Genomic DNA, 72,089 nt, shown 5'->3' on the forward strand with positions numbered 1-72,089 from the left:
AATTTATGTAGATGGCGTGGACTATAGCACGCAAAAAACTGGAAATCATCTTGAATTTATATTTTATAGCCCTAAAACGACAAAAACTGAGGAACTATCATAGCGAAATAATAACTATTGTTCATTAAGTCATTATTGATGGGCCCGTAAAATTTTACGCAATTTAGAGCCGGTCTCCCGAATTCATGCAGATTGTGTGGACTATAGCACACGAAAACATGAAAATCGTTCTGAATTCCAGTTTTATGGCCCTAAAATGTTAAAAAATGAGGAACGATCATAGCGAAGCGGTAACTATTGTTCATTATCGTTTTTTATGGGCTCGCAAAATTTTAGGTGATTCGGAGCCAGTCGCTCGAATTCATGCAAATAGCGTGGACTATAGCACACGAAAATCTAGAAAACATCTCAACTTCATGTTTAATGGGCCTAAAATGCCAAAAACGATACTGTCATGGCGAACTGATAACTATTATTAATTAGGTCGTTTTTTATGGGCTCGTAAAATTTTAGGCGATTCAGGGCTGGTCGCCCGTATTCATGCAAATGGCATGGATTACAGCACAGGAAAATCTAAAAATCAATATAAATTCCTGTTTAATGGGCCTAAAACGCAAAAAAATGAGGAACGGTCATGGCGAAGCAATCACTATTATTCATTAGGTCATTTCTGATGGGTTCGTAAATTTTTGGGTGATTCGAAGCCGGTCGCTCGAATTCATAGAGACGGCGTAGACTGTAGCACACGAAATCTAGAAATCGTCTTGAATTTCTATTTTATGGCCCTAAAACGCCAAAAATGAGGAATGGTCATGGCGAAGTGATGATTATTATTTATTATGTCATTTCTGAAGGACCCGCAAAATTTTAGGTCATTCGGAGCCAGTCGCCCGAATTTATACAAATGGCGTGGACTAGCGCAAGAAAATCTTGAAATCGTCCTAAATTTCTATTTTACCATAAAAGTCCAAAAATGAGGAACAGTCTTGGAGAAGCGATAACTATTGTTCATTATGTCATTTCTGATGGACTTGCAAAATATTAAGCAATTCGAATCCGGTCAACCGAATTCATGGAAATGGCGTGGACTATAGCACACAAAATCTAGAAATAGTCCTAAAGTCTTGTTTTATGGCCCTAAAATATCAAACAACGAGGAACGATCATGGCAAAGCAATTATTATTGCTCATTAGGTAATTTCTTATGTGCCCACAAAATTTTAGGCGATTCGGAGCGTTGCCCGAATTCATGCAAATGGCAGGGACTATAGCACACAAAAAATATAGAGATTGTCCTAAATTCTTGTTTTATGGCCCTAAAGTTCTATGCACGAGTAATGGTTATAGCAAAGTGATGACTATTGTTTATTAGGTCATTTTTAATGGGGCTACAAAATTTTAGGCGATTCATAACCGGTTGCCTGAATTCATACAGATGGTAAGGACTATAACACATGAAAATCTGAAAATCGTTCTAATTTCTTATTTTACGGCCCTAAAACGCAAAAAAAAAAATGATCATGACGACTTGATGACGATTGTTCATTAGGTCGTTTCTGATGGGCCCACAAATTTTTAGGGGATTCAAAGACGTTTTCCCAAATTCATGCTCATGACATGGACTATAGCACATGAAAATTTTGAAATTGGCCCGAATTCCAGTATCTTAACCCTAAAATACCAAAATCGAGGAATGGTCATGCCGAAGCCGTGAATATTTTTTATTAGGACATTTTATATGGCCCCGCAAAATTTTAGACGATTTGGATCCGGTAGCTCGGATTCATGCATATGGTGTGGAGCACACGAAAAATTAAAAATCGGCTCAAATTCTAGTTTTTTATCCCTAAAATGTAAAAAAAAAAATGAAAAACAGCCATAGCAAGGTGATGACCATTGTTCATTAGATCGTTTCTGATAGGCCCGTAAAATTTTATGCGATTCGGAGCCGATGATCCGAATTCATGCAAATGACGTGGATTATAACACACGAAAAATTTAGAAATCGGCCTGAATTTCAATTTTTTGGTCTTAAAATACCAAAAAATGAGGAACGGTCATGCTAAAACCATGACTATTGTTCATTAGGTCATTTATGGCCCCAAAAAATTTTAAACGATTAAAAATTTTAGGTCATACGGTTCGGTTAAGTTTCGATATTTTTTAAAATATCATGTAAAATTCACCAGTAGAAGTAGAATGCAATAACATATGTTCTTTTATAGGACTTAGCAAAACTCTATAGACATTTTTTAAATTGATGAATTAAAAAAATGCAAGATGGCTAGAGTATAGATCCATCAACTATTCAACAACAACGTAAAAGACAAAGAAAATATAAATCACACGAGTGGAAAGATATTAACCAAGCTGGGACTCAAGAAATAAAGTCTATATTCAATACATTATAGCTTGCTTTAAATCCAAATTATATGAAAGGAAACATATTCAATACATTATAGTTTGCTACTCATAATCGCTAGAATACTTTGTGTCTCGCTAATGAAGTTTAAGTAGAAGTAGCATAATCGGTTTTAGGAATTAGTATTTTGCGTTTAATTACTTGTTATCTTGTAACAGTTTTCATAATTCCAAGCCCCAAAAAAATTTATGTTATTTTTAACCTTACTATATAAATATATTTTGCACATGTAAAATTTATTTAGTATGGTTCGGGATTTTTCGGTTTATTTTCAAAAAATAAAAAACCTACCCTAATTATCGGTGCGGTTATAGATTTATATAAAAACCTACGGTTCCTTTAAAAGAAACCTAAAATTCGGTTCCGTACGGTATGGTTCGATCAGTTTAGCCGGTTTTCGAATATCCATTGACACCCTTACAGTCATACCCTTCTTCTATGGCATATATGGCTCACTCGAAATGCTACGGCCTTTCGCTCCGCTAAAAAATCACTCTCTTTCTCATATATCATCAATTTGGCAACAAATTTTTTATACATAGCAGGAATGCCAGCTTACTCGCCTAGCCGCACGCTACTACACCTTAAATGGGAACCACATACCACTACACCCTTCAAGCTAAATATTGATGGTTCAGTACACCTAGATACTGGACAGGGCGGGATGAGAGGTGTTATACGAGACTCCACGGTCAATTAGGTTACGACTTTTGCGGGGCCCCACATCTCTCATGGAAGTGTGGAAACTGAATTACGAGCACTTTATCATGGATTACAATTAGCTGTTAATTGTGGCTATAAACCTATAGAAATAAACCTTGATGCCCAGACAGTTACTACAACTATACAAACCCCCTACCCTTTATATGCTAACATCGTAAATGATTGCAGGTTTCTCTTCACGAGACTGGATGATCATACTGTACGTTCGACTTACATGGAGCAAAACCAAGTAGCAGATCTGTTAACAAAGTTTGGATGCAACATGGACACCATAGCCGACATCACTGTTTTTGTACTGCCTCCACCCTTTATCCAAACAACTTTGGAAGACGACCGCTCAGGCACACATTTTGTAAAAAGGCTTCCCTCACAAACCCTACAACAGTCACTTAGTTTGCAACATTCTCTTGGACCATTTTTTTGTATCTCCCGTGACACAGCTACCACTAGTAGTAGTTTTAGTTATCCCGAACGCCCCATGTAATAACCCAGTAAGTGATCAACCCCTTAGGTCAGTCTCTTCGTGTTTACATGTTCCTTGTACTCATCCCCTTAATATAATATAAAAAGTTATCTTTTGGACCAAAAGAATTTTTTTATACATCAACAGACTACTTTAATTTAAGCGGTTGGATGTGTGACTGTTTAGGTTAATTCTTAAAAAAGAAAATACCTCAAAAACTTGTGTCTTTGAAAGTGAAATTGAGTAATGACACAAGCAATGATACATGTAAGTGACATTAAGAATAACATCACTATATTTAAGAGTTTTCGGAAGATAATTTTATTTTTACCAAATACGTAAAACATCGAATCATCTTATTAAGTAATTTGTGTTTACTTCCTATTCATATTTCGAAAAATATTCATTATCCTTTTCTTTAATCAAAAGCATGAATAACGATTTTCAATAAACATATTTATCCTTTTTTGAATTTCAATAAGTAAATACTTATGAATATACCTGAGAGGAGGTGTAAGTATAAAAATTTCATTTTAAAATATAGAGAATATATTCAAACAAAATCATATTATAGGATTATTTTTAGTGTAATTCATCCTAAATTAAATTAGTATAATTTGCTAATTTTTTTCCCTAACTATATTTCTTTTCAGAATTAATTAATGGCGGACATCTCCACCTAACATAAACTGAGCGCAGTGAAGTGAATTGAAGTATTGAACTGAAACTGGACTTCTCAATTCAGTATCTACCAATGGATCTCAATTATCTATTCAACTCCCTTTCTCCCTCATGGACTTCGGTCAGCATTTTCTTCTCTCTCTTGACTCTATTTCATATATGTGTCAATATCTTTTACTGATTTTATTCCTTTTATTGAATGTAGGCTGCTATGTTACTCTCGTTTTTTCTTTATTTAGCAACTGTTGGATCTGTTCTACCCGGAAAACTTGTTCCTGGGGTGACTTTATCGGATGGAACTCGCCTCCATTACCGTTGCAATGGTAACCTATGTCTTTGTTTTTTAATATATAATGTTCATTTCTGTATATATTCATGTTGGTTTTAAGTTATATGGCGGAGCCAAGATTTGAAGATTATGGGTTCGATTAGTCTTTTTAAGTTAGTGGATGCTAAATTAATAATTTATACATTATTCAATAGATTTCTTAAGTCAAATGTAGGATTTGGACCAACCAATGTTACTGGGTTAGACCGAACCCGTAACTCCTATCTAGCTCCGCTCAGCACAGACATGGTTATGATTTTTTACGCCATCAATGTAATTTAAATTGTTATGGATGCTCAAGCACACATTACTTTTGGAGCCACACACATTTATATAGAAAAACTAATAATTCATACAAATATGCTACTTGAGCACCCAGTCTCAGCAGTAATTTTCAGATAAAAAATAGTTGATCACCTGTGATATAAAAATTATGGATCCGCCACTGACTAATCAATGCTATTAAATAGAGTTACCTGTTAATGTGACCTGATTGTGTAAAATATTTTTTTAATGTTAGTGCATAGAGCTTAAACTTCTTTCATATTTCTCTATTTGCGCCAAGCTCATATTGTAAATTTACTCCTTTTTTTTTTCCAGGTTTGTTATCACTTCTGTTATTTGTTTTGCTTCTTGGAGTTGGGGCGCAGATGAATCTTGTTTCACCTACTGTGAGTGTGAATTGTTTCTATGTAGCAAAGGATTATACATTTTGGTCGATTATGTAATTGTATCACTAGTTGCTATTTGGTTCATTTGCATTTCCTGTTCATAATTTTGTTTTCCCAAATGTTGTTTGCAAAAAAGATTCTTATAGGAAAGCAAGGAACAATTTCTTGCCACAGTCTGTGTTCTATTGATGAGATAGAGAATTTATATTCCGTGTTTCTCAATCATCTCAACTCAGGTGGAACAAACTTCTATGTAGTTCCGTCTTCGTTGTATGCATGAGGTTGCAGAGATTGAGCAACTGTTTATGTCCCCGTGAACTTATTGTCCTTGTAGTATCATTGAATTTGGGAACTGGGGTTATAATATCAGTGGAAGAAGAAATAATTGTACCATTATATGGCTTTCTCATTTCAATTTAAAGGCTTCAACAGTAATGCTGTTTCTACTTCCAACTTCTGCAAAATCTATCTTTGGTTTTGCTCCTTCTTTTTCAGAAATCATACTTTTAAATTTTTCTTGTTTTTGTTTTCCGTTGTTATCAATCTGATTTATCTTCGTTATCCCTGGAGAATAACTTGGTTATTTACAAAAAGTGAAATAGATAGGACAAATTTTGCTTTTGATGTGATTGCACGAATTGATTAATTATATAGCACCTTATCTGGCTCCAAAAATTGCTTCGCTCATGCTGCATCTTCAGATGTTGCTGAATACATGAGAAGGTCCATACTGTTGTATGTTTGGGCTACTGGAATGCATTTCTAAGGTTTCTGTTTTCGATATACTCATAAAGAGATGATGAAGTCACTTATTCATTACGCATTGCAGGCAATAGCAGACAGAGGGCTTGAGCTTTTGTCCACAACATTTATCTTTAGTGTTCTTGTAAGTGTGAACACTCTCATACCTTGTAATTATTAAGCTATTATCATGCCATTTTTTCTGATTAAGTTCTGAAAATCTGGGATCTCCTATGAGTAATTGAAATCCCATCCTCCAAACCCGAGGGAAAGACTGCAGGTTAGAGAGGTTTAGTGGATAATGGTAGTCACTCTTATTTGCGAACTTGAGAGTCGAAATCCATTTAACTCTTTCTGGAGTGAGGAGGCAACCTTGAAGACACTAAGACAATGCCTGACATTGACCTTATTGAATTACAATTTGTTAGCTGCAAGTGCCAATTCTTGTTTTATATACGGACTTGTGCCTGCTTGCGACGTCTTTTATCCTACCTTGGGAATTTGTCTCTAATAATAGCTGTCATATAGGGCAATGTATTTGGAGATTGATATGCAAGTGAATTGAAAATAACAAAAAGCTCATGCTAAACTCTTAGCTATTAGCTCAAATATAATTTCCTCAAATTTTGGTATTTGTTTAACCGTGGACATTTTCTTGGAAGTTACTCTTCTTACGTCAAGTTTCAACAACTTGGGGAAAAATATAGGTATGTTTTGAAGTTTGTAAAATAATGGATCTATGACCCATACATACCAATACCACAAGAAAGAAATATGATAAAATAAAAAAATAAAATAAATTCTTGGTTATGCTTTTATTGATGCAAAATTTCTTGATTTGCAAAAATTTCCAGCTAGTTACAAGTTTGTTTCTGACATCTTATTTTTATCCTACGACTGAATGATATTTAGGTGACATTGTTGCTTTATTTGGCTGGCTGCAACTCACGTGAGAAGAGTTCGTCACTTAAACCTCATGTCTCAGGAAATCTAATTGATGACTGGTAACTCGATTGACTTTATGCTGAAGTTTATACTCTGAAAAGTTCTTTAACATTAATAAAACTGTAATATCATTCTTTATTGAACTGTCTTTCCATTCATCCTTTCATCTATCCTGTGTAAGTTTTAAGCATATTTAGTGTCCAATGGCACACTTTCTTTAGTTTCTCTCATAGTCAAATCAAAAATGGAAAATCAATATCCCTCTCCCTACTTCTCATCCTCTTTCTTTTATTGTATGTGGTCTTCCTTGCCAATTAAAGTTATAGGAGTCATCAGAAGTTGTAAAGTTTTGTAACTTGTTCATGAAGTCGATCCCCTCTAGTGTGCTTATGAATGGCATCTTACCTAGAAAGTGGCATAATCAGTTAGTGAGTTGTGCTGTTGCTGCTTCTGAGTAATCTTGTGTACACTTTTAAATAAGTCTTCCTCCTCTTCTGAAGGCCAACAATGATTTCTCTGGATAAGTTCTTTAATTTCTGGCTATGACCTGATATAGAATCTCTCTTTCTTTGTATAATGCTCTTTTATCCTCCTCCTTTTGTCAGCAATTACTTTAGTTAATATTGAGAGATGAAACACCAGCGTAATGATAACAATCAGTAACACTAACCAAGCTTGCAAGTACTAATGAAGGAAAATGTCTACAATTGCTTCTGAGTTAAATATGATCTTTCAAAGTGACATGGATTCTGTAGCAATTAATGATCTTGTAGTTTGTCACCACATTGGAGCAGTATACATATGTTGTGCTCTACTTATAAAAAAGGAAGTGCACTATGTTCAGATTCTGTTGATCTCGTTGTAATGAATAAGATCCTGATATTTCTTCTATCCTCTTTCTTTGACTAGGTGGTTCGGGATACAACTAAATCCAAATTTCATTGGCATTGATCTCAAGTATGTTCTCATACCTCGGACCTTGTCTTTCACAATTGTGACAAGTGACCAGATCGTGAATTAAAAGCTTGTCATGCTATAATTGGATTATTTGGTTTATACTTTTGTTGGATAGGCTCTCTAGTAACTTTGCCTAAAACAATTCATGTTAATGTCATCTCAGCAATAGCGAGTTCTGAAATTTGCATATCTTATTTAATTTAGTACTAAGAACAATCTTTTTCTTGCTATCTGAGTGGAAGAAAATGTAGAAAACCTAATGGTAGAGAATTCTTAATTTGTTTGGAGAGAATTGTTGATGATTGGGTGAAACGGGTCCAAATATATTGAGATGGATTTTGATGTTTCATATAGCCGATTCCCAACTAGTCTGGGGTTGATGTATAGTAATTTGCTTCTGACCCAAGTAAAATAATACTTGACATGAAAAACTTATTTCTGATCAGTTGGAACTTGTCAATTTCCAGGAACCTTAAATCATAGTTAAAGTCCTCGTCAAAGAGATTCTGAGAGGCCCAAATATTTATTTTGTTTGTTATAATGACTGTAAGCTTCAATATCAAGTCTATTTGGTTCTTTCTTTTGGCTTCTCTGCTTAATAATGAACTTTCTGCTGCAGATTTTTCTTTGTTAGAGCTGGTATGATGGGATGGTTACTTATCAATCTTTCAGTTCTTGCAAAATGTATTCTAGAGGCCAAACTGAGCCAATCAATGATTCTCTACCAGCTATTTTGTGGGGTAAGTTGGTGGATGTACACTTCCAAGTCTGGCTTCTTGAGTATATGCTTGTGATATTTAAAACTTTTTTCCTATGCATTTGATTGCAGCTGTACATCCTTGATTACTTCTTCTATGAAGAGTTCATGACCTCCACGTAAGTTGGCAGCCTTCTTCTCCCTTAATATTTTTAAGATAGAAAAGTTGCGTTAAACAAAGAACTAATGTTTCTCTCTTCTTTCCCTTACCTTAATTTAGGCAGCTGTCCAAATTTTCGCCTCCCTTTCACCTCCAGTCTCTTTATCTTTATTTGTTGTGCGGTTATTATGCTTTGATCTAGAATTTGAAGTGAGTCATCCATATGACACGAAAACCACATTATGTAACAACAGTAGAAAGAAAGTAAGAGAAGGAAATTAAGGGCTTCAAGTGGCAGAAGGGTTGCAGCCTAAGAAAATGGGTAACACGATAGGGGGTTTAGTTGTTTAGTCATGAGAAACATTAGTTTGGGCAGGTATAATGTGGTTCTTGGTCCATTTTCGTGGTTTAGGAAGGGAACACCGGAAGTTGTATTATTAAAGGATTATGAGGTTTATCAGCACTTTGGCCTTCTGATTGGTTTAGTTAGTTTATTTGGAGGAGAATGGCTAAAAAATGGAATTAGGGCTATAGAGGGTAGCTGGGTTTGGTCCACAGAGTCATGGTCTTAGCATCAGAAGCTAGGTGGAAGCGGAGGGGGTTAGTGTAGCATTGGTTGTTGTACATGTCTTGGCCCTTGGGTATAGTTGATTAGTAGCCCTAAACCATTTTAATTGTTTTTTTTTTTTTTTTTTTGAATTTGGAAACGTTGAGCATTGGCCCATCTGCCACAAGGTTAAATAAAAAAAGAAAGTTTTCTTTGAGTTCCGTATACATCCAATAACATGACAATCTAGGTGAAGTGATTCCGGAGAACCTGTGGTGGCAGTGCTAACATTTGAACCATAGCGGAACACGAGTAACTGCCAGAAACCTGGAAGGTCTGGCTGGCTTACTACTATTCTCACTTTAGGATTGATTGCAGGGAATATTGAACTGTGATATGATCCTGTTTTAGCTTTAGTTAGTGGTTTTGATTTGTACATTAAGATTTTAATGCTTCTTGAGCGTGTACCAATGCAATATTTAAAATTAACTCTGTTGGTGTGAGATTATTGGGAGCATGATTTTGATAAAAAGTTTGTAATTTCAAGGCTTGACCTTTCTAAGCCCCAAATGTCTAATAATTAGCAGAATGATATGCTTGTTTTGTCGGCCAGTGATTATATATTGATGTCATTAACCTCATCTATTCCTCTTACTTTTTCCTTTCTTTATAGTCTTGATTATGTTCCTTCATCGAAATTTTGAGCATTTACAATTGTGTAAGATCTTGTGTCTCCCTTTTCAGATGGGATATAATAGCAGAGAGGTTGGGCTTCATGCTGGTTTTTGGTGATCTAGTCTTTATACCGTTCACCTTCAGTATTCAGGCATGTACTACTAACCATTTCTTATTGCCACAAACAATTCTATCCTTGCTTAGATGAAATATGACACCTTTGATGTCAGTATAACACAATTTTGTATAGGATGTAACTGAATTCTCTTAAAAAACATAGTTTTGAGTTATCATGTACATTCTTCATTTCCTACTAAATGTAATGATGTCTAGTCTCGGCCATGCCAATACATTCACTTTCCTTGAATTTAATACCTCACCTCATGCTACAATATTTCAATGGGTCCCACGTTTACACTACTTGTTTGAATACCAGAAAAGTTTTTGGTTCTCTGTGTTTAGTTTAAAAGAATTTGAATCAGGGGCTTACTTATGAAAAAGAAAAAAGGAATTTATCTAGGGCCCTTTTAAAGAGAAACGAAATGGAAAAGGAGAAAAACATGTGTTTTTTTTTAAAATTTTTTTTGGTGGGAAAACCTTGTTTTAAAACTGTTTTTTTCCTTTCCTGGAAAATGTTCTGAACAAATCTCGTGTTTCATAAACAAAAAGAATATTTCCATGTATTTCCAGAACTCAAGACATGAAGAGCCTCTGTTGTTAAAAGAGCCAATTGACTCCTGCCCATAGCTGTGAAATCATATGAAATAAGAGAGAATCTTGTTAACTTGATTGTAGATAATATACAAGAGGGGCTCCTTATATAGGAGTCTTAGTTTACTTATAATACTGTAAGCAATTATTCTCTCTGATTAATAAGACCAGCAATTATCTCCTCCATTAAGTACAAAATAGTCTAAAATATCCTATAAATTTTTCTGCATAACATTCATTACTCGAGTTCAATGGCCCTAAACATTTTGCAACCTATACAATCTAACATGTAACTACATTGATTTTCTTGATTTTCAAGGGTAGCCAGAATGTTTTCCAATTTTCTGTTGGCCTGGCAGTTGATAATTCTGTTTGTTGTCCTCTTTCCCCGCTTCTATTGGTTCCTTCAACTGAGAGAGAGAGAGAGAGGCTACGATCTATGCAAATGAAGGCATACTTTTGTACTCGGTTGTTTGAAGGTTGAAGTAAGAGTCTAATCTTGGAGAGAGAGGGCGGGGGGGGGGGGTGGAGAGGGGGAGAGAGAGCTCTAAGATTATGGAAATAAATGCTTGTTTTTGTTTGCATGTTGAAATAAGAGTCTAATCTTATGTTGTCATCTCTGCGGTGAATTGATGAGAACAAGGCGAGGAGATTTAGTGACAATTCCATGATTGTGATAGTCATGGTCAATTTCATGGTTTGTAGGTTGGATTGGTTAGGGAAAGGAGTCTGATGAGTTTGTGTTCGGATACAAGCACGATAATGTGCTCTGCTGTGTGTCAAATTGTATTTTGGACAAGTTTGGCTGTGTGAGCAAGGAAGTGTAAAGAGGATTAATTGAATTCATCTTATTGAGAAAAAGGGCTAATCGTATATAGGAGTGGGAGGTCTCCATTTTAGTCAGCCAAAACCTAAGTAGTATATATTTGGAGACAAATGGCATGCAAGAGTAACAAATGGATATGATGAAGCTTATTCTGGTTTTCAACGTGGGGTTTCATTATGTGTCTATTCATTTTCAGGGTTGGTGGCTTTTGAGTAACAAAGTGGAGCTAACAACAGCAGCAGTAATTGCCAATTGCCTCGTCTTTCTTATTGGGTAAATGTATCCAGCATGCAAGGACCTCTAAATACTACTATTTTCCCCCCTGCAATCTGTATGATTGCCCTTTCTTTATGTCATTCAGACATTATTCTTTTTTGCTTTCACTTTACTGTTTCTTGATATGGGCCCTGTTTCGTATGGGAAGGTACTTAGTGTTCAGAGGTGCCAACAAGCAGAAGCATATGTTTAAAAAGAATCCCAAGGCACCCATATGGGGTAAGCCTCCAAAAGTTATTGGGGGGAAGTTGCTCGCTTCTGGCTATTGGTAAGCTTCTTGATGTTTCTTTTTCTACTCTCCTCGTTATCTTAATTCTCCAGAACACAAAATGACTTAATACTGAGAAAATTTATATTTGTTAATTTAGTATTTAGCATGTGGGCAAGATTTTGGAAAAGCACATAAACTATGTCAATAAAGTGGACAAGCGTAATCTGATAAAACTGTCAGAAGTCTGTCTTTTACAATCCTCATCTCATGATCCAAATTCTTGTCCGTTTTTGGGGGTGAGTTAGGCTCAAAGTCCGTTTTCTTGTCATAGTATCTGTGCTAGGCTCATCCAAATTCTTGGTTTACCCGATTGTGGGCCCCATATTATGTTGTCCATGATCCAATTGGCTGGCAGGCTTGGGTTTTTTTGGGGGTGGGGGGTGGGGTGTTAAGATGTCCCACATCAGTTTTGGGATGCATGTGAAATTGGTGTCTTTATATGGTCTTGGACATTCCTCACCTCTTGAGCTAGCTTTTGGGATTGAATTAGGCTCAAGGTCAATATCTTCATCATGTGCAATTCAACGAAAATATTAAGAGAAAAATAAATAGTGGATAGAAAAGAACTTACTACAGTAGATGAAAAGAGTTAATTACTACTCCATAAGAAATGCTAAATATCGACATCCCTAGAGTGTTCCATTTTTTCAGAAATATTTTACTTTTTGAGGTCTCAATTTAAAATCAATTTCAAATAGTCCAGATCTGACAACGGCGCTAGAAAAATTAACACTCTTATGAATTCTTTCCCTTTTAATGATTATGTTTTCATGATATTAATTTTTTTAATTATAAAGCCCTAATCAAAATATTAAATGTTTGAACATCAAGCCAAATTGATCTCATAAATTCAGAAAGAGGAAGTAATTTCTTTTGGATTTTGTCTGAAACAGTGATCTACAATGTAAAGCAAAAGGTTTGAGTGCTATTTAGTGAAACAGTAGCGGTTAATATTGCCACATCAGGTCTAAATACAGTCTGCATAGTGCGTACCCTGGTTATAGCATGGCTTCTGAAGTTCATCACATGAGGCATGGGGTAGCAAAAATGGCAAGTTAAATTTTCAGCTCTTCATTTTCGAAATTCTAAATCATTCTATATTTACTGAAGGGGCATTGCTCGACACTGTAATTACCTTGGAGATTTGTTGCTGGCATTGTCATTTAGTTTGCCTTGTGGGATAAGGTAATGTGTTTGAACTTATGCAAATTCTTTCTATGCTTGTTTGCTCAGTAATAAAAATAGTCACCTTCACTTGTGTATGGCTGCAGTTCCGCGGTTCCATACTTTTACCCCATATACCTTCTTATTCTGCTAATATGGAGGGAGAGAAGGGATGAAGCTCGATGTGCAGAGAAGTACAAAGACGTGTGGACAGAATACCGTAAACTTGTTCCTTGGAGGATCTTACCTTATTTTTACTAGCTAAATTGTTTGTCCATGTGGCTGTGCATTACCACCAAGCAGGAAAAGAGACAAGCGCAGGAAAGGATATTAAATCAAAATGGGGCTATCGCCCTATCTAAGCAGCTTTCTCCTCCGGAAGTAATCTTTTTATCTATTTCAGTGGATGAGCATTGAATATTTGTTGTAGCTGCACGCAAGATTATTCAATGATCTCCTGAACCAGCTTGTACACTTGATGTACTTTATAATGGCAGACTTTAGATAAAAACCTATGTGCTTGTAATAAAGGCCAACCATGAAAGTATTTCACATTGTTTGTGATTTTGGCTCCTGATGAGAGTCCTTTTGGAAGACTGTGCCGCGCCTCCACCATCCCACCGGATAAACCAGAGGCCCAAGCTCGAAAAAATTGGTCTGAAACTAGTAAACACTTGCTAGCTTAGGCTTTTATCAGAGTTACTGGCAATTGATCATTTGTTTGTGCTGCAGAAATAGGGCCTTTGCAGTATTGTTCACATATAAATATTGAAGTGTATTATTATATGTATCTGAAGTTTTAGAATAGCTAAATTTTAGAAGCATGGTTCCAACTTCTAAGTTCTCTACAAATGTGTTCAAGATGCAAGGTTTTATCATTCTCTTATGCTACTACAATTGAAGCAAATTTGGCTAACACTGTAACTGTTGCACTTGGGTCCTTGTCTAACAGCAGACTCCTAATGTAGTTTTTAGTTAACAATTACAGACCTAAATTAGCAGGATGCAAAGTCTGATACTCTAGTTTGGCAAGGGAGGGGGGGGGGAGGTCTAGATTCATAACTTGATAAAATTTTGGTTTACTCTGGTTAGCAAGGTTTGGTTACCTTATAGCCCGTTTGGACATGAGAAATTTTTCACTTTTTTCCGAAATCAGCGTTTGGTCATAAAATTTCCAATTTTCAATTGAAGATGTATTTTGGAATTTTTCGAAAATTTGAAAAACTCCAAAAAGTTATTTTTCAAAATTCACTTACAAAACTTCAAAAAAAATCCAAAATTATATTCATGTTCAATCATAACACTAATTTTCAAATATCATTTTCACTTGAATTTTTTTTCACTTTTTTTTTGTTGAAATTTTACAATTTTTATGTCCAAACGCCCACTTAGATTAGCAGGGACCAAAATCTGATAAACTATTTTGAAATTCTACTTTGTCAAAAGATTTGTGGAGTTACTTGGATCAGAACTTGATCCAACTCTGAGTTGACCCTAATTAGTTTGAATTGATTTTTTTTATTTTATAGAATTGGCTTTGAATATAGAGTTATTTTGTAGTTTGTACTAGTCAAAAGAATATATATAAGTTTTAAGAAGAAAAAATAAAGGAAAAAACTTGATAGAGCAAAACAGAGTTGGACTCCAGATTTTGCTCAAGAAAGGTAGGATAAAGTTCATTTCCAAATCTTAAATTTGGACTATTTCGTGGTTGCAGTTCTATTTCCAGACCTCATTTTAAAGCAAAATAAGGAAAAACTCTAGATATGATTATTTCATTAAATTATTGAAACCAATATAATATACTTGTCGATCTTCTTATACTAATCATTAGGGTAACTAGGTTGATTTCCAGAGGCGGATGCATGATTTTAACACGGCATGAGTATTAATATTCTGCTCAATCAGTGCTCCCTAAAGACTTTTAGTGTTTATGATATCAGGTGAATTAAATTATTGTGATACAAGATTTTCACATAAGTTTATGGGGTTTGATGATTTTCAAGGTCACACATAGGTCCGCCTTTGTTGATTTTTGCTTCAACTTTTATTTTTTAATTTTCCATGACTAAAATATAACCAAATATGATCTTATTTATTTAAAAATTCTAGGACTTGAGTATCATAGAAACAACATACAGTTGATAGAAGAGTAGAATCAACCACGATTGTTGTTAATGTCAATTTGTACCTTAGTATGGTCTTTTATTTCTTCTTCCTATATCGATATCTCAATTATTTTATGGAATATATGTTACTTATTATTTAACCTATTCTCCTGGCTAATTAGATTAAAGTCCTTTAAAATAATATACTCGATCAGTTCTCATCTTTATATGCTGTTCGCAAAATTATTATGATTATCATGGTTATAAAGATTTTCTTTTACTAACCTTTTTTTGCCAAACATTCTTGGTCTAACTATCACAATGCCTTCCCATTTTAGTAGCCATGAATATTCAGCACACACTATCGCGGAGAAAAAAAGAAGTCCCATTGAAGCATTGGCTCTATGGTCCAAAGTGCGCGTCTTTTTTTTTTTTTTGGAAATTACCAGCTATGTCCATTTATAAGTAGCTCGTTACAAAAATTAGCCAATTTAATATTACTAATATTAGCCAATTAGCTATTTGTTGCAAAATTAGGTCAATTTTTTGCTTTTTTTTGAGTGAGTGTTATTAGGATAGATTGGATGCATCTTAAAGAGTTCGAATCTCAGTTTTGGGATGATTTGGTGAAGTTTTGAGGTGGTTTGAATTGAAAATTTGAAGTAAAACTCGAATATAAAAAAAATGATATGTGTATCACATATGTATCATATTTGTATCAATTATGTATCACATATATATTCATGTATACCTGTGTGTGAGATACATGCGTGATACATGTTTGATACATGTGTCGCAGAAGAACTTTTTTGAACTCGATTTAATTACGAATTTTGATACAAAATCAGTCCAAATCACCTCCAATCTTCCTCAAATTTTGTATATTGACTTATCTATATGTTTTCAATGAATTTCAACTATACCCATTGAAAAAAGTTCCTTTTTTGCTTAGACTTTTGAATATTATATTATTTGTATTTGATTATCTTATTTGCTACCTCATCCATGAAATTTCCTTTCCATCTTGCATCTAATGTGTATAATCAAGCTTAAAAATATGGAGGGAGATTTTTGCATGTGATTCTTTGAGATAAAGAACCTTATTTATTTAGTTTTTCAATTTTTATATGTGCTTGGCTAGTTTATGACTAATGGCTAGAGGTTGGTAAGTTGAAAGTTATATGGTACATTTGTGTAAGTTTTCCTTTTTTTTTTTGGGTCTCCTCGGAACTTTGGGAGAAATTCAAAAATAACCATATTTACAAGTGGTGATTCAAAAATAGTCACGCTTTCAAAAGTAATCGAAATTTAGCCACTTTTCATGTAAAGATAAATCTGAGCGAAAACACTGTTCAAAACCTAAAAAATACGCCAATATATTATGCTGGAATTCCGGCATAAGTCTACTTGAACTCCAGCATATTATATTGGAGTTCCAGGATAAGTATATTCGAACTCCAGCATAATATACTGAAGTTCCAGCAAAGTATACCGGTCCAGAATAATATGCTGGAAGTTCATACACAAGTGTTCGAATCTCCAGTATATTATGCTGGAACTTTCTGTGTGTTGGAGTTCCAGCATAATATGCTGGAAGTTCATACACAGGTGCACCGAACTCCACTATATTATGCTGGATCGGTCTCTATTGCAGCAAAATAGTGATTATTTTTCAATGACTTGGCAAACGCTGACCATTTTTGAATGACCAGTCCGAAAACTAGCCCGCCCGTGCTATTTTTACTGGAAATTTTGATCCCTTCTGCTCCGTTCGTTCCGAGCTCGCGAGTGAAGTTTTGTATGCTTAGCTCCTTTTGAATTTCTCTGAATTTATATAACTAATGCATGAAGCTTCAAAAGAGATTCAATAAATAGAGGCCAAGATAATAGAGAGATACATATCCTAAATTTTGTGTGCGCACATTGGAAATGCAACCATTAATTAACAATTGTAGCACTACTTATATATATTTTTTCTGATGCATGTTTCACTGTATTTGGCTGTGGATATATATGAATGACCAAGACAACTCGGTAATTGTGTTGAATACACTAAATTTAACGTCATTTTTGGAGTTTGGCTAGTGGTGGGGTTGGCAATGACTCCAATGCACATACCACGACGAGTAAATAGACAAATATGGAGGTGGGCCTGGTGGTTGAGTTACAGGGTGGGGGAGGAGGGGGGGGGGGGAGTGGCCCTGAAGAGTAAATAAGCCGTCCTTATATGTCCTACTAGTTTTTAGAGTACGCGCGTTGTGCGTGTATTCTATCTCAACGAGGAATAAAAAAAATCATATAGATATTATATTTTATTATATTAAAAAATATGTTTAGGTTATAAAAAAGTGTAAGTTTTTGAATTGATAAAAGTCTATATTATATAGCTAACTCAATAAATGGAAGAAGTTATGTCCGATAAAAGTCCTCAATCATCATGCAATATATTCAATTTCACGGGCTATTATGCTCCCTCTTTAATTTCACCGAAAACAAATAGCTTGAAGATTTTAGAATTTTTTTGAAAATATTTTCAGAAAACTATTCTCATATTTCTTCGAGAAGACACAAAAATGGTTAGCTATACTTTTTTTTTATTATAGATTTGTCAAAAATATAAACTAAAAAAATCTTTTCATCTTTTAAAGATTTGGGAATGACGAGGTTGGTCCTATGACTCATAAAAAAAATGTTAAGTAACAATATAAGATATAAAAATAACTAATGTTAAGTTAAAATTCTGTAATAAATAAAGAGAAATAACTAATAAAAACTCATTTAGAATACTTATTGATTGAAATTTTTTATCCTTATTTAGCACTTTTATCAAATCTGAGTCTTAATACTAAAATTAATAGAATTAGATTCTTTTTTTAATATGGTATTTTAAATACTTAACTATTTATTGTCAATATTAAAGAATAATTTATTTTTTTGTAATTTGAATTTTTTATATATTTAATTGTATTGATTATTTATTAACTAAGAATTCTCTTTGTAAATGACAAAAAAATTGATGATTTTGTCTTGGGGTTCTTGTGTTATAGATGGGGCAACATATAAAAGTGGATATTCTATTTCATTTTTAGCCGTGTTAATAGTCAAAGTTTTATTGTTAATTTGAGTCTTTTGGATTATGTTCATTATTCTTATTATTATTATGACAAAAATGAGTGTGTCTTTATTTTTGAACTACTATATGACATATATTGCTACAATATTTATATTTGCTTCCTTATTTAATTATATAATATTAAGTATCATTTATTCACTATTCCATTATTCAATTTAATTTGTATCTGTAAGATAAATTGTATAACGTTAGTGCTCCTTTTTATGTACTAGCTTTAGTGTACGTGCGTTGCACGTGAATTTTATATCTGTCAGTTGTAACGACCCGACCGGTCGTTTCATGAGTTACCGGTCCATTTTCCCCATTTCTGCTTCTTTATGTGTTGTTCAACTATATTTCATCGTATCGCGTTGGTTGGTTTGGGTTCGGAGTGGTTTTGTAGAGAAATGAGACATTTGTCTCTTTTGGGAAACTTTAGTTGGAAAAGTCAATCGGAAGTTGACTTGTGAGTAAATGAGCTCGGAACTTGGTTTTTATGGTTCAGATAACTTTGTGAGGTTATTTGGGACTTAGGAGCATGATCGGAATGTATTTTGGAGGTCCGTGGTAGATTTAGGCTTGAATTGGCGAAATTGGAGTTTTGGCGTTTTTCGGTTGGTAGTGAAAATTTTAATATCGGGGTCAGATTGAAATTCCGGAAGTTGGAGTAGGTCTATTGTGTTATTTGTGACGTGTGTGCAAAATTTTCAGGTAATTCGGATGAGGTTTGATAGATTTTTGCATTGTTTGCGGAATTTAGAAGTTTGGAAATCCTTAGGCTTGAATCCAATGGTGATTTGATGTTGTTTTGATTGTTCTGAAGGTTGGAAAAAGTTTGAATGATGTTATGGGATGTGTTGGCATGTTTGGTTGAGGTCCCGAGGGCCTCGGGTGAGTTTCGGGTTGTTAATGGATCATTTTGGACTTTGGAAAAATAGCATATTTTTTGGCATTTTTGTTGTAGAGATTTGTTCTTCGCGTTCGCGAAGGGGAGATCGCGTTCACGAAGGTATGACCAGTGGAAGGATCACGAACGCGTTCGCGGAGAGGAAAGATGGAACAGCTGGACCCTAAGGATTTCTCCTACGCGTTCCCGAAGGGTCTGACAGGTGAAGCTATGCGTTCGCGAGAGGGTACTCGCGTTCGCGAAAGAGGAAATTTGAGCAGTGGATTTTGGTGCTTTGTGAATGCGAGGCTTTGACCGCATTCGTGAAGAAGGGCGCACTTGGGCAGAATGTTTAAGTTCAAAATCGAGGGTTTTGGTCCATAATCTCAAAATTCATTAGAGAGCTCGGGAGAAGGCGATTTTGGAGGGGATTTTCAGAGGATTGATTGGTGTAAGTGTTCTTCACTCAAATTTGATTAAATCCCATGATTATCTCTTGATTTTTATCATTTAATTTGGGAATTTGGGGTGAAAATTGGGGAAAATGTATGAAGATTTGGAGAGTTGATTTTGGGGATTTGTATGACCATTTGATGTCGGATTTTGGTGAATTTGATATGGATAGACTCGTAAGCTAATGAGTTTTTCAGTTTTGTGATTTTTTTCGGATTTCGAGACGTGGGCTCGGGGGCCGGGTTTGAGCAAATTTCGAAATGTTTGAGTTAATTTGATTATTTTCAATTGGGCTTCGTTCCTTTAGCGTATATTGATGATAATATACTGATTTTGGTTAGATTTGGAGCATTTGGAGGCCGATTCGAGAGGCAAGGGCATCGAGGGCTAGAGTTTGGACCGGTTTGAGGTAAGTAATGATTGTAAATGTTGTCCTGAGGGTATAAAACCCCGAATTTTACATCGTTTAGCTACTTTGAGGTGGCGCACATGCTAAATGACGAGCGTGAGTTCGTGCACCATTGGGGATTGTGACTTGGTCCGTCCCGTACGACTATTAAGTCGCGTATTTGATTGAAAACTATTTGCTACTATTGTGTTTTGGAAAGTATTATTATGTTTTGGGCTGAATGCTCGTGCCAACTGTTTGGACCCTTTGGGGCTTTTTACTACTGTTTTCCTCACTATTTTGATTTAATATCTACACTCAGTCATGCTATGTTTTACTGATTTCATAGCTCGGTGTTATTTACTCTGTTTGAATTCTATAAACGATATTTTGGGCTGAGCACCATGTTTTACTATTAGCCCGAGTGGCTTGAGAGATTTCTGACTGAGTGAGGCCGAGTGCCTATGTTGTGAGGATATTATGGGATCGGGTTGCGCACCGCAACATGTTATACTCTGTGGCCGCAGTCCTTTTTATGCGGTCTGTGGTGAGGGTCTGAGAGAGGTATAACTAAATGAGATTTTCAGTTATTTTTTACTTTTCAAAACCCCAAAAATATAAGAGGCGATTTTTCAAACAACCTTTCTTCTCCAAATCAATTGTAAATCATTTTTAACTAGTTTTCTTTAATCATTAATATCTTTTAACATGATTTCAACTTAAAATCAAAGATTTTCATAGGGGAAATTGGGTATTTTGGGTAGAACCTAGGTTTTCCAAAAAATTGGGGATTTGGACCTCAATTTGAGATCCGATTTCAAAATAAATTATATATTTGGATTCGTGGGGAAATGGGTAATCGGATTTTGGTCCAAACCTCGGGTTTCGACCACGTGGGCCTGAGGGTGATTTTGACCTTTTGGGTAAAACTTTGGGAAAACTCATTTTCATGCATTGGAGTTGATTCATTTAGCATTTATTGATGTAATCAAGTAACTTGTGACTAGATTCGAGCGGATTGGTGGTGGAATCAAGGGGCAAAGCTATAATTGAGGCTTGAGTGGTGTTCAAAGCTTCGAAGTAAGTGTTTGGTCTAACCTTAGCTTGAGGGATTAGGAGTTGAGTCTTATTTGCTACGTGCTAATTGTCGAGTACGACGTATAGGCATGGTGACGAATATCTATATGTTGGTGTCTAGCATGACCGTGAGTCTTTATATTGCGGATATTCTGATTTTGTTGTATCTTTCATGCCTTAATGATGATTTCTATATGTTGTAAAGAGCATGTAAAAGAAATTGTGATCTTTGAACTTCGAGGAGCATTGGCTCGAGTTATAATACGAATTGTAAAAGTATATGAGATAATTGAACCCTTTGGAGCATTGACTCAAGTGGTAAAGTGAGTTATAAAGAAAAAAGTGAAAGAAAGAGGAAGAGTTATTGAATTGTTCCCTTGCCGGGATGTTTGTTGCTTTGTTGATTATCTCCCTTGCCGGGATGTTAAGATTTATTGATATTGTTCCCTTGCCAAGATTTAGCTGTTTAATTGTATTCCCTTGTCGGGATTACTGCCATTATTTGTCTACTCCCTTGCCCCTTTGTTTGTGATTGTTATTTGGGCGAGGAAGAGTGTTAAAGCACGAAGGGTGATTCCGTGCATTGTTTGATATTGTGAGGAAAAAGTGTAAATCACGAAGGGTGATGCCGTGCCATACGATACCATTCCGTACCGATATTCATTGACTATATGGTGAGGAAAGAGAGTAAAAGTACGAAGGGTGATGTCGTGCACATTATTATGATACAGTTGATTTGGAGAGAACGAGAGTAAAAACACGAAGGGTGATGCCGTGTACATCTTTATTATTGATATTGTTTGTGTGAGGAAAAGAGTAAAAGCACGAACGGTGATGCCGTGCAAATTGTTGATTTCTGATTATTGTTGACATTCTGGCTTTGTTGCTTCCCCCCCTTTATTGAGGTTTTCTATTTGGAACTGTTACCTTCCCCAACATGTTTCCCCTTCCCACACTGACTGGTTATTTACTATATTTCTTTTCCGTTGTACATGTATATATATCTGAACTGCACAGGTTATTTAGTAGTCTGGTTCTAGCCTCGTCATTACTTCGCTGAGGTTAGGCTAGGCACTTACCAGCACATGGGGTCGGTTGTGCTGATACTACACTCTGTGCTCTTTTGCATAGATCCAGGTATTGGACAACAACAGTAGCACGGGAGCCAGCCTTCAGCCCACCGAGATACCGAGGTAGCCTTGTAGGCGTCCGCAGGCTCGGCGTCTCCTCTATCTTATATTCCATTCTGTTATCTCATGTATTCGAGACAACCATTGTTATATTTCTTTCAAACGGTTGTATTTAGTACTCTTAGTAGTTTGTGAGTGATGTGACACCAGTTCTTGGGTAGAGGCATATGTCGATTTCCGTATTACTGTTCAACTTATTTAATTTAAATCTTCCGCTTTAATTCCATATTTGCGATGTTATATTAATATTTAACGCTTGATGTTATGCTCAATAAAAAGGATTAAAAATAAAGGAGTTAGGGATTTAGGATTTGTGGCTTGCCTAGCTTCTACGAGTAGGCACCATCACGACTCCCGATAGTGGAAATTCCGGGTCGTGACAATATATTTACGTAAGAAGAGGTTCACTTATTGTTTTTATAGTTTTGATGAACTTTAAATGAACAAATTAGAATTCTCTGTGCTTAAGTTACATAGAACAAATTTCACATGCTAAAAACAAACATGTAAATATTTAAATAAATAAATTTTTTACCATTAGACTCAACCCAAGAAAAGAAAAAAAGAGGAGCAAAACACCTTTTTAAACTTTTGTTAAAAAAGTAGATTAACCTCATTTTTCTTCATAAATATTTATTTTAGAACCTTGATAAATTATAATGATATTTTATTTTTGCATTGTCCAGAAAAATAGAAAATTAATTTATTCCTTACACGATGATTAACTTTAACACCTCGAAAAAAAATAATTTTTTTTGAAGTACTTAAGCGCTATTAAGAAAATTGACGTGCACTAATTATATTATTTTATTTGCAGACAAGGACAATTAATATGATGTATATCAATTAGATATGGCAATAAGTATACGAGATATATTATAAATGATTTGGGGTGTAAGGAAAGGCCTTAAGTCCAAACCTAGTTGAAAAAAATTTCATTATAGACGAAGGTTTCGAATGAGCATGCATAAGACCAAACTTTGGAGGCATATATCTGCATATATATAAGGAGTTATATGATGAATAATCTATCAAATGAAAGGTCTTTGAGTCTAGTTTCTAAAGCTTCAAACCTTTTGTCATTTGGACACTCCTACAAGAAGTTATGACCAACTTACCAAACGCTACCGAAATTTGTACTACCGCGCCGCCCCGTGCGGCGCCCGGCGCGCCGCGCCTGTGGAAAATTCTAGAATGATCCGAAATTTCATTTCCAGACACATTTTGCACAGCCGCCCCGTGCCCCGCGATGTCCCATGCACTGTAGTTGTACAAAAAATGGGTTTTTAAGACCCGAACCCCATTGTCACGACCCTGGTTCGCCCTCCGTGAACCATCGTGACGGGACATAGTCTCTACGACTAGGTAAGCCTAAACTTTAAGAAGATAACCAAAACTTGCGGAAGTAAAACAATTTAAAAACAAAAATAAGGCAATAACAGTGTTAAATGTGCCGCTCGACATACACCATATTTATATAGATGTCAAAACCAATATCTAAATCCAAGACCTGGAAACCCACGAATCACAAGTTAAGATCAATACTACATAGCTCTAACTTCGGAATGTCTAATAAGAATAGGAAAGTACATAAGGGCTAAATACTAAAAGTGGGAATAGAAAGGGACTTCTCGGTCTGTGGACACGACAGATGTACCTCGAAATCTCTAGAGCAGTTGCCTCTCTCAAGGATAGTAGGCCTGATCAGCGGTACCTGGATCTGCACATGAAAAGCATGCGCAGAAGGGGCATGAGTACACCACAACAATACTTAGTAAGTGCCAAGCCTAACCTCGGTTGGGTAGTGACGAGGAAGGTCTGGGCCCTACTGAGGCTAAATAAATATCAAGATCAACACTATAGAACATAACAATATAAATAAATACGGTAGTAAAATAACACAGGATGTACCAGACAACGATAACTATATAGACACAAGGTAAACATGGAAAGGAAGTACAACTTAACACCAATAATAACCTTTGGGGATCTCCCAGGATACCGTCCTGTAGTCCCATATGTATATATCTAATGGATATCCCAGGATCCTGTCCCGTAGTCCAACTCATAGTGCGCGAGAATCTACCGGAATCCCATTCCGCAGTCCCAAATGTAAATACCCAGTACTGGGAGAATCTACCGGGTGCTTTCCCATAGTTCCATATAACTGTGCAGGGGGATCTACCGGGAATCTAACCCGTAGTCCCAAAGTAAATGTGCAGGGGGATCTACCGGGAATCTAACCCATAGTACCAAAGTAAACAGACAAGGGGGAGCTACCGAATCCCACATCCGTAGTCCCAAAATAAATACACAGCAACAGCAGGAAGATATACAGAAATGACAAAATTTCATATTAAGGAAATAAGTGATTCTAGCCTAGCATGCTGCACGGAATTCAAGTAAGGCAGGTTGAATCAAATAGAGCAATTAAGTCACTTAAACATGCTTTCCTAAGCTAACAACAAGCTTAATAGTGCAAGAATAGAAACAGGAAAGGAAACATACTAGTAATTACTTAAAGAAAACCGGATTTTCAACAATTAGCACAAGTACGCACTCGTGACCTCACATATAAGGCCTTTCAATTATCAAATATACCAATCCTAAGGGGAAGGTCCCCCACACAAGGTTAGACAAGCCACTTACCTCGAACCGGCTCAAAGTCAACCTGAAACCACGCTCTTGCCACGAGTACTCGACTCCAAATGGTCCAAATCTATTCAATTCAATCGCATAATGTAAATAACACTTCAAGTAACTAATTCTATAATTAAATTCTAAGCTAATACGTGAAATTATGTAAAATGACCAAAACGCCCCTCGGTACCACATCTCGGAATCAGGTGAAATTTACATTTTCAGAAATCTCGTACTCTCACGAGTCTATACATAACAAAAACACTGAAATCGGAGTCCAAATGACCCTCAAATTCTCATTTAAAGTCCTCTTAAACTCAAGCCCTAATTACCCATTTTCCCAAATTTCTCACTACCAATTAGGTCTTTAATCACATAAAAATGAGTTATGAAGTCAAGGATGTTACCTCCAGGCAAGTCCCCTTTATTTTCCTCAAAAATCTCTCTCAAAAGCTTCAAACCCGGATGAAAATGGTGAAAGAATCCCTCAAATTCGCGAAGGCAACTATTTATATGTTCTGCATAGCGATTTCCGCATTTGCGGCCCTGGAACCACATCTGCGGTCTCACTTTTGTGGACACAACGTTGCATCTGCGATTTTCATTAAAATGCTAGCTTCCGCATCTGCGGACCTCTAATTGCAGGAGCGGTTCCGCTTCTGCGAGCTCTTCACCGCATCTGCGGTTCTTGAGGAATTGACACAAAATCGCTTCTGTGGCCCTTTAGCCGCTTCTGCGGCGCTGCATCTGCGGTCCCCAAACCGTAGATGCAAAAATACCAGAAGACCAGCTGCTGCACAACTTCAACTCCAAAATTTCCTCCGTTAACCATCCGAATTCATCCCGAGACCCACGGGACCTCAACCAAAGGCATCAATATATCCTAAAACCTTATTCAAACTTGTACAAATCTTCAAAACACTTCAAACAACATCAAAACAACCAAAACACATAGTATTCAAGCTTAAGTTTCTAAAATCTTCCGAATTCCATTTTCGATTAAAAACCCAACCAAAACACGTCCGAATGACCTGAAATTTTGCACACACATCCCAAATGACACAACGAAACTACTGCAACTTTCGGAATTCCATTCCGACCCTCGAATCAAAATCTCGCTATCGAACCAAAAACTTCAAAAATTCAACCTTCGATGTTTCAAGTCTAAATTAACTACGGACCTCCAAAACACAATCCGAAGTCGTCTTCACACTGTTCCGACTACGGTAAACTTTCCAACACTTAAGCTCTTATTTAGGGACTAAGTGTCCCAAAACTCCATGAAAATCAAAACTGAACATCCCGACAAATCACATTAGTAGGAATAAACTTGGGGAAAACATTTAATAGGGGATCGGGGCGTTAATTCTTAAGACGACCGGCCGGGTCGTCACACCCATTTCGTTTAACTCTTTTGGGGTTTGTTTTTCTTATTGGGATTTTTTGGTGCTTTTAGAGAGAGGGAAGAGAAATTCTAGAGAGAGGAAGAAGCTCAAGTGCCTTGTTCATCAAAAATTTTGTCCAATCCTTGAAATCCAACAAGGAATTATCACAAGATCTTCATCAAAGAGGTAAGGTTCTATACCCTAGTCTTCAATTTCATTTTTGGATGATTTTTGAGCAAGAATTTGCGGGAAACTTGAGATAAGTCACTTGTGGTCATTGTAAGTCAAAAGTTATCATCGAATATTCCGACTAGATTACTTATTTTTGGGTTGAAAATGGTAGAAAACTTCCAAGATTTTAATAGAAGATTTGAGGGTCGAGTTGATGTCGGAATTTAGCAAAATTGGCATGGTTGGACTCGTGGTTGTATGAGGGTGGATATTCCGTGATTTTTGTCAGGCCTTGAGATGTGGGCCCCACGGGCAATTTTTGAGTTAAATTTCGGATTTTTATTGAAAAATGTAGAATTCATAGGGAATTAATTCCTATAAATTGTATTAACTAAAACGAATTAATTGTGACTAGATTTGGGACGTTTGGAGGCTGATTTGGGATGCAAAGGCATTGCAGAGTAGGATTTTGCTCGAATTGAGGTAAGTAACGGTTATAAATCTGGTTCTAAGGGTATGAAACCCTGGACATTATGTCGTATGAATATTTTGGGAGGTGACACATATGCTAGGTGACGAGCGTGTGGGAGTGCATCGTAGGGATTGTGACTTGGCATGTTCCATGAGACTGTGGAATCAATTGGCCTACTGTTTAATACATGTTCCCTCTATTTTCATTGAAATTGACTGTACTTCATATTAGAAATCATGTTTAGGCCTTATGTGATCACTATTGAGACATGCGAGGTCGTGTACTTGCTAAATTAGCTGCTAAATTGTTGTTTTGTACTCAGTCATAGCTTTTCTTGCTTATTATGCCCCTATCTCTTACTGTTCATTGTTGATACATGATATTATTTTTGTTTAGGCTGTTATATGATTTCTGAGAGCCCGAGAGACTAGAGAGATTTATGACTGAGTGAGGCCGATGGCCTGATTGTGAGATACTGATACTATGGCACGGTTGTCCGTGCAACACGTGAGTTGTCTGTGCTGATCCAGATATTAATACTATGGCATATGAGTTATCCGTGCAGCACGTTAGTTCTCCATGCAGATCCAAATATTGATACTATGGCACGTGAGTAGTCCGTGCAACAGGTGAGTTGTCCGTACGGATCCAAATATTATATTATAGCATGTGAGTTGTCCGTGCAATTTATAGCGCTTGGGATGAAGGAGCTATTCCGGAGTGTGCACACCCCTAATGAGCGCATGTACCTATTAAGTATGATTATTGAGGGCTGAGAGCCGACTGATTGAGCTATTGAGATGAGCTGAGTGACTGTTGCTTTGAGAGGCCGTATTTTTTCCCAGTTAATTGTTGCACTTAGTTGATATTTGTCCTTGTTGTACAAATTTTTGAAAGATTTGATATCTAGTTTGTTTGAGAATGCAGTGATGTGACTTAAACTGTTAAATTTGAAAGCATGACTAATCCTATTTGGAAGTTATTAAGATAATTGTAATTGCATAGCTCGTCACTATGTAACGACCCGATCGGTCATTTCATGAGTTACCGCTTCGTTTCCCCCATTTCTGCTTCTTATTGATTTGTCTATCGGTTCTATATGTGATCGGATTAGTTGGCTCGAGTTCGGAGAGGTTTTGGTAAGGTTTGAGACACTTAGTCTCTTTTGAGGAAGCTTAAGTTGGAAAAGTCAATCGGATGTTGACTTATGTGTTAAAGGGCTCGGATGTGAGTTTCAGTGGTTTGGATAGCTTCGGGAGGTGATTTGGGACTTAGTAGTGTGATCGGAATGTGTTTTGGGGCTCCAAAGTAGATTTAGGCTTGAATTGACAAAATTGGAATTTTGGCATTTTCCGGTTGATAGGTGAGATTTTGATATAGGGGTCGGAATGGAATTCTGGGAGTTGTAGTAGTTCCGTTGTGTCATTTGGGATGTGTGCGCAAAATTTTAGGTCATTCGGACGTGATTTGGTAGACTTATTGATCGAAAGCGGAATTTAGAAGATTTTGGAATCCTTAGGCTTGAATCCGATGCAAATTTGGTGTTTTGATGTTGTTTTGAGCGTTCCGAAGGTTGGAGAAAGTTTGAATGATGTTATGAGATATGTTGGCATGTTTCGTTGAGGTCCCGGGGACCTCGGGTGAGTTTTGGGTGGTCAATCGGACCATTTCATGTTTTGGAAAATTGCAGAAAATCTATTGAAGTGTTGCAAACATTTGGCCTTTGCGTTCGCGAGTGGGGCCTCGCGTTCGTGAAGGGTTAGCAGGTGAGGCTGAGGATTTAGCCTTCGCATTCATGACTAAGGTTCTGCGTTCGCGAAGGGCTGGGTTCGTTGTGCATCGCGTTCACGAGGTTGTTCCACCGTTCGCATAGAGGAAGTTGAGCAGCTGGGGTTCAGGGTGATTTGTTCTTCGCGTTTGTGGAAGGGGAGTCACGTTCGCGATGAGTAATGGAGCTAGGTCTTTGCGTTCGCGAGAGGTAGGACACGTTCGCGAAGGAGGAAATTTGGTTAAAGTCAGTTTGTGCTGCGCAAACGCGAAGCATTGACCGCATTCGCGAAGAAGGATTGGATGCCTGGGCAGAATGTTTAAATGGTCATTTGGTCCGTGATTTTGGGGCAAACTTCCACCATTTTTGGGCAATTTTGGAGATTTTTGAAGAGGATTGAAGAGGGATTCAAGGGAAAACACTTGGAGGTAAGATTTATGGACTTAATACTCGATTCTTATGAGAATTCTACCCAATTAATCATGGAATTTAAGCCTAATATTGAAGAATTAGAGCTTGTAATTGTAGAGTTAGAATTTGAGATTTGAGGGGTCGTTTGTGGTTGGATTTTGATGCTTTTAGTATGAATGAACTCGGGGAGTGATAAGGATTCTATTGATGTAAATTTTATCGGAATTCGAGACATGGCCCGGGGGTCGGGTTTGGCCAATTTCAGGAGTTGTGTACTAGTTTGATTTCTTTCGAGTGGGCTTTGTTCCCTTAGCATATTTTGATGGTTTTGCACTGATTTTGGTTAGATTTGGAGCCTTCGAAGGCCGATTCGAGAGGCAAAGGCATCGCGAGCTATAGATTTGGACCGGCTAGAGGTAAGTAATGATTGTAAATGTTGTCCTGAGGGTATGAAACCCCAGATTGCACATCGTTGTGCTATATTGAGGTGATGCATATGCTAGATGACGAGCGTGGGTGCATGCACCGTTGGGGATTGTGACTTAGTCCATCCCGAATGATTGTTTTATCGTGTATTTGATTGAAAACTATCTGCTATCATCATGTTTTGGGCTGAATGCCATATTTGGGCCTTGTGCCAACTATTTAGACCCTTAGGGAATTTTTACTGATATTTTCTCACTGTTTAGACTTTATACTTGAACTCAGTCATGTTATATTCTACTGCTTTCATAACTCAGCTATGTTTACTTTGTTTTAACACATTAAATAATATTTTAAATGATAATTTGGGCTGAGCATCATGATTTACTATTGCCCGAGTGGCTTATGTGATTCTGACTGAGTAAGGCCGGCCTGTGTTGTGAGGATACACTAATTCATGATTTTGATGCCGAGGGCCTGAGATTGTACGCCACGAGGTGCCTTGTTGATATGAGGCCGAGAGCCTATTGAGTATGCCACGAGATGACTTGATATTGCGCTTGGGCTGTAAGGGGCCCCTCTAGGAGTCTGCACACCCCCAGTGAACGCGGGTACCCATTGTGATATGAGATATAGCCCGAGGGGCTGGTATTGTTCCGTGTGTTGCCCGAGGGGCTGGTTCTGTTGGTATTGTGCCCGAGGGGCGGTTCTTTATGTGTTTATCTTTTCTAGATACTTGTCATTTACTTGCTTAACTGTTAAAAGGGTATTTTAAAGAAGTTTAAACTAAACTAAGGTGACTTTACATGGTTTTACTATTTTTACTGGATTTTACTGCTTCTTTATAGCTTGTTGATGTGCCTTTACATGTTTTCTTATCGCTCAATCTTCATTTATTATTATTACTCACTGAGTTGGAGTACTCACTTTACTTCCTGCACCCCGTGTGCAGATTCAGGCGCATCAAGTCCTGCTTGCGAGGGTTGAGAGCTTCCAGCTTCAGAGATTCACTAGGTAGTTGCTCGGCGTTCGCAGCTTAGTGCTTCTCCCTCTATCTTATTTTCTCCTATTTTAGTTATGTAATAGCTGTGTAGACTCTTTCAGACTTGTAGTAGTTATGATAGATGCTCATGACTGGTGACACCCCGATGTCGGGCTATGTCTATTCCGCAACTGTATTATTTACCTTATTTTGGGATTTTTATTATTATGTTAAAGACTTAGTTTTATTATTCAACTGCTTAAAAATGAATTGGGAGTGTGTCGACTGGCCTTGTCTTTACGAGAGGCGCCATCACGACTAGGTCCGGATTTAGGGTCGTGACACACTACTTCTCAGTTCCTTATTTATTTCTGTTACTTACTAAGTTGGAAGTACTCACGTTACTCCCTGCACCTCGTGTGCAGATCCAGGTACTTTTGGTCACGACGCTTGTTGATTGAGGAGTCAGACCAGGAGACTATCGAGGTAGATGCATGGTGCCCGTTGACCTCGACTCTCCTTTCCTTTCATTTTGTATTGTTCTATATATTTCCAGACAATGTTTTATTAGTCGGATACTATTATCAGTTAGATGCTCATGTACTCAGTGACACCGGGTTTTGGGGATGGATTGCATAGTAATTTTGGAGTTACATTTTGTTTTTAAAACGTTTTCTTTAATATTAACTGCTTCCGCCTTTATTTAAAGGTTCTTCTGTATTGAGATGTTGAGTTGAGGCTTTCCTAGTTCTACGATAGACGTCATCATGACAGGTGAGATTTTGGGTCGTGACATTAGCATAAAGTTTTGATGCTTCATTTATACCAACTGAAAGACTGTGTGTTTAGTTAAGTTAAAAAAAATTTATTTGTCTACAATAGACAACCAAATAAGTAATAACTAATTTATTATTTTCTTGTATTATTATATTATGAATATAACATTAATAAAAGAGATGTTGGATGAGATATAACAACATAACATATTTTATATCTTATATGATAATAAAATCTTTAAACTCTAAATACTATATGTAACGATCCGACCGGTTGTTTCGAGATTTATAGCACCGTTCTCCCATTTTCTGCTTCTTTTATGTTCTTCAGTTGTCTTTTGACTTACCGGATTAGTCGATTTGGGTCCGAAGTGGTTTTGGAGTGACTTGAGAAATTTAGTCTCTTAGGAAAAGGTTTAAGTTGGAAAAGTTGACCGAATGTTGACTTATGTGTAAATGATCTCGGATTTGAATTTTGATAATTCCGTTAGCTCCGTTAGGTGATTTTAGACTTAGGAGCACGCCCAAAATGTGATTTTGGAGGTCCGTTATGCATGAATTAGAGAAAGTTGAAATTTTAGCAATTTTGACCTGCAGTAGATATTTTGATATCGGGATTCAGAATGGAATTCCAGAAGTTGGAGTAGGTTCGTGGTGTCATTTTTGACTTGTGTGTAAAATTTGAGGTCATTCGGATGTGATTTGATAGGTTTCAGCATCGTTTGTGGAATTTGAAAGTTTAGAAGTTCTTAGGCTTGAATCCGGAGGTAATTTGGTGTTTTGATGTTGTTTTGAGCAATACGAAGGTTTGATTAAATTTATATGATGTCATGGGATGTGTCGGTATGTTTGGTTGTGGTCCCGAGGGCCTCAGGGTGATTTCAGGTGGTTATCAGAATGTTTTGAGTTGAAGAAATGCAGTTGAAGTTGTTGGTTCTGGTTTTTTCGCACCAACGGTGGGGAGCCCACAGGTGCGGTCCCACAAAAGTGAAGAGGAGCTCGCAGATGCGGGAAAGGATGAGGTGGACTGGAAGCGCATGTATGGGATTAGGAGCACATCTGCGGAATTGCAGATGCGGAAGTGGAGTGCAAATGCGGAAAAGGGCCTGAGAGGAAAGGATCGCAGAAGCGGGCAGGTGCGAGTATTTGATCGTAGATGCGGATTCTTGGAGAGTAAGTGGGATCCGCACCTGCGATGGAATTTCTGCAGTTGCGGCGCCGCAAAAGCGTAAATGGTACCGCAAATGCGATTTTGCTGGACAAAAGGTATAAATAGAATACTTTGGGATTTTCCCCATTCTCACATCTTTGAGCTCAGATTTTGAAGATTTATGAGAGGGATTTCAGAGCTATCACTGAGATGAGTTCCTTATGCTTATTTAAGTTCAATAATGGTGTTTCCCCACTTATTTTACACCTAGTTGGTGAGTTTTTAAGGTAAAATTTGGGAGGTTAGGGCTTGAGAATTGGAGAGTAAGTTTTGGGGATTTGGAGGGGCAAATGATGTCGGATTTTTATGAATTTAGTATGGTTAGACTCGTGAGTGAATGGACTTTCGGATTTTGTGACTTTTGTTGGATTTTGAGACGTGGGCCTGGGGCCGGGTTTGAGTCGATTTCGGGATTTGAGTCCAATTTAGTAGTTTTTCTTGTGGACTTGGTTCCTTGGCATATATTGGTTGTGTTGTATTACTTTTGCCTAGATTTGGAAAGTTTGGAGGCTGATTCGAGAGACAAAGGCATGGTGGAGTAGGTTTTTGCTCGAATTGAGGTAAGTAACGATTATAAATCTGGTCCTAAGGGTATGAAACTCTGGACATTGTGTCTTGTGACTATTTTGGAGGTGACGTACATGCTAGGTGACGGGCGTGTGGGCATACACTAAGGGGATTGTGACTTGGTCTGTCCTGTAGAACTGTAAAGTTCAACATGCTATTAGCTATATGCTCTCTATGTGTTATGAATGATTGACTGTAAATCATGTTAGAAACCTTGTTTAGGCTATATGTTGGCATTGTTGGGTCCCCTAGGGGCCGCATTACATGTTGAATTGCCTGTTAAATGCTATTTGTACTCAGTCACAATTTTTACTCGCATATCATATCTCAGTCTCTGTTATTCTGTTCGATGCATCATGTTATTGATGTTTGGGCTGATTTTTATTGATATCTGAGAGCCCGAGAGACTGGAGAGATTGATGACTAAGTGAAGCCGAGGGTCTGATTGTGAGGATATTTATAGGATCGGGCTGCATGCCGCAACAAGTTTTGTTGATTCATGCTTGAGTGAGGCCGAAGTCCTGATTGATTTATGCTATGATTGGCTTGTTATAGCGCTTGAGCTGAAGGAGCCCTTCCGGAGTCTGCACACCCCTAGTGAGCGCATGTACCTACTAAGTGTTGGAGTTGGGGATGTTCAGCCCAACATATTGCAAATGCTCAATGAGCAGCCCACTAAGGCATTAATCCAGGACCAGTTCCTCCTTAGTAAAAGGGTCGCAGATCCTTCTTTATTTAAGTGACCCGACATAATTATTTTGTGTATATATAGTTAGATAATTCTTTTATAAAAGAATTAATTTATTTTGACATTTTACAATATTAATAAAATTTCTCTCTCTTCTCGTTCATATAGCATCAGACATTCCTAGGGTTCATTATTTGAAAGCTCATTTGCTTGATTCGGATTCAAGATGTTTTCACGGTATCAGAGCCACTATATTGGTGACTTTCTCTAAGGGCTTTCTTCTGATGGTACCCTCAAGATGAGAATCATATTTTTCTCTTTCCTCCGGTGACGATTCAATCGGTAATCAAGTTTCAATTTTGGTGAATTTTTAGTCAGAATTTGTGAAGAAGTCTAGTATTGTTTCCTCATTTCATACTTTGTTTTGATTCCTTGATTGTTCTATTGATTTTTTTCCAAAATTAAAACCCTAATTGTGTTGAGAGTATGGGTTCTACTGGTCCGACTTCAGAGTCCTCGAGTGCTAATGCTTCTTCAAGTGTTGAACCATCTCATCCACTCTATTTGTACCAGTCTGATTCTCCTGGGACTATCATTGTAGCTACTACTTTTAATGGATTGGGATATGGGAGTCAGAATCGAGGAATTCTTATAGGACTGTCATGTAAGAATAAACTAGGTCTGATTAAGGGAACTATTAAGAAGCCGAGTGAAAATTTTCCTTTATATGAAGCTTCGTGTCGATGCAATGACATGGTCACTGCATGGATTTTAAATAACTTAGATATGGAAATTTGTTAGAGTGTGATGTACACTGAGTCAGCTGAAAAATTATGGAAGGAAATTGAAAGGAGATATGATACGCCAAATGGTACTGTGGAACACACTGATCTTGGGGGTCATACTTTCACTAAGGAACAATATGAGCATCTCCTCTCTTTGATTCAGCAATCAATGGTCTCCTCTGCTTCTATTGAGATGGATTCAGGATCTGCCAACTTTGCAGGTTTGTTAGGTACAACTGATTTTAGGCCTTGTGGTGTCTTTGCTTGCAATGTCTCTAGGTTAGAGAGTAGTATTTGGATCATAGACTCAGGTGCCACAAATCACATGAATCCTTATAAATCTCTTCTTAAAGACATTAAGCCCTTATGCATACCTTATCTTGTAACACTTCCTAATGGTTACAAAGTTAAGGTGACTTGTACTGGAACTCTTTCCCTTTCTTATGATATTTCACTTCCTAATATTTTGTTTGTGCCTTCTTTTCATTATAACTTGATTTCTCATAAGTACATTTTACCTGATTTTAATGTATAACTTTATTCGCAAAAGTATAAAAATTATTATGTTGCTTTAACAAATTTAACTTGATTGTGCAGGAAATGCTACGAGAAGAATTGGTGCAAAAGAAATAAGACTTCAAGAAAAAAAAAGGAAGCAAGTTACGATAAACTGCATAAAATCCATCTACCACAACAAAGTGGCCATAACCAGAACCAAAACTAAAAGAATCTTTCATAACCAAAACACGTAGCTATAACCAAACCAACTTGTTATGGTTTAATTATAAAAGCATACGTTGGCAAATGTTGAAGGAGGAGGGACGGGAGCTCATTAGACAACTAAATCCATTTCAAAGTCTTTCCTTTTCATTTCAGTCCGTTGTTCAGTTCTTTGAATTTTTGCCCAGTCATTATAGTGGCTTTTGTTTCTAGTTCCTAATAAATCTTAGCTTTGAAAATTACTCTATATCATGCTTTTAATTAAATAGCGGGAATTATTCTTTCTAATATTTATTTCTATTTTCTTATCTAATGGACAAGAATATTTTCATTAGCAGTATTAGCTCCAGTATGGAGTAACTTACCATGTGTTGGAAGAATGACAGATCTTAATATTTTTATATAATAGTAAATTATTCCTCAATTTCACATTCCTGTGGTGAAGCTTTTTATTTAAATTTCATCTGCTTTATAGTTAGGTGTCATTTAATTTGTAACATCTATCTATTTCATACTACATATTAACTTCTTACTAATTCTGCAATCGAAAGAGGTGGAAGAAGTAATATAGTGAATTTTGGTATTGATAGATGTTAAATTCTATTTAATGACAACTAGCTCTTATAGGTTAAAATTGATTTTATACTTATTTGTAATCGAAAGAGGCGAATATTGTAATAATCAGTTATAACAAGTAGGGAAACCGAAAGGGACTTACTAAAAAGAGCATGCTTTAGTTCAAGTATATATTTCTCGTTCTTTAATATTTCCATTTTAACGATTAATTTGTGTAACCGAGAGGAATGCATTTAATTGTTCAACTATAGTAATAATATATAAATGTAATCTTGAGAGGCATTTATGCATTTATGAGAAATAGAAGTTGAAGGATAAATGTATCTACTATATAATAAAAATATTAAGTGAAGTCAGGATCCCAACACCTTTTTATTATATTTGTGATTTTTTTTCTATTCCTCTATTCAAGTATTTTTAGTTAGTTAATTCACAACTCAACTCTTTCTGATATTCTCAAATAGTAATTAAAACAAGAAACATCTGTAGAATAGATAAACCAATCTCTGTGGGTTCAACATCTTTCTATATTATAATTTGATAGAGTACGAGTTTAATTTATACACACACCAGACGCTCGTCAAATTTTTGGCGTCATTGCCGGGGATTGGCTAAAGTCTACTACAGATTAATAGTTTTACTACTAATTTGAGATTTTTTTATTATCTAATTATTTTAACTTTTCTGCAGAAATTTCAGAAAGTGTATGACCTGTTCCTTTTCTAGAGAACTAGTCAAATACGATCCTGAAATTGAAAAATCCTTGCAGTTGTTGCGAAAAGAACAAACCTCACGATCTCAAATTTTCACATCAGAGGAAGTGGAGAACGAATAATTCAATAACCAACTTCCACTACATCATGTAGAAGAACAGTTTGATGAGGTGGCACCACGACATGATAGAATACTCCGTGATTATACAAGGCCAAATCATTTTGAAGGAGAATCAAGGGTGTGGAAACCCCCAATTGTAGCAAACAACTTTGAAACCTGCACAGGCTTGATTCAAATCATTCAACAATTATGTCAGTTTACTGGTGATGCAAGTGAAGATCCTCACACCCATTTAATTGATTTTCTTGAAATAGTTGAAACTTGCAGGTATAATGGAGTCACAACAGATGCTATCAGGTTGTGGATTTTTCTTTTTTATTAAAAGGTGAAGCCAAAACATGGCTGCGAAGTCTACCAAGAGGTTCCATTACCACATGGGACCAAATGACCCAAAAATTTCTTAATAAATATTTTTCACCTGCAAAAATATTTAAAATGAAGCAAGAAATCAATAATTTTATGCAGACGGATACCGAATCTGTATACCAGGCATGGGAAAGATTAGCAACAATATTAAGAAAATGCCCACATCATGGTGTCCAAGACCCGGATATTTTATATATTTTCTATCATGGTCTTAAACCATTTGCTAGAAATGTAATTGATGCAGCATGAGGAGGATCAATAGTGGGTAAAATTACTACAGAAGCAATGCAATTGCTTAATGAAATTTCAAAAAATGCTATTTAATGGCCTTCAGACAGAATGATTATAAAATAACAGCTGGAGTAAATCAAGTTGAAGCTTTGAATTCATTGACACAACAAATTGTGACTTTAACACAAAAAGTGGAGGCTTTTCAGGTAGGTGCTCACTTATCATCCTAATTTGAGAATTGTGATGTTTGTCAAGGGAATCATCCGAATCATGAATGTCAAGATTCAACACAAAATGAGGAACAAGTAAATATGATTGGTTATATAAATAATTACTCATTTGGTAGTCCCATGGCACAAAAACATCCAGGATTTTAGTGGAGTAATCCTGATGGTGCTGAAAATCCTCAAAGATATTTTAGTCAAAAGTAGAAGGTACAGGGACCACCTGATTTTCAAAATCAAAATAAAGGGAAACAGAATTTTTTAACAATATCCGTAGCAGCCCCGAAAAGCTCATCAACTGTCACGACCCCAAACCCAGACCCGGTCGTGATGACCCCTCTCGTAAAGACAAGGCCAACCGACACTTTTCATTTCAATTTTAAGCAATCAAACAATAAGGAGTTATGTCTAAAACATGATAATTAATCCAAAAGTGAATAGTTAATAGTACAGTTGCGGAAGATAAATCCAACACAGCTCGATACCAAGGTGTCACTAGTCATGAGCATCTAAAAATTCGGAATAAGACAATAAAGTCTACAGAGTTCAGTACAAATCCAAGACAAAGAGAAGTAAGACAAAGGAAGAAGCTCTGGGCTGCGAACGCCGACAACTACCTAGAGAATCTTCGGATCTACCTGAGTTGGAAAGATCAACACTAGGGAGCGGGACCAGATGCGCCTGAATTTGCATACAAGGTGCACGAAGTAAATTGAGTACTCCAACTCAGTGAGTAATAATCATAAATAAAGACTGAATGCATGAAATCACGTAAAGCACATTATAGGCTATAATGAAGCAGTAAACAGGTAAGAATAGTAATTCAGTAAAGATATGTAATATCATATAAGTTCAGTTTAAACTTCAAGAAATGCCTATTCAACAATTAAACAGGTGAGTGACAAACAAATAAGACAGATAAGCACATAAAGGATTTCCCATCGGGCACAATATCACAATACCAGCCCCTCGAGCTATATCTCACATCAGAATGGGTACCCGCGCTCACTGGGGGTGTGCAGACTCCTGGAGGGACCCCTTATGGCCCAACCACAATATCAAGCCATCTCGTGGCATTATCACTAGGCTCTCGGCCTCATATCTGTCACACCTCCTTTTTACCTACACCCGTAAGGGCGTAAAAGAGTTTTTCCATTTAAAGAACAATCGAAACAAGATTTGTTTATTTAATTCAGAGTCGCAACTTGGGAGATTTATGGTGTCCCAAGTCACCGGTTGAATCCCGAATCGAGGAAAAGAAATGACTCTATATTACAGTCCGTGAACCAGAAATCCGGATAAGGAATTCTGTTAACCCGGGAGAAGGTGTTAGGCATTACGAAGTTCCGTGGTTCTAGCACTGTCGCTTAACTGTCATATTCGGCTCATTTATCTGATTTTATACATGTTGGACCTGTGTGCAAATTTTAACTCTTTCCCGCTTTTATTGTTGTTACTTTAAGGGAGAATTGCAACGTCGTGAAAACACGTCTCGAACCACGTCACATCAATGCACCCGTGGTTATTGACACATTTCGACTTCGTTGAGATTTGGGTTTGGGTCACATAAATGTGCACCCGAGTTTAAGAAAGTAATTTATTAAAAGCGCACCTAAAGTGACTAGCGCGTTATTATTTTGAGGAAAGCCGTGAAATTCATTAGACGGTCTATCCCGAAATCTAAAGTATTTTAACGCAATATTTTACTGAGGGCCCCGCAACTTATGCGTTTTATTTGGCGAGGCTCGTCTCATTTATTATTTAAAGGCTAATCATAAAATGACTATTCTTCTTCTATTTATTTGACTCTAAAGAAATAAAAAGGGGGCCCTAATTAGTTATTATTAGCAAATCCTATAGTCTATCAATTGAAAATTAGTAGACCAAATGCCATTTCAACTTTAGGTCCAAAGAACCCAATCCATATGCTGGATCGAGTTTTGAACTACACGACTTGGTTATTTGATTCTGCTAACATTCATGAATAAGTTAACTGATTCAAATTCAAGTAGACTATTGATATTAACCATTAACATGCAATTACTTGTTCCTACGTCGAAGTAGTGAGCTTAACGAACAAAGGAGAGGACATCAATAACTAGCATGTTGGGCTATTTTAAAAGCGCGTTTAACCTGAAATCGGAATAAGCACCACATGTTGATTTTTGAATTAATTGTAGGTCCAAACAATACTGATATTCGATTTTTAACTCAATGTTAACTGAAATCAGTACTAAACTATACTAAGTCTACAACTAATGAACACGAATTAACAGTTTAAACAGTCCTAATTAGGTACAAACTTCACAGTCTACATTTCATTGAGTTATAGATCAAATTGGACTATACAACTACTTATCATCTATATCTACTGAGCTACAGATACAACATCAAATAATTAAGGGCCCGAGCACTTCCATTTCATGTTTACATCTCAAGGATACATCAAAGTGAGCTTAGTTGTGTACCTGGATTGGAATGAACAGAAGAATAAAGAGGAAGTCAGCAGCAGTACAGCACAACAAACAACAACAGCAACAAATAGCACCAGCAGACAGCAAATTGGAATTCAGAAACAGCTCCAAACCCAGTTTCAAATCAGAAAAACACTTGACCACAACTCATAACCAGTTGTGAAACCAAACAACAACAACAAATAACTCCGGGACACTAATTGGACCTCAAACTCAACAAGAAAACCAACCAGTGAACCTTAAACACTCCAGTAAACAGACTTGAAACTGGAAACTACACCCCAACAATTGAAAATCAGGTACTTCACTTCAAGCTTGCAATGCTATTTTTTACTGATTAAAGAATGATCAAATGCAGAACCTAAGAGGACTAATTGCTTCTTTTTCTATATTTCCTGATATTCTTTTTGTGTCACCTTTGAGTCTAATTTCAAAAGCCCCCCTCTTAACTCTGTCCAGACCCCTATTTATACCAAAACTACAGCTCCTATCTGCCTTGAAACACTTAAACTAATTAGAAAACATTCTGCCCACACTCCCTGAACCCCCACTACCATAATATGTCTTGTTCTTTTGTTTTAATCAAAAGTTATGGGTGACTTAACTTGTTTAATCAACTTTCCATGCCATTAAGCCTTGTTCCCCACTATTACTAAATAATTCATTAGTTTAATGGTACTTTAGTGCTTTACAGACATCCCACTTAGCAAGACCATTCTGCCAAACTTTTAAACCCCAAAACTACCCCTGAAATTATTGTGATTTACTGTCCTAGTCCAATCCCCTGTACCTCATCAGCTATAACCAATCTCCTTAATCAAATAACTAAGCTGATTCCTAATTGATCACTAAACTACAACAACTATAACCAATTTAATTCAAATTCACTTAGCAGTTCAAACTTAGAACTCAGATTAGATCAAATGGTATCCAAATGAAGGCCAACGAATCAGGACAAAACATATTTGAACATAACCAGGTTAGAACTTCCAACCATGATTGACACATTACGTGGGAATGGATAACTATATTCACAACTCTAAACTAAACAAAATGAATGAAATACTATCACATACTGGACGAAAATAAACTAAATTTATATGTAAAATGATGAACAACAAAAAAACAAGGAGTCAAACATCACAGAAAGTGAGATCATTTGAACTAGTAATACTAGTAACCAATTACAAGACTAGACACAGTTTTTGTACAAGAATATTACGAACACTGATTTTTACAACCAAACTAAAAAACAAACATACTCAAACAATTCAACATATGCCAATCGACGAAGACGGGAAAAACTGGACCAGAAAAAGGTCCGAAAGAGGAGGATTGACCTAAATGACGAACTAAAACGGAACTTAATCAGATAATAAAAATATCAACAACAAGAAAAATAATAGAAAAGAGAAGGAATACCTCAGAAACTACAGGCTAAAATCCAATCCGTTCTAATCGAAATTTCGACTTGAGGTTTGAAGCCGAAACAGACCTTAATCAAGTGTTCTCGACTGATAACACATGACTAAGATCGGCCACAACCTCAATTTTCTTTTGGATCGATTCCTAGGTTTTGTTGTTCTAGGGCTCGTTCAGTCGATTTAGGATTCGTCCAGTTCCGGCTTGATTTGAGCAAGACTAACATGTGTTTTGGGACGAGGGGGTTCTAGTGGCCAATGGGTGTAGGTTTGGGACGGCTTAGGTTTGGCGCCACCACCAGGGGATCTTGTGGCGGCGCTAGGATTCTTGGCTCAAAATCGATATTCGAGTGACTGGAACTAGATTCGAAGGAAGGGGAGGGTGGATTTGGAGAGAAGAGGTCAGGCCGGAGCTGTGGTGTGAAGTTGGAGGCGTTTAGGTGAACTAGGGTTAGGGGTCAGTTCTTCGATCTAAGATTCGAAGAACTTGGGGATGATTCAAAGGTGATGGAGTGGGGATTCAGAAAGAGGAGGGTGAGGGAGTTCTATGGTGTGAAGCTGGGGTCGTTTGGCCACTGTCCGCCACCGTGGGCGATTCCCGGCGGGTGGAGGGTGCGGGAGTTAGGCGGTGAGAGACGAGCTCATCTCTAAGCTGTTAGAGATGAGGGAGGGTGGGGTTTGGTTTGGGGGTGGGGTGGGGTATGGTTTGAAGTATATATATGAAAGGGTGGGATGAATCCATGCCGTTCGATCTGATGAGATCAATGGCTTGGATCCATTCATAAACGGAAACGACGTCGCTTCGTTTACCCTTGAGACCAGATCGGTCTTGGATGGGAATGGGTCGGGTGACGGAGGAGTTGATCTGGACCGTTGATCTACTGAGATCAACGACCCAGATTGAGCGTTACTAAATGACGTCGTTTGATTTGTCTCTAAGACGGACTGGAGTGGGGCGGGTATTGTGCTGATTTTTGGTATGGGCCTAGTCCAAATTTCCCATATTTCTTATTTGTTTCTTCTTTTTCTTCTTATTTCCTTTCTAAAATTTAGATTAAATTACCAACCAAAATTAAAAAATACTAATTATCTTCTAATAACAATTATCATGCACAATCAAACACCAACCAAAATAAAATCACACAATTGGAGATTAAATTTAAAATGCAAAGTACATATTTTTTGTGATTTTCACTCTTATAAATTCAAATATTGTTTAATTAATTCTTACTTGCAAAGTTAAATCCTAAATGCACATATACTTATTTATTTATTTTTTTGTATATTTTTTTCCTTAATTAAAGTAAAAATAATCATGCACAGACAAATATAAATAAATCACAAACAACACAAAACTATTTTATTTTGAATTTTCTGGGAGTAGTTCTCGTAGGGCAAAAATCACGTGCTCACATTTGCCCCTCTTTGTCCGGAAACACGAAGGGTTTTCGTGCAAAGATAAAGTGAGTAGATATGAGCAATATTTGCCCGTTCGGCTACTCCGTGTGAAGCATTTTTGAAAGATTTGACCGAACCTCAGCTTCAAAGGTTTCCTATATATCCCGGGCTAAAAGGGAATCAGGTCAATGTAGTTCGGCAATTTTTGGTAGCTGGGACTACCATGGAGCTGTGGATTTACTGGTACTGCTGTTGCTGCTGCTGCCGCTACTTACTGACTTCCTTATTACACCATGCTAAAAGAGAACAAGAAGTTAAACTAAACTATAGTCTATGAATTACAAAGATTTATTCTCAAACTTGGTCAAGTGACTGTTGTTGCCTTGTTGCCTCACTGTCTTGTTGCCTTGTGTTTCCTCCGATGTTTCTTTACTTCTGACTTGACTTGTATTCTCTCTTGATTGACAAACTTGAACTGCTTATTTCCTTTTTGTGAGCTTCACATTATTTTTCCTTCGAAGCTTAAACTGCCTTCTTCTGACTAGTGTTGCCTTCCTTCCGACTTCTGGACTTTAATTTATGCTGGGGATTTTTGTTGTAACCCTCCGTTCTCCGGGCGGGCTCCTGACTTTTACTACGATTTAAAAAGATAATACCTCCATTTTCCAGGCGGGCTCCTGACTTCGTCTACAACTTGAAATGATAACAACCTCCATTTTCCAGGCAGGCTCTTGACTTCCAACACTACTTAAAAATATAGCACCTCCATTCTCCAGGAGGGCTCCTGACTTCAATGACGACTTAAAGATATAACACCTCCATTCTCCAGGCGGGCTCCTGACTTCAACAACTTCTTAAAACATAACACCTCCATTCTCCTGGCGGGCTCCTGACTTCAACTGCTTCTTGGAAATATAATACCTCTATTCTCCAAGCGGGTTCCTGACTTCAATTATGACTTAAAAAGATAATACCTCAATTCTCCAAGCGGGCTCCTGACTTCGTCTACAACTTGAAATGATAACAACCTCTATTCTCCAGGCGGGCTCCTGACTTCAACAACTTCTTAAAATATAATACCTCCATTCTCCAGGCGGGCTCCTGACTTCCAACACAACTTAAAAATATAACACCTCCATTCTCCAGGCGGGCTCCTGACTTCAACGACGACTTAAAAAAATATAACACCTCCATTCTCCAGGCGGGCTCCTGACTTCAACAACTTCTTAAAAATGCGTTCTATTGCCGTTGTTCCTTCCTGCCTCCTGAACCATTTTCCTTCTAACTTGAATTAACTTCTTTCAGATCTGCTTCCCTCAAAACTGGTGTTTCATTCCTCTGAAAACTGCTGGGGATAACATTGGTGTTTCATTCAAAAATGTTATTTTCCTCCTTCGAAGACTACTTCCCTTAAAGCTGGTGTTTTCCTTCCTCTGGAACTACTTCCCTTAATACTTGTGTTATCTTCCTCCCGAAATTGCTTTCTTTAAAACTTGTTTTGCCTTCTTCCGTAAACTGCTGGGGATACCACGTTTCTCTAAACTTGTGTTATCTTCCTTATTCCCCAGGGTACCTGACTTTCAGAAAATTTTCAAAAATGAAAGAAAATTTTCTGCCCCAGTTTGACAATCTTTCTTGCGGCATGTCTTTCTGTCATCAATAACATTTCCTGTCCCTGCTTAAAATCAAAGAGAATTTGTTAGTTTAAAACGTGGGGATACTCTTGCTGGGAACGATTTTCCCTTTCGCTCTTTTCCATGCTCTGCGTTGTTCGACCATCTTGAAACTTGGCCGATAACATCCGACCTTCTTGATGATTCTATATTCCCCAACTTCTCGACCGTTGTTTTCCACCTTTGCTCCATACTGTCCCGAAAACTTAGACCAATTCATCATTTGGTCTTACAGCGACGTCTTTCTTGTCCCATCACATTATCCTTACATGTCTTATCCCCATTTACCTTGCACCATGTTGGCAACTGGTAGTTAGCTTTGAAAATCCTTCTTAAAAACAAAATACTATTGATCAAAAAGAGAATGGAAAATGATGACTTCGAAAGATAGAACAAGAAAAATCTTTCTGAACAACTGTTTGAAGAGAAAATAACTTATCTAAATGGTATAACCGATCCCAATGATCATGTCGCGCATTTTTGAATTAATCAACCCAGTCTTTTTTCATCAATCAATCTTTCTGATGTCCCTACTTTGTATTTCAAAGGTCCCGCAACCCATCTTCTTTTGCCGAAACAACATCTTTATTCTACTTGATGTCTCGACGGACCATTCCTATCAAGCTTATCTCGTTTGCCCCCTTTTAATTCCTTGTCGCCTTATAGTGCCCTTCGAAGGGTTTTCACTAATAAGACTCTCTCGTTTCTCTCAACTCTTGTCGCCTTATGGTGCCTGTGAAGGTTTTCACCAATAAGACTCTCTCACTTTATTTCTCTCAACTTCCGTTGCCTTATGGTGCCTGGGAAGGTTTTCACCAATAAGACTCTCTCATTTTACTTCTTTTCAGCCGGGGATTGGGGTGTTACTGATAAGATTCTCTCATTTCATTTCTTTTCTGCTGGGGATTCTCTCATTTCATTTCTTTTCTGCTGGGGACCAGAGTGTTACTCCAGACTTCCATTTGCCCGACTTGGCACTTCTCGGATACTGATCGGGAGGTGTTTTAGACATCAATATGGGTTTCTGGTGTATGGCTAAAGAAAAAAATTTAAAATAATTCTGATGGGTAAAACATTACAACTCTTGGAATCAACTTTCTTTCCCAAAATTATAAACTCAACTTCTGCCGCAGTTTTCTTGCTTGGGGATTTTTGATTCTTATAACACTATGACCGAGCCGTGAGGCGCCTACGTATCCTTTCTGAGGAATCAGGTCAAACGTACTTGTGACTTTTCTTTTGTCTTTATTATCATTATTTTTCTTTTCTCCCTTTTTTCATTTTCATTACTGATTCCAAAAGAGGGGTATGAAAGAATAAATAAGGCTCAAAAGGGGAAGCAAAGGTTGAAGTGTTTGGATGGAAGAACAAATTGCCTCCGTCATTTCATTCTCTGATATCATGCCAAATGCAAACAAACAACAATTACAATTAAAAGAAATCATATATAATATCTCTTAACTGCATCAGAATTGATAGCCATGTCGATGCATTTTCCTTCGATATTTGTTAAACATAAAGCACCATTGGACAACACTCTGGTTACAATGAATGGCCCTTGCCAATTCGTGGCGAACTTGCCTTTTGCCTCGGCCTGATGTGGAAGGATGCGTTTCAGCACTTGCTGGCCCACTTCAAACTTCCGGGGACGCACCTTTTTGTTGTATGCTCTTGCCATTCTCTTTGGATATAACTGTCCATGACACACAGCTGCCAATATTTTTTCATCAATCAAGTTCAACTGCTCCAGATGAGTTTTGACCCACTCATCATCATCAATCTCAGCTTCAGCGACAATCCGAAGGGACGGGATTTTATCTTTCGCAGGTATTACGGCTTTAGTTCCATATACCAATAAATAACGAATTGCACCTACTGAAGTACGGACAGTGGTGCGATAACCCAAAAATGCAAATGGTAATTTTTCATGCCATTGCCTCGGACCTTCTACCATTTTCCGAAGTATCTTCTTTATGTTTTTGTTGGCTGCCTCAACTGCTCCATTCGCCTTGGGACGATATGGGGTGGAATTGCGGTGTGTAATCTTAACTGTTGACATACCTCTTTCATGAAATTGCTGTTAAGATTAGCACCATTATCCATGAGGATCACCTCTAGGATTCCAAATCGACAGATGATATTTGAGTGAACAAAATCGACCACTGCTTTCTTGGTCACAGACTTGAAAGTTTTGGCCTCAACCCATTTGGTGAAATAATCAATGGCTACCAGAATGAACCTATGCCGGTTAGATGCTGCTGGCTCAATTGGTCCAATGATATCCATGGCCCAAGCGACGAAGGGCCATGGCGCTGGCATTGTGTGCAATTTCGATGGTGGAGAATGAATCAAATCTCCGTGTATCTGGCTCTGATGACATTTGCGCACAAAACTAATACAATCTCGCTCCATGGTGAGCCAATAATAACCTGCTCAGAGACTTTTCTTCGCCAGCACATATCCGCTCATATGTGGTCCGCAGACTCCTGAATGTACTTCGGACATGAAAGCCATAGCCTGTCTAGCATCTATGCATCTTAACAATCCCAGGTCTGGTATTCTTTTATACATAAATCCTCCACTCAAGAAAAATCCACTTGCCAACCGTCTAATTATTCTCTTTTGATCCCCCGTGGCTTGCACTGGGTATATCCCCATTCTGATGTATTTCTTGATATCGTGGAACATGGTTCACCATCCAGTTCTTCTTCAATCATGTTACAATAAACATGCTGATCTCAGACTTAAATATGCAAAGGATCGACATAAGCTTTGTCCGGATGGTGCAGCATTGATGCTAGGGTAGCCAAAGCATCGGCGACCTCGTTATGGACCGTTGGAATATGCCTGAACTCCACTGATCTAAACCGTTAACAAAGATCATGTAAGCATTGTCGGTATGGTATGAGCTTCAAATCTCGCGTTTCCCATTCTCCTTGAATTTGATGTACCAGAAGGTCCGAGTCTCCCAAGACCAAGACTTCCTGGACATCCATGTCCGCAGCTAACCTTAAACCCAAAATGCATGCTTTGTACTCAGCCATATTGTTGGTACAATAAAAACGAAGTTGAGTCGTAACAGGATAGTGATGCCCTGTTTCAGAAATAAGCACAGCTCCTATTCCGACTCCTTTCATGTTAGCAGCCCCATCAAAGAAAAGTTTCCAGCTTGGTTTTTCGGCCTGTTCTAGTTCATCAATATGCATCACCTCTTCATCAGGAAAATAAGTCCTCAGTGGCTCATACTCTTCATCGATCGGGTTCTCGGCCAAATGATCGGCCAATACTTGGGCTTTCATCGCAGTCCGAGTCACATAGATTATGTCAAACTCTGTGAACAAAATCTGCCATTTTGCAAGTCTTCCTGTCGGCATAGGCTTTTGAAAGATATACTTCAATGGATCCAAGCGTGAAATGAGGTAAGTCGTGTAGGATGACAAATAATGTTTCAACTTCTGTGCCACCCAAGTTAGGGCGCAACATGTCTTTTCCAAGTGAGTGTACTTAACCTCATAAGCTGTGAACTTCTTTCTAAGATAGTAGATAGCCTGTTCTTTTCTGCCGGTGGCGTCATGCTGCCCCAATACACAGCCAAATGAATTTTCCAAGACAGTCAAGTAAAGAATCAAAGGTCTCCCTGGTTCTGGTGGTACCAGCATAGGCGGGTTAGACAAGTATCCCTTTATCTCATCGAATGCTTCTTGACACTCATCAGTCCACTTGACCGCAACGTCCTTCTTCAGCAACTTGAAAATAGGCTCACAAGTTGTCGTGAGCTGAGCAATAAACCTGCTGATGTAGTTCAGCCTTCCTAACAGACTCATCACTTCAGTCTTGTTTCTCGGAGGGGGCAATTCTTGTATGGCTTTGATCTTTGATGGGTCCAACTCGATGCCTCGCCAACTGACTATGAATCCTAACAGCTTTCCGGATGGAACACCAAATGCACACTTGGCGGGGTTAAGCTTGAGGTTGTACCTGCAAAGCCTCTGGAAGAATTTCCTCAAATCCTCGACGTGGTCGGCCTGAAGCTTTGATTTTATGATCACATCATCTACGTATACCTCAATCTCCTTGTGTATCATATCATGAAATACAGTAGTCATCGCTCTCATATAAGTTGCCTCAGCATTCTTCAACCCAAATGGCATTACTCGGTAGCAATAAGTTCCCCACGGCGTGATGAATACCGTCTTTTCTGCATCTTCTTCATCCATTAGAATCTGATGATACCCGACATAACAATCCACAAAAGATCCAATCTCGCGCTTGGCACAATTGTCAATCAGAACGTGGATATTGGGTAGAGGGAAGTTACCCTTTGGACTTGCTTTGTTGAGATTGCGGTAATCGACGCATACTCTGATATTGCCATCCTTCTTTGGCATAGGCACGACATTAGCCAACCAAACAGGATATCGGGTGACCCGGATAACCTTTGCATCTAACTGTTTGGTAATTTCTTCTTTAATCTTCACGCTCATATTAGTTTTGAACTTCCTCAACTTTTGCTTGACAGGAGGGAACACCGGATCAGTGGGCAGTTTGTGGACCACTAAATCAGTTCTTAAACCCGGCATGTCGTCGTATGACCACGCAAAAACATCTTTGTACTCGATGAGTGCTTTGATTAACTCCTCCCGGATTTTTGGCTCGAGGTGGACACTTATTTTAGTCTCTCGGATATTGTCTGTGTCCCCTAAATTGACGACTTCTGTGTCATTCAAATTGGGTTTGGGTTTTTCTTCGAAGTGAATTAACTCCTTACTAATCTCTTCGAAGGCTTCATTCTCATCATCGTATTCTGATTCGTAATCACAATCTACTCCTTGAACTAACATTTCAGAATCAGATTGATTTTTAGGACCGGGCTGAGGATTCCTCATGCATGACATGTCATTAGAACCAGTGTAAAAAGAACTGTATAGAAAGAAAAGAAAACAAAAAAGGAAAACCATCAGGAATGATGAACAAAGGGAAATTGCATTTCATTAAATGATAAAAGATAACAAAGTGTGCACACTCAAACAAACTGAAAAGAAAAACAACAAAAAATGAAATCTGGATTACAACCCTGGAATAATCCGTACAGACTTAAAGGAAAATCAAAGCAAACTACCAAGACTCCTTCCGAGTGGGGAGAGGAGTAGCCTTCCAATTATTAAGCTTTGTTTTTGGCCTAACAAATTGCACTTCTACGTTGCTAGAACCTTCTCCAATCTCCACCATGTTCACACTGTCGAACAACCTCTCAAATTTTTCAATCAACTCCTTGTCAGGATTAATTACAGAACTGGGAATTGTTGTCACTGGACGACTCCTTGTACCGGACTTGACAAATGATCTGGAAAGACGTGGGACCGGCTTTGGAAGGACCCTTGTCCTCTATTTGAATTTCCTGTCTCTTTTTATGTCTGCGGTTGTGGGCTTGAATCCCAGACCGAATGTTCCCAAGTTTTCAGGAAGAGACACGGGTTGTTTGATGCCTTGCAGATCTGACCCTAAACCCTTTCCTGGTACAAAATCATTCTTCAGCATTTCATATGCTACCATGACTGATGCGACATTTATCTTCGGATTCGGGATACATTTCCCTTCTGGAACTTTCTTGACCGACATTGCGTCCGAAACCTGGTAGACCCATGGTCCCTCGTCGTCTTCCACTTCAATGAAAGGCACAATGGTGTTGTTATGAGCGCACAAATTATCTTCGCCGTGCACCACTATTTCCTGTCTGTCCCATTCAAACTTGACCATCTGATGGAGTGTTGATGGCACTACTTTAGCGGCGTGAATCCACGGTCGCCCTAATAGCAAATTGTAGGAAACAGCTATATCCAACACTTGGAATTCCATTGTGAATTTTACTGGACCTATGGTCAGTTCCAACATTATGTCCCCGACTGAATCTTTGCCTCCGCCGTCAGATACTATTCTTATGGATCCTCTAATCTTCTACTTTCAGCTTGCTCAGAGTGGAGAGAGGACATATGTTTGCACTTGAACCATTGTCAATCAATACCCGGGTAACCACGGTGTCCTCGCATTTCACTGCTAGGTAAAGGGCTTTGTTATGCTCAGTACCCTCTACCGGCAATTCATCATCAGAAAAAGTGACTCTGTTTACTTCAAAAATCTTGTTGGCTATCTTTTCCAGATGATTTACCGAGATCTTGTCGGGAACATGGGCCTCATTCAAGATTCTCATTAGGGATTGGCGGTGTTCATCTGAATGGATTAGCAGCGAGAGTAATGAGATCTGAGTGGGTGTTTTCCTCAACTGCTCTACAATAGAATAGTCATGCACTTTCATTTTTCTCAAAAATTCCTCTGCCTCTTCTTTAGTTACAGCTTTCTTTACCGGCGTTGGATTATCTTTAGCTCTTCTTAACTCCTCGGTAGTAAAACACCTTCCTGAGCGAGTCAAACCTTGCGCTTCACAAACTTCTTCTTTGATTTCTTTCCCCTTGTAAATCACCGTCACCTGTTCATAATTCCAAGGAACAACCTTGCTGTTGATTACTGGAAGCTGAGTTACTGGTTTTATAATAACAGGCTCTGTGCGGGCACCCTTTACGACCACAACAGGTTTACTTGCGACCCCTGGCACTACCACTTTAACTTTCTCTGGTTTCACTGCAACAATGCTTGATGACCCTCTCTCGACTACCACCGCTGGCTTATCATCTTCCCATCTCAACTGGACCACTGATTTCCCACTGATTACTTTTTCCTTTGAGCTAGTTTCACTGGAACAAATCATCATTACCGTCTGTGAGGGTTTCCTGGGCTCCCTCTCTTTGTGTATCAACTCAATCATGTGTGTCTCATGGTGAGCTGGCAGTGGATTCTGATTGATATTTGGTGCTTCTGGGGATTGAACCTCGATCCGATGAGTATCAGTAAGCTCTTGCACATCTGTTTTTAGTTTCCAACACTTCTCTGTATCATGCCCAGGGACCCCTGAACAGTACTCACAACTCACCGAATGGTCAAGATTTCTAGGGGGAGGATTTGGCATTTTAGGCTCAATTGGATACAACATGCCTAACTTCTTCAATCTGTGGAAAAGACTGGTATATGATTCCCCCAGTGGAGTGAAAGTCTTTTGCTTCTGTGACCTCTCGTTCTTGAGGGCTGGGTTTGGTCGGAAACCTGTCTTGGGGGATTTCTGTAGGCCCTTGGGGGTGGATATGTATTTTGTGGAGCTGGGTATGTATTCTTTGGACCAGGCCTGGTACATTTCGGCCATCTGTTGCTTAAGCTTGAGCATCTCCTTTTTCATTTTATAGACGTCCAACTCCTCTACCTCAACACTAGTGTCGACATTTGGGATAGACATGATTTCCGGTATTGGTCCCTTCGATCTAGTTTGGTAATGGTAATGTGCCAGTATCCTCTAAATAAACTAACTGCTTTAATTCTCTTGAAATCAACAAACTTGTTAGTTTTTTAGAGTTTAACACATATGCAATTACACGTTGGGATGCAATGCATCTAGTCAATTAACCATTTTCTATCATGCATTTGCTTCGGTTGCGTGCGTCATTTCGGCCTCCCATAATTGTGCCCCTTCTTTTAAGCTTCCTTTATTCTATCCTTCTTTATTTATTTTTCTTTTTCCCTTATTGTTTTTCTTTTTTAGTGGTGGTCGAATCCTATAGAGATTGCCTACGTATCATGTCCCCTCATGAATCAGACCGTGCGTAGTTCTGTCAAGATAAGCGCGAAAAGTAAGGAGACAATTTTGGAAATTTTCAATCTTCATTAATAAACATTCTATTACAAACTAGACACTTTCCGAAAGGAAAATAACAAACTCAAAACCAAACCAAATACAAATTCAAGAATTTCTGACAGACTCTGACGCGAAAGGAAAAACAGACTCTAACAGACAACAGACTCTAAGGAGAAAGAAAATGCAGACTCGACCTACGAATACATTAAAGCTTTAGATTTGGGTGCCCGCAGGGGGTTATCCGGCCTTGCCGCGGGTTTAGGTGTAAGGCCCCTTTCCAGCTGTTCCAACTAATACATGACTTGCTTCACAAATATCATCACTGCCGAGAAGAAAGTAGTGCGGGTCATGTTTTTACACACCCGACATTTCCTGGTAATAGCATGAGCAATAGTCAAAATCTTGTCCCTGATTCGGTCTTTCTCCAGGAGTAGGCGTTCTATTTGATCCCCTCTACCCTTCAAAACCCGAGAATCATGCAGATGTTATTTCTGTAACTGTTGTATTTCATCTTCCCTCAAGGCCATTAGATCATATCAGTGTTCACTTTCGGTTTCAAAAGCCTTGGCTTGTTTAGCCGCCTCGCTTTCTTGGGTGGTCACCTTCCTTTTTAGCTTGGCAATGGTCCTTTCATAATCTTTCCTCACCTACTGTAAGTACTGTGTGCGCTCTTTTGTTCTCTTTGCCCATTGTGCCTCGAGTTGTGCTATGGTATCCTCAAATTTCTTCAAATCATCCCGACACTCACCGATTTCCTTTTTCAACCCTTTTATTAACCGCTCATCCAACCAACTCCTTTGTTGTTTGTCAGCATCTCTCCTCATTTGTCGGATTTGGGCTTTCAGCGCCTCATTTTCTTGGGCCAATTTGTTCTTTTCTCCCCGATCGGCATCAACTTGTAGACTATTTTCAAATTTCAGGTCTCTTATCTGTCGCTTCAGCTTGCCTATTTCTGCCCTGTAACCCTCTTCTTTTGCTAACCAACCCCATTACTCTTGTAAATCATTAGTAAACTGTTGGACATGGGCTCTTTTGGCGGGCCTTTGGAGAATCTGGAACCTTTTCCCAAACCACGCATTATACTTTGGGTCCACCTTATCTTTAGCCAGATCTCAGACCATAGTCTTAGGCTCAAGGAACCGGCATTAGTTCTATAATTTGCGAATTTTATCTTCCCGGAATGCGGCTCTCGGACTCAACTCAATGACGTGCTTGCTCAAGTCTTCATCTTTGGGGACGACTTGAAACCTTCCCAGTTGGCGTAGTACCCGATGGGGAGCATACGGTTGGATACTCCGAACACCCATTAAGAGAATATGACACTCTTCCGCTGACATATATAGCACCTCGGTAACGGGAAACCACCCAATTGCCCATTCAACTTGATCAGCAGTCAATGACCTCAGTCATATGAGCCAAGCTTCGGTACCTTCAGGAAATGCAATACCCCTTATCCGTTTTCCAAATTCTTTGATACAGTTTAACCCAGTCAGCCCATAGTTCATATACCCCGCCCGGTGGCACAAATGTTCTTGCATCCCCAACTAAAGTAATAGATTGCAACTTTGGAAAAAATTTCCTCCCTCCCTGCACACAGTCAATGCTCGGTAAATTTCTGACAAAATCAGGGGGACTATAGTGCTATCTGCCCTTTTAATTGCAACATCAGCCATCCCCACAAGACCTGCTTCTATTTTCCTATCTTCTCTTGGACAAATCACGATTCCCAAGAATGCCGTTATGAACGCCAAGGTTCGTCTTGCTTCCCACTTGCTTCTGTTTCCAGCATGGGTCAGTCCCAGATTTGGTTCTTCGAAAGCCCAAGGATTACCATAACGCTAATACAGGAACTGAAGAGTGCAACATCCTCCCGACAAATCATCATTTTGAACATTTCGGCTGATGTTTAGTAAATCCAAAAATTTGTGCGGAGATACGGGTCTTGGTGACAACAAATATTGACCCCTCATGTTTCCATTCAGACCCGCATAACCCGCGACTTCCTCTAGTATGGGCGTAATCTCAAAACCTCCAAAGCGAAACACATTGGGGGTCGGGTCCCAAAATGGTATTAAGGCCTCGATGACATCCGACTTTGGCTTGACATTTAGTAGACCGACAAGACCTCCTAGGATTCTAGCCACTATCTCTTTGTTGCCTTTTCCCAGATCATTCCACCACATATGGAGCTGGAGGGGGACCTCGTTAAGTACGGTGAAAGATTCGCTTGCCTTTGTGCTCATCCTGCACATTTATTAAGGTGATTAAGAGAAAGGTAAATTTATTTGATTCAAAACAAGACTACTATTTTTCTTTTTTTTTCTTTTTCAAACTAAAATGAAAGACCCGGTTTTTCACACACGGCCTTTCAGCACTTCGGAGACGAGGATTTTAAGGCTGTATGGATTAACCGATCGAAATCGTAAAAATGACCAAAGGTGGCTATTTATGCAAAATTGGCCTTCCGTCGTCCCTTTTGGGGACATTCGGCTATTTTTAACAAAAACGGCATCGCCCGACTTATTTATGTTGACAATTAAAATTTGACATTTTTGGCTATTTTTGCAAAAGGGGAGGTTGAACTCGGTGAGGGTTGCCTATGTATCTCACAGCCGGTGAGAATCAAACCGGCGTAGTTCGGGACAAAATAGACTATTTTTCTTTCCCCAAATTATTTTGAAAACAAGACAAACTAAAAGACTTTAAAATTATTTTGAATAAAACAAACTAAAAAAGAATTTTGACACTATTCGGCATTGGTGTTTTTCAAAACTAGTGATTAACTCTCTTAACCCTCTGCACTGCTATTTCTCTTTATTTATTTATTTTTTATTTTTATTTTTTATTTTCTCCAATATTTAAAGCCGGTCAACATGCAAGTCCGAAGCAAATAAATGCACAGGTAGCAAGTATGATGCATCAGGATGGTCTTTTCGTTTTGGGTACACCTGTCCTAGACAAACCCAACCCCTGTGTTGAGTCTCCAAGGTCAAATGCATGTGATGCAAACAAATGTTCCTACTAGGGATCCAACATGCAGATTTGTTATACTAGGTTAAAACCTGGGTTTATTGTTCTAGACCTGGCTTACCCGAGCGGACAGCTCGAGCCGAGTGGGGGTAGCGTACCGGGGATACAGAAGCTCACCCAGCTTAGCGACTTGTCCGAACCTCATTATAAAAATGGGATCGACTCTAAACAGAAAATAAGTCACACGAAGTGCACCCTTCTTCATGATTTAGAAGACTCAGAGAGAAAATGGGTTTCACAACAGTTTATATGTACAATTCACCAAATATCAAAGCGGTAAAGCATTTAGCACATCTAGCATGAAACATGTAGGAAAATCAGATAAAGCCAAATATAACAGTTATTCTAAGCTCGAATTCTTAAACCTTGTACCGAAGTTCTGGGAGAGAATCCCCAGCAGAGTCGCCAGAGCTGTCACACCTCCTTTTTACCTACACCCGTAAGGGCGTAAAGGAGTTTTTCCATTTAAAGGACAATTGAAACAGGATTTGTTTATTTAATTCAGAGTCGCCACTTGGGAGATTTATGGTGTCCCAAGTCACCGGTTGAATCCCGAATCGAGGAAAAGAAATGACTCTGTATTATAGTCCGCGAACCAGAAATCCGGATAAGGAATTCTATTAACCCGGGAGAAGGTGTTAGGCATTCCGGAGTTCCGTGGTTCAAGCACGGTCGCTCAACTGTCATATTCGGCTCATTTATCTGATTTTATACATGTTGAACCTGTGTGCAAATTTTAACTCTTTCCCGCTTTTATTGTTGTTACTTTAAGGGAGAATTGCAACGTCGTGAAAACACGTCTCGAACCATGTCACATCAATGCACCCGTGGTTATTGACACATTTCGACTTTGTTGAGATTTGGATTTGGGTCACATAAATGTGCACCCGAGTTTAAGAAAGTAATTTATTAAAAGCGCGCCTAAAGTGACTAGCGCGTTATTATTTTGAGGAAAGCCCTGAAATTCATTAGACGGTCTGTCCCGAAATCTAAAGTATTTTAACGCAATATTTACCGAGGGCCCCGCATCTTATGCGTTTTATTTGGCGAGGCTCGTCTCATTTATTATTTAAAGGCTAATCCTAAAATGACTATTCTTCTTCTATTTATTTGTATCTAAAGAAATAAAAAGGGGGCCCTAATTAGTTATTATTAGCAAATCCTATAGTCTATCAATTGAAAATTAGTATACCAAATGCCATTTCAACTTTAGGTCCAAAGAACCCAATCCATATGCTGGATCGAGTTTTGAACTACACAACTTGGTTATTTGATTCTGCTAACATTCATGAATAAGTTAACTGATTCAAATTCAAGTAGACTATTGATATTAACCATTAACATGCAATTACTTGTTCCTACGTCGAAGTAGTGAGCTTAACGAACAAAGGAGAGGACATCAATAACTAGCATGTTGGGCTGTTTTAAAAGCGCGTTTAACCTGAAATCGGAATAAGCACCACATGTTGATTTTTGAATTAATTGTAGGTCCAAACAATACTGATATTCGATTTTTAACTCAATGTTAACTGAAATCAGTACTAAACTATACTAAGTCTACAACTGATGAACACAAATTAACAGTTTAAACAGTCCTAATTAGGTACAAACTTCACAGTCTACATTTCATTGAGTTATAGATCAAATTGGACTATACAACAACTTATCATCTATATCTACTGAGCTACAGATACAACATCAAATAATTAAGGGCCCGAGCACTTCCATTTCCTGTTTACATCTCAAGGCTACATCAAAGTGAGCTTAGTTGTGTACCTGGATTGGAATGAACAGAAGAATAAAGAGGAAGTCAGCAGCAGTAGAGCACAACAAACAACAACATCAACAAATAACACCAGCAGACAACAAATTGGAATTTAGAAACAGCTCCAAACCCAGTTTCAAATCAGAAAAACACTTGACCACAACTCATAACCAGTTGTGAAACCAAACAACAACAACAAATAACTCCGGGCCACTAATTGGACCTCAAACTCAACAAGGAAACCAACCAGTGAACCTTAAACACTCCAGTAAACAGACTTGAAACTGGAAACTACACCCGAACAATTGAAAATCAGGTACTTCACTTCAAGCTTTCAATGCTATTTTTTACTGATTAAAGAAGGATCAAATGCAGAACCTAAGAGGACTAATTGCTTCTTTTTCTATATTTCCTGATATTCTTTTTGTGTCACCTTTGAGTCTAATTTCAAAAGCCCCCCTCTTAACTCTGTCCAGACCCCTATTTATACCAAAACTACAGCTCTTATCTGCCTTGAAACACTTAAACTAATTAGAAAACATTCTGCCCACACTCCCTGAACCCGCACTACCATAATATGTCTTGTTCTTTTGTTTTAATCAAAAGTTATGGGTGACTTAACTTGTTTAATCAACTTCCCATGCCATTAAGCCTTGTTCCCCACTATAACTAAACAATTCATTAGTTTAATGGAACTTTAGTGCTTTACTGACAACCCACTTAGCAAGACCATTATGCCAAACTTTTAAACCCCAAAAGTACCCCTGAAATTACTGTGATTTACTGTCCTAGTCCAATCCCCTGTACCTCATCAGCTATAACCAATCTCCTTAATCAAATAACTAAGCTGATTCCTAATTGATCACCAAACTACAACAACTATAACCAATTTAATTCAAATTCACTTAGCAGTTCGAACTTAGAACTCAGATTAGATCAAATGGTATCCAAATGAAGGCCAACGAATAAGGACAAAACATATTTGAACATAACCAGGTTAGAACTTCCAACCATGATTGACACATTACGTGGGAATGACTAACTATATTCACAACTCTAACTAAACAAAATGAATAAAATACTGTCACATATTGGACGAAAATAAACTGAATTTATATGTAAAATGATGAACAACAAAAAAACAAGGAGTCAAACATCACAGAAAGTGAGATCATTTAAACTAGTAATACTAGTAACCAATTACAAGACCAGACACAGTTTTTGTACAAGAATATTACGGCCACTAATTTTTACAACCAAACTAAAAAACAAACATACTCAAACGATTCAACATATGCCAATCGACCAAGACGAGAAAAATTGGACCAGAAAAAGGTCCGAAAGAGGAGGAGGATTGACCTAAATGACGAACTAAAACGGAACTTAATCAGATAATAAAAATATCAACAACAAGAAAAATAAGAGAAAAGAGAAGGAATACCTCAAAAACTACAGGCTAAAATCCAATCCATCCCAATTGAAACTTCGACTTGAGGTTTGAAGCCGAAACGGACCTTAATCGAGTGTTCTCGACTGAGAACACACGACTAAGATCGGCCACGACCTCAATTTTCATTTGGATCGATTCTTAGGTTTTGTTCTTCTAGGGCTCGTTTAGTCAATTTAGGATTCGTCCAGTTCCGTCTTGATTTGAGCAAGACTAACATGGGATTTGGGACGAGGGGGTCTAGTGGCCAATGGGTGTAGGTTTGGGACGACTTAGGTTTGGCGCCGCCATCGGGGGATCTTGTGGCGGCGCTAGGGTTCTTTTCTCAAAATCTATATTCGAGTGACTGGGACTAGATTCGAAGGAAGGGGAGGGTGGATTTGGAGAGAGGAGGTCAGGGTGGAGCTGTGGTGTGAAGTTGGAGGCGTTTGGGTAAACTAGGGTTAGGGGTCAGTTCTTCGATCTAAGATTCGAAGAACTCGGGGATGATTCGAAGGCGATTGAGTGGGGATTCGGAAAGAGGAGGGTGAGGGGGTTCTATGGTGTAAAGCTGGGGTCGTTTGGCCACCGTCCGCCGCCGCGGGCGATTTCCGGCGAGCGGCGGAGTTAGGCGGTGAGAGACGAGCTCGTCTCTGAGCTGTTAGAGATGAGGGAAGGTGGGGTTTGGTTTGGGGCGGTGGGGTATGGTTTGAAGTATATATATGAAAGGGTGGGATAAATCCAGGCCGTTCGATCTGATGAGATTAATGGCTTGGATCCATTCATAAACGGAAACGACGTCGCTTCGTTTACCCTTGAGACCGGATCGGTCTTGGATGGGAATGGGTCCGGTGACAGAGGAGTTGATCTGGACCGTTGATCAGCTGAGATTAATAGACCAGATTGAGTGTTACTAAACGACGTCGTTTGGTTTGTCTCTGAGACAGACTGGATTGGGGCGGGTATTGGGCTGATTTTTGGTATGGGCCTGGTCCGAATTTCCCATCTTTCTTATTTGTTTCTTCTTTTTCTTCTTATTTCCTATCTAAAATTTAGATTAAATTACCAACCAAAATTAAAAAATACTAATTATCTTCTAATAACAATTATCATGCACAATCAAATACCAACCAAAATAAAATCACACAATTGGAGATTAAATTAAAAATGCAAAGTACATATTTTTTGTGATTTTCATTCTTATAAATTCAAATATTGTTTAATTAATTCCTACTTGTAAAGTTAAATCCTAAATGCACATATATTTATTTATTTTTTTGTATATTTTTTTCCTTAATTAAAGTAAAAATAATCATGCACAGACAAATACAAATAAATCATAAACAACACAAAACTATTTTATTTTGAATTTTCTGGGAGTAGTTCTCGTAGGGCAAAAATCACGTGCTCACAATATCAACAAGCCATCTCGTGGCGTATAAATCTCAAGCCCTCGGCCTCATAATCGTAGTTAATGTTTCCTCACAATATAGGCCCTCGGCCTTACTTAGTCAAAAATCCTCACAAGCCACTCGGGCAATAGTAAAACAAGATTATCAGCCCAAAATATCATTTAAATGATCATTAAGTGTTAAAACAGAGTAAACATGGATGAGTTATGAAAACAATGGAATATAGCATGACTGAGTTCAAGTATAAAGTCAAAACATTGAGGAAATATCAATAAAATCCTCTAAGGGTTCAAATAGTCGGCAAGGAGCCCAAATATGGCATTCTACCCCAAAACATGATGATAGCAAATAGTTTTTAGTCAAATACGTGGTAAAATAGTCATTCAGGACGGACTGTCACAATCCCCAACAGTGCACGACCCCACGCTCGTCATCTAGCACGTGTGTCACCTCAATATAGCACAACGATGTGCAATTCGGGGTTTCATACCCTCAGGACATCATTTACAATCATTACTCACCTCAATCCGGTTAAATCTCTAGCCCGCGATGACTTTTCCTCTCAAATCGGCCTCCACTCGCGTTGAATCTATCCAAAATCAGAATCACGACGTCAAAATATGCTAAGGGAACGAAGGCCAAGCAAAAATAATCAATATCAACACAAATCCCAAAATTACCAAACCCGACCCCCGGGCCCATGTCTCGGAATTTGATAATTTTTATATCAATAGATTCTTTATCTCCGTACGAGTTCATATATATCAAAAGTTCTGAAATCCGATCTCAAATAGTCCTTCAAATCCTCAATCAAAGGTCTAAGTTTCCAAGCCCTAGTTTCCCCAAAATTTGATCTTTAAATTCCATTAATTACAAGCCTAATCCGTGAAATAATACCATAGAAACGAGTTTTTAGGTCCAAAATCCTTACCTCAATGAAGTTCCCTTGAATTCTCTCCCCAAAGCGCCCAAAACTCCGGAAATTCGCTTTTAAAATGATGAAATCCTCTGAAAATTGTGAAGGAAGAAAATATACATTCCGAACCAGGCATTTTCGTATCCGCGGCCAATTTCCCGCTTCTGTGGTCAAGACCACCGCATCTGTGGTCCTCACTTATGTTCCCATTTTGCGCATCTGCAATACAATATCCGCACCTGCGCCATCGCAGGTGCAGTCCTTCTAACCGCTTATGCGGTTTCTGCCTCCCTAGCTCCTTTCCACTTCTGCAGATCCTTTCCTCGCACTTGCAGCCCCCAATCTGCAGGTGTGGAAATACCAGAAGCAGCAAAAATCTGCAGCTCACCAAAATTCCAAACTTCTCTGTCAACCACCCAAAATCACCCTAAGGCCCCCGGGACCTCAACCAAAAGTACCAACATATGCCAAAACCTTATTCAAACTTGTCCCAATCTTTAACATACCTCAAACAACATCGAATCAACCAAAACACATCAGATTCAAGCCTAAGTTTCAAAAATCTTCCGAATTACGCTTTTGATCAAAAACCCAACCAAACCATGTCTGAATGACCTGAAATTTTGCACACACCTCCCAAATGACACCACAGAACTACTGCAACTCTCAGAGTTCCATTCCGATCTCTATATCAAAATCTCACCTATCAACCAGAAATCGCCAAAATATCAACTTCGCCAATTCAAGCCTAAATTTACTCCGAACCTCCAAAACTCATTCCGATCACGCTCCTAAGTCCCAAATCACCTGCCGAAGCTATCCGAACCATCGGAACTCACATTCGAGCCCTATAACACATAAGTCAACATCTGGTTGACTTTCTAACTTAAGCTTCCTCAAAAGAGACTAAGTGTCTCAAACCTTACTAAATCCTTTTCGAACCCGAGACAACCAATCCGATCACATATAAAACCGATAAACAAAGCAATAAGAAGCAGAAATGGGGGGAGCGAAGCGGTAACTCATAAGACGACTTGCCGGGTCATCACATCCTCCCCAACTTAAACAAATGTTCGTCCTCGAATGAGTCAAGAAACATACCTGAAGCCTCAAACATGTGAGGATATCTGCTCCGTATCTCCCGCTCGATCTCCCAAGTAGCCTCCTCTACAGGCCGACCTCTCCACTGCACTTTCACTGAAGCTATATCCTTTTACCTCAACTTTCAAACCCGACGCTCCAAAATAGCTGCTGGCTCCACACCATAAGGCAAATCACCATCCAACTGAACTGTGCTGAAATCCAGAACATGAGACGGATCCCCAATATACTTTCGGAGCATAGAAACATGAAATACCGGATGCACACTCGACAAGCTGGGTAGCAAGGCAAGCTCATAAGCCACCTCCCCAATCCTCCGAAGCACCTCAAAAGGCCTAATGAACCGATGACTCAATTTACCCTTCTTTCCAAACCTCATAACACCCTTCATGGGTGAAACCTTCAACAAAACCTTCTCGCCAACCATGTAGGTCACATCCCGAACCTTCCTGTCAGCATAACTCTTTTGCCTCGACTGCGCGGTACGAAGTCTATCCTAAATCACCTTCACCTTTTCTAAAGCATCCTGCACCAAGTTTGTCCCCAATAGCCTAGCCTCACCCGGCTCAAACCAACCAACTGGAGATCTACACCACCTCCCATACAAAACCTCATATAGAGCCATATGAATACTCGACTGGTAGCTGTATAAGCAAACTCTATAAGCGGTAGAACTGATCCCATGACCCTTCAAAATCAATGACACAAGCACGCAACATGTCCTCCAATATCTGAATAGTGCACTCGGACTACCCGTCTGTCTGAGGGTGAAAAGTTGTGCTAAACTCAACCTGAGTACCCAACTCACACTACATAGACCTCTAAAACTGCGAAGTAAACTGAGTGCCCTTATCTGAGATGATGGAAACTGACACCATGCAAATGAAAAAATCTCCTGGATATAGATCTCTACCAACCACTCTGAAGAATAGGTAGTACATACAGGAATGAAGTGCGCAGACTTAGTCAGCCGATCCACAATCACCCAAATAGCATCGAACTTCTTCGAAGTCCTTGGAAGTCCAACTAAAAAGTCCATAGTGATCCTCTCCCACTTACACTCTGGAATATCCATCCGCTAAAGCAAGCCACCCGGTCTCTAATGCTCATATTTCACATGTTGACAATTGACACACCGAGCTACAAATCCCACAATGTCTTTCTTCATTCTCCTCCACCAATAATGCTTCCTCAAATCATGATATATCTTCGCGGCACCTGGATGAATGGAATACCGCGAGCTATGGGCCTTCTCCAGAATCAACTCCCGAAGCCCTTCCATATTAGGCACACATATCCGGCCCTGCATCCTCAACACCCCATCATCACCAATGGTCACATATCTGGCATCATCATGCTAAACTCTGTCCTTAAGGACAAGCAAATGAGGATCATCATACTGGCGCTCTCTGATGTGATCATATAAGGAAGACCGAGAAACCACACAAGAGAATACCCGACCAGGCTACGAAATATCTAACCTCACGAACCGATTGGCCAAGGCCTGAACTTCAAGTACAAGAGGTCTCTCCCCAACTGGAATATATGCCAAACTCCCCGTACTCACCGCCTTTCGGCTCAAAGCATCAGCCACCATATTGGCCTTTTCCGGATGGTACAATATAGTGATATCATAATCCTTAAGCAACTCCAACCACCTCCGCTGCCTCAAATTAAGATCCTTCTGCTTGAACAAGTGCTGGAGACTATGATGATCAGTAAACACCTCACAAGACACACAATACAAGTAATGCCTCCAAATCTTCAACACTTGAACTATGGCAGCCAACTCTAAATCATGAACGGGGTAGTTCTTCTCATGAGGCTTCAACTGATGAGAAGCATAAGCAATAACTCTACCCTCTTACATCAACACACAACCAATACCAACTCTTGAAGCATCAGAATACATGGTATATGAACTTAAAACTGATGGCAAAACTAACACTGGAGCTGTGGTCAAGGCTGTCTTGAGCTTCTGAAAGCTCTCCTCACACTTGTCCGACCATACAAATGAAGCACCCTTCTGAGTAAACTTGGTCAAGTGAGATGTGATAGATGAGAATCCCTGAACAAACCTGCGATAATAACCCGCCAAACCAAGAAAGCTGCGAATCTCTGTGGCTGAGGACGATCTGGGCCAACTCTGAACCGCCTCTATCTTCTTCGAATCAACCTGAATACCCTCACTGGACACCACGTACCCCAAGAAAGCCACTGAACTGAGCTAAAACACACACTTTGAGAATTTTGCATAAAGCTTATCCTCCCTCAATCTCTGCAACACAACTTTCAAATGCTCTGCGTGCTCTTCCTGACTACGTGAATACACCAGGATATCGTCAATGAAGACTATGACAAATAAGTCAAGATAAGGACGGAACACGCTGTTCATCAAATGCATGAACGTTGCTAGGGAATTGGTCATCCTAAAAGACATCACCAAGAACTCATAATGACCATATCGGGTCCTGAAAGCTGTCTTAAGAATATCCGAGTCCCTGATCTTCAACTGGTGATAACCCAAATGGATATCAATCTTGAAGAACACTCTCGCTCCCTAAAGCTGGTCGAATAAATCATCAATGCGATGCAAAGGATACTTGTTCTTAATTGTTACTTTGTTCAATTGCCTATAATCAATGCACACCCTCATAGTGCCATCCTTCTTCTTCACAAAAAGAACCGGCGCACCCCAAGGTGACACACTAGGACGAATGAACCCCTTATCAATGAGTTCCTAAAGCTGCTCTTTAACTCCTTCAACTCCGCCGGTGCCATACTATACGATGTAATAGAAATAGGCTGAGTGCCCGGCACCCAGTCAATACCAAAATCAATATCTTTGTCCGGTGGCATGCCCAGCAGGTCTGTAGGAAACACATCACGAAAATCCCTCACAACTGGAATAGAATCAATACTGGGAGTCTCTGCACCGACATCCCTCACAAAGGCTAGATACAAAAGACAAACCTTCCCAATTATATGCTGGGCTTTCATCACTCTACTGCGAACATAATCAGTCACACCTCGCCATTCAATCCGTGGCACACCCGGTATAGCTAATGTGACTGTCTTAGCATGACAATCCAGAATAGAACGACATAGAGATAGCCAATCCATACCTAAAATGACATTGAAATCCACCATACATAATAATAAAAGATCCACTCAAGTCTCCAGACCCCAAATAGTCACCACACCTAACCGATATACACGCTCTACAACAACAGTATCGCTCACCGGGGTAGATACATGAACAGGTGAAACAAGAGACTCACGGGGTGTATCCAAATAATGAGCAAAGTATGATGACACATAATAAAAGGTGGAACCAAGATCAAATAATACAGAGGCATCTCTGTGGCAGATTGAAATAATACTTGTAATAACAACATCGGAAGCAATAATATCGGGTCTAGCTGGAAGTGCATAAAAACGGGCCTGACCGCCACCTGATCGACCTCCCCCTCTAGGATGGCCTCTAGCTGACTAACCTCCACCCCTAGCTGGCTGGGTGGGTGATGATGAAGTAACTGGCGCTGAAGCCGATGATTGACCTCTCTGCTGAGATGAACCCGCAAGACAACAAGGGCATTGCCTCCACATATGACCCATCTCTCCACACTCATGACAACTCCTAGGTACTAGAGAAGGGGAGTGAAGGGAACCCCTCACACCAGAATGACTAGCAGATGCACTCGACATAAAAGAGCCCTGAACTGATGGATCACGGGACGAACTTTGAGCTGGAAGGACACTAAGTGATGACTGGCCCTGATGAGAACTGTGAGAACCATGACCCGATGATGCTTCACGATAACTTAGGCGAGTTGGCTGAGCATGCTTGAATGGACGACCTCTGCCGTATTAAAACTGACCTCTCGAAGAGCACCACTATAACTACTAATCCTCGAGGCCTCTTGGCCTCCCTCTTCTCTCGCTCCTGGCGACGAATAGACTCAATCTCACGGGCGATATCCACAACCTCCTCGAATGTAGTACCAGTCACCCTCTCCTTGGTCATAAAAATACGAAGCTGATAAATGAGGCCATCAACAAACCTCCTATTCCTCTCTCTATTTGTCGGAACCAACCAAATAGCATGACGAGCTAACTCGGAGAACCTCATCTCATACTGTGTCACAATCATCTCTCCCCGACGCAACCACTCAAACTCCCTACGCAGCTTCTCTTTGCAAGACTGCGGCATATACTTCTCTAGAAAGAGAAGGAGAACTATTGCCAGGTAAGGGGTGCTGCATCAATAGGCCTACGCCTCTCAAAAGTGTCCCACCAAGTGAAGGCAGCTCCCGAAAACTGATAAGTAGTGAAAGCGCACTACTACAAAAAGGACCTCTAGTGGCAATAAAAAACAGCATTGGCGGCAATAACAATAACCGCTATATCATTTACCGGCAATTGATCTTTAGCCGGTGATGCCAGGGTCGGTAAAGCCTTTAGCGGCATTTCTGCCAAAAGTTGGTAAAAGGTATGACTTATTGCCGCTAAAACTCATCTGCTTTAACGGCAATTGTTTGCGGCAATTATTATGGCCGCTAAACCCATTCTAAAAATGACTAATAATGCTCCTTTAACATCCATTTTATAGCGGCTAAATTCAAAATATTTGTCGCTAAAAGTTCATACCTTTAGCGGTAATTGTTTTGTTGCAATTAAAGTGGCAACAATATCTCTTCTAGAAACGTATTAGTATACCCTTTTAGCGTCCATTTTAATGGATAGTAAAGTCAATTAAATTGCCGCTAAAAATCATCTTTAATAGCAATATTATGGTTACAATATCCCTGTATAAACGTCTTAATCCTGTTAAATTGGCACTAAAATTCACAAGCTATAACGGTAAGTTAGCCACCATTAATAATAGCTACTACATTCGACCAAAAAATAATGTAAATAACAAAACATGTTATTATTAATTCATAAAACTATAGTATATCTCGTTAAATCTTAACAAACAAAAGGAAGTACTAATCCAAAATATTAATACCACAAAACCTTACAAAATAACTCATATTGTTTGAAGTAAATAGCTAATGTCATTATATAACTAATCTTAACGAATAACAATCTTCAAATAATCTCTGAAACTCTTCGTCATATTGAAATCTTCCAATCGAACTTCAGACTGTATGACCTGAAATTATAAAATAACTATGTCAATAGATAAAATATAATAATAGTAAAGCATGTCACTTTAATCTGCTCATAATACTAAATAGATTAGATAAAGAAAGTGTCTGTAAGTTGATATGTGCTTGAAGTAATATGAGCATGGATCAAAGAACACAAGGGAAGAAAGGAAAAGAGTATATAGTGATGTTTACAAAATACTAAAGCAAGGAGAAAAGAGATACCCATGCAATACATAAATCTGAGCAGTGTTAAGTTACATTGGCAGCTAATTCACAACTGCAATTTTTTGGAACACTGCCTTTTGGATCAAATTATGGGTATAATGGAGATAGTATGTAACAACCAACAATTACACATGATATATGTGGATTCAAGGAGGGAACAATATCCAGTGATTTGGATATGTTATTTGGCATATGGAAAAAGTTTGGAAGTAATATAAAAGACATTGGGACCAAATTTAGGCACTACTCATCTAGAACAGCTTTTCCAATGAGCTTGAACGGAGTTGGTAAAATCTTCCTTTGTAATGTAATAACATTATGGAAGCTGCATTCATGACTTGAAAGTATCACGACCCATATTTTCCCACCCTCGGGAGTCGTGATGGCGCCTACTAATGAGAGCTAGGTAAGCCAAACCTTAACTACCTACTACACTTTCATATTGCTTCATTTTAACAAATACGAGGCGATAACATGATAACATCGGAATTTTAAGTAAATAAGTGGAAGTCAACAATTATAAAACTTAAAACTACATCTATTACAACTTTTAAACTTTAATTACCCCAAAATCTGGTGTCACAATATCACAGACTGTCTAAGAGTTACTACATACAAGGTCTGAAGAAATAACAACACACCGTTTCTGAAGTATGAAAAATGAAACGGAAAACAGAGATAGAGGGAGACGCTAGAGCCTACGGACGCATGCAGGTCTACCTTGGGTCTCCAAGTGGACTGAAGGAAGCCCTCCAACTACTGTCCGAAAGCTGCTCCGGGATCTACACATAGTTCAGAGTGTAGTATCTGCACAACTGACCCCATGTGCTGGTAAGTGCCTGGCCTAACCCCGGCGAAGTAGTGACGAGGCTAGGACCAGACTCCAAAGTAACAAGTAATAAGCAATTAAAGCTGGGGAAGGGGAACATGCCTCGGGGATAGCTGATAAATCAAAATAGCAAGGAATAAATAAGGAAACTGATAATATAACTTCTAACACAGATAAGAAAAAGTAAAGACAACTTTCACTTTCAGTTTCCATCTTGTTGCAGGCGTGCGACCCGATCCCATTTCTCATATCTTGTTGCAGGCGTGCAACCCGATCCCATTTCTCATATCTTGTGGTAGACGTACCACCCGCTCCCATTTCATAATATCTTGTGGTAGGCGTACCACCCGCTCCCATTTCATAATATCTTGTGGTAGGCGTACCACCCACCCCCATTTCATAATATCTTGTGGTAGGCGTACCACCCGCTCCCTTTTACTTAGCTGGTACTCGGTTAAATTAATGGAAATGCTCAATCATAGAAGATCATTAATTAAAGCATACAAAGTGTCATTCGAGAACATAACAATTTTCAATTTAAGATCCACGGTCATGCTTGACACCAACGTATAGATACTCATCACTATGCCTATACGTCGTACTCAACAAGAAGCAAATAGCAAGTATGACTCAACTCCTAATCCCTCAAGCTAGGGTTAGACCAAACACTTACCTCGATGCCTTGAACACCACTCAAGTCTCAATTATAGCTTTACCCCTCGATTCCACCACCAATCCACTCGAATCTAGACACAAGTTACTTAATTACATCAATAAGTGCTAAATGAATCAACCCCAATGCATGAAAATGAGTTTTCCCAAGGTTTTACCCAAAAAGACAAAATCACCCCCGACCCACGTGGTCGAAACCCGAGGTTCGGACCAAAACCCGATTACCCATTCCCCCACGAATCTAAATATATAATTTATTTTGAAATCGGACCTCAAATTGAGGTCCAAATCCCAAATTTTAGAAAGAATCTAGGTTCTACCAAAAACACCCAATTTTCCCATGAAAATCTTTAATTTGAAGTTGAGATCATGTTAAAAGATGTTAAGGAGTGAAGAAAATGAGTTAGAAATCATTTACCAACGTTTTTTGGAGAAGAAAGTTTTGAAAAATTGCCTCTTATGTTTTTTGGGGTTTTAAAAAGTGAAAAATAACTGAAATTCCCATTTATTTATACCCCTCTCAGACCCCCAGTGCGGACCGCATCAAATGGACCGCGACCGCACTAGCGTACCTGAAGACCTGCAGTTTAGCACCCTGTGCGGACCGCACATCCTCCACCGCGGACCGCACAAAGGCGACCGCGGCCGCGCTGGCCCCTCCGCGGTCGCACGCGATTTCTCGCGGACCGCACTAGAGGGTTCAGAGGCTGCAACTTCCTGAACCTGCAACACCTGACTTTCTAAGCCTAAGGCATCCCGGAACCTATTCGAAACTCACCTAAGCCCTCGAAACTCCAACACAAGTATACACATAGACTCAAAAACATCCTACAGACATATTCATCTAATCAAATTGCCAAAATAACATCAGGAGCATCGAAATAAACCTCGAGATCAATGATATTTCTCAAAACTCTTTTAAACATCAAATTTCTCAATTAAGGTTCGGATCACGTCAAACGACGTCCCTTTTAACCAAATTTCACAGGAATGACTCAAGTCATATATATATGACCTGTACCGCGTGCCGGAATCAAAATACGGGCCCGATACCATTGCTTTCTAATCAGTTTTCATTTCAAATTTCCTTAAACAATTTCTAAAAACAATTTCACTTAAAAATTCATTTCTCGGGTTGGGACCTTGGAATTCGATTCCGGGCATATGCCCAAGTCCCATATTTTCCTACGGACCCTCCGGGACCATCGAATCACGGATCCGGATCCGTTTACCCAAAATGTTGACTGAAGTAAAATTTATTCATTTTAGCATCAAAACTTAGCATTGTTCACAGAGTTTCATATTTAAGCTTTCCGGTTACGCGCCCGGACTGTGCACGCAAATCGAGGCGACTATAATGAGGTTTTTAAGGCCTCAGAGACATAGAAATCAACTGAAAGCAAGTTTGGGTCATCACAGAAAGAAAAGGACTCCTAACCACCTGACGGATACATAAAGATCAAAATCAGATCCTACATGGAAATCACACCAATCTGAGTATTACACTCCAGATCCAAGTTGGAGACAAACAGATAGGGGTTCATCATCAAATTATTGTGTTCAACTTTTACATCTTGTGAACACAATTTCTTTCAATCAACTAGAAAGTAAATGTTGCTAAACAACAAAGCAGATAATAGTTTACGAGGTTATGAAACTAAAAGTTCATAACCAGAAAGGGACACAAGCAAAATTGCAAGAATCTACTTCATTAATGTCCCAAAAGTATGTAAGGTCTCATCTATGAAGTATTCTAGTATATCTGTAAATGCATATCATACAAGCAAACATATTAAATCAGCCTTTTGAGTATTCTTCACCCAAAATTTTCAATTGGCAACAGATTTTCTGCTAAAGCAAATCTTACTGCATGAATCTAGTGCTCTATAGCTTAGAAATTTAGCTATTCTCAAGTCATTTCGTAACTACTTCAGTTTTAGGGACAACTTAAATAAATTCTGATCAGTTGTTAAGCTCAATAAAATGTTGAAAGGGCGCACCTGGGAGGAATTTCATATATTCAGAAAGAGATCACAAGCGAATTATGGACGTCAAAATGCATAAAACAGAAGCAAAGGGTGCTGGGCAGTGCTATTTGCAGCATATTGTTTCCTATGTTAACACGGTTATGGAAGAAGCAAGCATGTTCTAGATCCACAAAAAAGCAGCGACCAACAAACCAATTCTCTATACAAATTATTTCGAGGGAAACTAACAATCAGTCAGTACACTATATAAACACTATTTCGATCAAGCAAGGCAACCAATGATATCAGATTAAGTAGAATTCAGCTAGAATCCTATAACTCTACTCTTTCAACTAGAATGAATGGAACACTATAGTAACTTTTAAATAGGCGCACTAACTATTACTACTTTAGCTGGCACGCATAGATTCAGCTAACTGGCGCAAGAAATGACTTAATCAGAGATGGAGAAGAAGATTAGAGTCAAGAAGGAAGGTGACGATGAATAAGGTTTGAAGAAGTTCACGAGAATTTGCAGAAGAAGGAAGAAAACTGCAGAAGTTTGATCAAACAATAGAAAACTCAAATAGTAGCTTGCCGAAGGATAAAGATGAGTAGTACCATGATACATTGAATATTTTCAGCAACATTAGGTATCCTTGATGTTTGTGGTACTCGTTCATGGCCACTATTGGCAACAGGGACCTGATAAATATTAACACACCAGATAACAATACTTTTATAGGATTAAAACTTCATTAATAATGTACATAACTTATAAAATCGAGTTACCTGTTCAATTGAGTGCCATTGATATTTTGAGGCATAGATTCATTGGAAGCATATTTGCGCATCAAGTGTCGCATTTCGAGTAATTCTGATTGCATCTTCATTGTGTTTATCCTTTAACTTGGTTATCTCTTGTGTTAACCTTTGGACAACTTCATTAGACAAATCCTCTCCAACAATATTTTCTAAGAAAGATCTACTACCCCATAGAACAGAAAGAGTTGGACCAAGTCCTAAACCACGAACATATCCACTTTTGTCATTTCCGAACACCTAAGAATACACATCGCCTTCCCAAGCAACAACGCGAGGAGGTTGGTCAGTAGAGCTCTCACTATTGTTCGTCTGTTCATTTATCATTTCCTGTCCATAAAATACATAAATCCAATTTGGAAT

At 38.5% G+C, this 72,089-nt stretch overlaps 2 protein-coding genes across 2 annotated transcripts in view; one reads left to right on the forward strand and one right to left on the reverse strand.

The window, feature by feature from the left end:
* Positions 1–4,207: 4,207 nt before the first annotated feature.
* On the forward strand, positions 4,208–14,102 carry LOC104215944 (delta(14)-sterol reductase). Its single transcript, XM_009765888.2, has 13 exons — positions 4,208–4,410; positions 4,495–4,612; positions 5,218–5,288; positions 6,118–6,174; positions 6,942–7,033; positions 7,884–7,931; positions 8,551–8,671; positions 8,761–8,807; positions 10,080–10,161; positions 11,744–11,820; positions 11,972–12,091; positions 13,205–13,279; positions 13,366–14,102. Exons 1-13 carry the CDS (start codon positions 4,363–4,365, stop codon positions 13,517–13,519), a joined length of 1,110 nt encoding a protein of 369 aa, XP_009764190.1. The 5' UTR covers positions 4,208–4,362; the 3' UTR covers positions 13,520–14,102.
* Positions 14,103–67,132: 53,030 nt separating this feature from the next.
* Positions 67,133–72,089, reverse strand: part of LOC138874121 (uncharacterized) — a 6,851-nt gene continuing 1,894 nt past the window's right edge. Inside the window, exons 7-8 of the mRNA XM_070152624.1 lie at positions 71,526–71,609; positions 67,133–67,213 (exon numbers count right to left, since the gene is read on the reverse strand). Of these exons, the coding sequence (XP_070008725.1) occupies positions 67,133–67,213; positions 71,526–71,609 (165 nt within the window). The remainder of the gene's footprint in view (positions 67,214–71,525; positions 71,610–72,089) is intronic.

The sequence above is a fragment of the Nicotiana sylvestris genome, chromosome 7 (genome assembly GCF_000393655.2).
Source record: "Nicotiana sylvestris chromosome 7, ASM39365v2, whole genome shotgun sequence".
Lineage (NCBI taxonomy): Eukaryota > Viridiplantae > Streptophyta > Magnoliopsida > Solanales > Solanaceae > Nicotiana > Nicotiana sylvestris.

Bases quoted from the DNA above. Each gene is read 5' to 3' on its own strand.
- LOC104215944 (XM_009765888.2), top strand. From the start codon at position 4,363: ATGGATCTCAATTATCTATTCAACTCCCTTTCTCCCTCATGGACTTCG. The intron at 7,932-8,550 runs GTATGTTCTCAT...TTTCTGCTGCAG, and splicing joins TTCATTGGCATTGATCTCAA to ATTTTTCTTTGTTAGAGCTG. The intron at 12,092-13,204 runs GTAAGCTTCTTG...TATTTACTGAAG, and splicing joins TTGCTCGCTTCTGGCTATTG to GGGCATTGCTCGACACTGTA.